The sequence below is a fragment of the Metopolophium dirhodum genome, chromosome 1, assembly GCF_019925205.1.
Source record: "Metopolophium dirhodum isolate CAU chromosome 1, ASM1992520v1, whole genome shotgun sequence".
NCBI classification, from domain to species: Eukaryota; Metazoa; Arthropoda; class Insecta; order Hemiptera; family Aphididae; genus Metopolophium; species Metopolophium dirhodum.
Window position 1 is genome coordinate 23,472,079 of NC_083560.1, and position 72,089 is coordinate 23,544,167.

Sequence of the window (72,089 nt, forward strand, 5' to 3'; positions counted from 1 at the left end):
TTGGACTAATAGTGAAAATATCTACGTATGAAGTAGAAAAACTAAGTACAATTTAGTGATATTTTTCAAGTAGGTATTTATACGGTTGTGTATTAGACGTACCAGCTACACCCAAAAAACAATACCTATATTGATTTATAAAACTGTTATTACGTAAAAATTCCCGTGTTTCCTTATTTTATTTTTATTTTTCCTAATTATTGTGATGAAATGGAATGTGAATTTTCAATTTTTACCTCTTAAAAGCTGGGCTTGCATTTGAAAAAAAAATTCCGTTTTACGTTATTTACAATTAAAACGTTACACAATTTTTTCGTTTATCGTTATTCAGAATTAAAACGTTACACAATTTTTGCGTTTATTGTTATTCAGAATTAAAACGTTATCCAAGTTTTGAATTTATCATTATTAAGAAAAAAAACGTTATTTTACCCAACATTTTCCAACAATCCAGTAAATAATTTACTACTTAATTTATTTCAACATCGTTACCAGAAAATTATAATTTATTATTTTATTAATATTCAATATTGGTATAAATGGTATTCTATATACCAAACACCTAGGTATTTTATATAATTACGTTGGTACCTATACTATACCAATTATTATTTAATATTTTAATTTAATAAATTACCTAGGAATTATATAAAATCACTACACATTATATTACCTAAAATAGCAAAAATAAAACCATTAATTATTATTGTTTTAAATGTATTATACATTTATACCTAATTGATCATCAATCATTATTATTTATTTATAGTTTTATAAGTGTTAGAATTATATAGTCATTTTTACAACATTTCATATTATGTAAATATCATTTAAAATTAGACAGTAATTTATGTTTTACACATTTGCACTGATTAGTTTGACATATACCTGAAATGTACATGAAATACATTACTTGAAATGTATTTATACCTTGCTTCAATTGCCTAATAAATTATAGAAATATTGAGTATAGACTATAATATTATATTCCGATCGCTTGCGCCGTGCACCATGGGTGTGGATTTTTCTTTCATGGTTAACGAGTGGGGGCATTCACTTAGCAGATGCTCTGCGATTTGTAGGGACTTGCATATGGCGAGCTGCCTTACCTCTCGGGTTTCAATAGTGAAATAGTTGGTCTGATACAAAACTGCCTAACCAGTCCGCCTCCCCTTCATTGGTGACTCCTCTGCGTTACCACCGGTCAGTTCAATTGACCAACTCACTCAAGAATTGATCAGTCAGTTTTTATCAACGTCTATAAAAAAGTTACTTACGAGATTTGACGCCCCAAATGTATCAAATGCCGTATATATTGTACTGTCATTTGCTTTTATGGCTTCAATTTTATATTTGTTTTTGTAGATAATACCTAATAGTTCATTAATTAATTTCCAAGTTACTTTGTATTATACGAACTGTTTTAAATTTTTTTTATAAAATTTGATTTTTGCAAGCCTTAATAATTTCGTAAGATTATTTTTATATTTTTTATAGTAAGCCGCAAGTTTAATATTATTTGAGTGTTTATACATTTTATTAAGAGGAGTTTTTGATGACACGCAGAACATAGCAAACCTTTTGGCATCCATTCTTTTAACCTTTTATATTTTGAGTTAACAGATTTAGAAGAGGAAGAAACATTTAGGGCATTTGTAATTATATTTTGAAATATAGAAATATATTCATTTACCGAGCTATTTTCATAAAATTTGGTCCATTTTTCTTTACTTAAGGGCGTCGGTGCTGGTTTTTCCAATTTTCCGAAATTCTACAAAATTTCAAATTTAGTTGCCTTAATAACTTTATTAGTTAGATGTTCAATAGTGCCATCAATTACAATTGGTGTTCTAAGCCTTACAGCCTTTATTATTTCATCTAGATTAGATCTAAAGAGGTCCCAGTTTCTTTTTTTATTGGTAAGTGACACCTTGCGTTGTTTTTTTTTTTATAACATTTCAGCTTAACGTGAGAAGCACTAATAGGTGATCCGACGTTAATTCTACAAGTTCTATTCTTTCAACATATAATTAGAGGATATACCTTTCATCACAAAGAAGTCTATTAAATCTGGAATCTTGTTCTGGTCAGATGGACAATACGTTGCTTTTCTCGTACAAATTATTTCAGTATTAAAATTGCTTATTTTCAACAATAACAATTAAATATATTCTTATTAATTATACTATCAGTTCTTTCGTAGTAAGCTTTCAAAAATCTTATTAATGAGGAACGTATCTTATATGTAAAATGAAGGAAATATTATCGTGACTCAGTAACTTTTAGGTTTATACTAGTAGTATGCGTTGATAAGGGATCTCTTCAGGAAACATTCTTTCCTCAAGGTTGGAGTCTGGATCGTTAATTTTGTTTATTTTTGAGTTCATACTATCTGGATGTAGTGCTGCCATTTTTGGTATGAAGGATGTAGGTACATAATTTGGTAAATGGACTAAAGGCGAAGATGTAAAAGCAAATAGTATCATTTCACATTTGCAATTTGTATGCTGACAACAATATTGAACACTGTACACACCAGTCATGGACGCCAATAGCCAGAATCAAACAGTCGATAATAACCAAAATACAAAAGAAAGAAAAATGTGAAGAGAGATCTCGTATATAACAAATAGAATTGTAGTCACTACCTACTTCATAGAAATAGTTCACTCTTTCGTGTGTATTTCAATCATTTAGTGTAGTCATAAACATTTCTACTGATTTCTCTGCTAACGACGAACGTATTCTTCATCTACGTTGATTTCGCGTGCCTCGAATTGTTCACCTTAGGTGGATCATCTTCATATAAAACCACCAACTGAGTACTGTTCCAGTGGTGGTGGGGATCGACGAGACTTACGCTACATCACATGCCATTTTGATCGAAGTGCGGCCGCCATTACCGATGGCTGCGGTGCCACTATGCTGATGACGACGACTGTTAGAGACTGTGGTGTTGCTTCCACAAGAGCTGTTAAAGGCAATCCCAGAAGTATATGTTGGCACTATGATTAACAGCTGACTTCGCGTTATATCCAAATGATCGATTACGCACATGAATTATGGATTTCAAGACGTTGGTAGTATATATAAAAATGGGCCACGTGAATTTTCTTGAAAATAATAACGAGAAAGATGATTACGACCGCAAAGACTACAATAAAAAAGATGACGCCCAGGACAGGCAAGACGATGAAAACGCCAGCGACCGGCAATATTTTCCGTAAAATGAACACATCTGGACAGGCATTCAGCACATCCTTTCATTGCAAGGATCGGAGTACTTTTTGCATATGCCACTACCCTTCGGAAACCAGCTGATTATCGGATCCAACGCTGCCACCGAACCGCAAATGTCACCTCACGGTGGTATGCTGCGACCGCCACCAATAGGTATTCGAATACCAATCATATATTGGCAAATCGAAGCTTCACCTCAGAAAAACCTTTTCTTGTAGAACAGATGTCGCCGTCTTCCATTCCGTAGTGATTGCATACTAGTTCGATTGTTTTTTAAAACGCTCACAGCGCGTCCGACTACACATCCCACCATCCAAGGTGCTAATGGAAATTTGGAACCAGATGCAGCTGCCCTGCCATGTATTTCTTAGCAGACTGAGTGCTTGAAGCAAGCATAGACTTCGGAGGTCAACGTCCACGTCCCCATTACTGTCAGCCTGTTGCAGCAACTCCACGGCAGATTTACGTGGCATCAAATGTGATTTTGGTCGACGTGTGACTGCCAATGCCGTTGGCTGCGGTCTGCCACTGTGCTGATGACGATGATGATGACCTCCAAATCAGAAGAAGGAGTGGGAATAACAATCATTAGAGAAAATTGATCGAGCTACCCTGCCAATTGTTTCTTAGCAGACTGAGTGCTTGAAGCAAAAATAGACTTTGGAGGTCAACGTCCACGTCCCCATTGCTGCCGACTTGTGCAACAGGTATAAAAATCGATGATGAAGAAGAGGAACGTCATTATGAATACATGAATTATGAATTCCACAGGGACTGTAAATGGCAACAACTCTCACATCAGTCCTGGACACTAGTCATCAGAGGAAAACATTCCATAATAATATACAAGTAACAAATAGTTGCGAAATGTGAACACAGATCACTTATATATTAAAATAAATTGTAGTCACTATCAGTTGGCAATTTTAGTCTCTTTGAAGTGAATTTTTTTAGTGTAATCATAAAAAAGTCTTGTGTGCTTGTGACTAGTTATAGTCCCATTTGAGTTAATTTAGTACCTAAAATGTAAGTATACTAGCTCTGTGACTTTGTTTACTTTGTGGCTTTGTGATTAATACTGACATTCGTTATTTGGCACAATATAATTCTTAATGAATTGCATCCCATTTCTAAATAATTTACGATTGTAAATAATATGATATGGTAAATTAGACTAGAATTTTGACATTATATATATATATATATATTTTTTTTAATGATCTTAAATTACATCGGCTGCAAAGGCCATTAGTTATAGTTTTTTTTTTTTATTTTATATATACAATTAGGCGAATACAGATATACTTAAGAATAATACATTTTTTGTTGTGAAGCTGTGTGAAGGTGTGTTGCGATACCGTTTTCAACTAGATTTGGTTGAGCAGATCAGTTTTTCTTAAGAAGTTGATCATTTTATTGATATCTTCTGTGTTGGGACCTAAATGTTAGATGAGATGTTATATTTTTTTGCGTCTTCTTCGTATTTAAAGCATTCAGTTATAATGTGCTTAACTGTAAAGATGACGCCGCAGGTTGGGCACTGAGGAGGTTCTCCTTTGGTCATAAGGAACTTATGGATTAACCTTGTGTGGACCATCCGGAGGCGATTGATATCTATTTTTTTTCTTTTGTTGAGATTGGAATTAGGCCATGGATATATTGTATTTTTGATTATGCAGAGTTTTGTAAGTTGTCTCAACCAGTGTTCCTGCCATTTGATTTGGATAATGTCTTGAATTCGGTTTTTTGCATCTGCGTATGTTGTCATGTTTAATTTTGAAGTGTTTGGTGATTTCGCTGCTTTTTTGGATTCTCCGTCTGCCTTTTTATTCCCTTCTATGTTGCAGTGCCCTGGGATCTAGATGTTTTTACCGTAAAAGGTTTTCCAAATTAATAAATAAACAAAATGTTTAGAACGTTTTGATGAGAAATTCACGAGTAATTAGACTGATGGAAAAGGGCATGGGTTACATAAAAATAGGACAGGTATGATTTCCACACATTTGAAATCATAATTGAGTGTAATATGTATAGAAAAATTAAAATAATTTAAATGTTGCAAGGATCAACGAAAAACTAAAATTGTTACCTATTCATTGTTTAAATCATAAAATAATATAAAATAATAGGTAAACGTCCAAATTTGAATTTAAAATATCTATAAAAAATACATTTAATAAATATTTTTTAAGTTTTTTGGCTACAGTATGAAATACTTATGAGTAACATTGTTACTCACTACTACTGAACTTTTATATGTAATAGGTCTACTTGCACACATTTTAAGTAAATAATCAGTCTACTATTTTCACTACTTGTTGAAACAAACTTTCTTTAAATGGTTTATTAATCATAAAATAGTTTTTGGAACACGCTGAGGTTTAGTGAAGACCCCAGAACTAAAAAAAAATAACTATTATAAATGCAGATGTTTTTACAATAGTATTTGCATTAATAATGTAAAAATACCATTACTCATATTACTAATATTAAGTACTATAAATATATTAAAATGTACTATTTAAGTTTAAATTAAGCCTATATTTATGCAATTCATTAATCAAATTTATTTATATAGAAATGTGTAAAATATATAATATATATAAGTTAACATTTTAATGGCACTTTTATCAAAATAAATATCACCTTGAATAATGCATTTATCGAGTAGTCATAAAAGTATATAAGTAATAAAATAAGATGTATAATTGATGTAGAAACAAACTATTTTAAACCATTACTCAGATGTATAAATATATGAATGTATAAAATATATGATAAAATAAGTAAACATTGAGTAAAAAACAATGATATTTTTCAAAAAAAAAATGTGAATACTGTGTAAAATAATCAAACCTTATATTATGTATCTAATTTTAATAATTGTACTATTTTGAAAATAAATATCACCTTAATACTCATATAAAATATTAAAACCGATGACCATTACAACGAAAGAAAAAATGTATTTTACACTTTTATAATGTATTCTTTTAAAATCAGGAACAGCATTTGTAAAATTTGTAAAATTTGTAACTTCATCAAAAAAGAACAAGTAAAAAGGGACAAAGTTAAAAATAAAAATGTTAGTAAACAACAGACACCTATCTGGTCGTCGAAACCAAATTTTACTAGGAATGTAACGGAGGAAACACGCCACAAAAACACTCTCCCCTTCTACCAACCATACACACAAACTCTACGGCACCCGCAACTATTATAAAATCGGACAAAACCAGCGGAAAACTGGTGATGAAAAGTGATAACCACACCAACCCTTACAAAGACATATGTAATTTGTCTGGTTTTCAATACCCACAACACACGCTCGAGACAGCGCATTCAGCATAAATACAGAAGCTGGTGGTGACAATACCACACGACATATGTCACAACATCCGAATTCTCCAGCCAGCGAAGATAAAACCGTTCATTCATCGACAGAAGACGAAACCGGCGCTTTATTTTACTCGGTCTTGACTGTGACTTTCTCGAGCTCACGGTCGGACAGAGCTGAAACGCCTCATCAGCTGAGCTCTATAAATAATTGTACAATATAATTTATAGTTCATATAAAATATAATAATAATATATATATATATATTATTATTATTTATTCCGGAAAAAATTTATTTTCTCGTCGTACCTTTTTAAAAGTACAACCTCACAAAATTTGGCATCGAGTCACTGCCCACTGGTTACCGGTGACAAATCTAGATAGGGAGTTGTAACTTAGGAAATACATACACACTCCCCCCCCTCCCCTATCAAACGAACAACTAAACGGACGGCATCTGTAACTATTACGAGAATCGATAAGACCATAGACCAGAATACTCGTTATGACTACAACTGATAGTCACAAAACATGCAGTTGGTGTGGTTTTCAAGACACAACCACAATACACGCTTGAGACAGAGCATTTAGCATAAATACAGATAGGCAGTATCGTATTCTCCAGTCATTCAAGAACGTCCAAACCATCAACACATTAATAATTGAAGACCTAAGACCAAGGCAGACACAACTCGCAGCGAACACCCTCGTAACTACTAGGCGGTAATATCTTCCACCGACAGGAGAACTAGCGTGAGTGATGATACATGCATCAGCCGCTACTTCGGACCTACTCCGCTATTGACCTAGAGTGTTTGGAATAACCGTTTGCGGAATATTATGCCCGATTATCTAATGACATACTACTATTATAAAACGTAAATATGACGATGGCGGTGACACCACCACTACATCCGACAACTACAGCTGGCAAAGATAACATAGTCCATACACCGACGGACGACGAAAATGCCCCTTTTTATAGCCAAATAACTGTTGCTCTCCTGGCGTGCCTCTTCAGGCGATCGTCTTTGATTCACTTGGTTTCAACATTGACTTTCTCGAGATCGCAGTCGGGTAAAGATGAACTATCCCATCAGATTTGTATAAAAAATATAAATTATATAAATAATCGTACAACATATCATTTATACCCGAAAAATGTATTATCTCATCGTGCCTTTTCAGGCCAAATACCACCCGTCATAATACGCTTTCTCAAACCTGTTACGGGACAACTTAATTCCCGATTTTTTTAAGGGTATTTCAAAATAATAACACCAACGCGATACTTGACAACTCAAGTATTATTATTTACGAAACGCGTGACCGATGGTCACACTGTTTCAAGAACCAATATCAAACATCTCAGCGATAAAATAATTTAACACACAATTTATAATAACATTTAATATGTAAGCATTATGAATGTATTTGACACACGTTTAGAATTCACTTATACTTAGTAACATGACATAACATAACATTCAATTCTATGATATTAAATAATTGACTCAATAATATAAAACTGTTGTCTAATTAAAATAGAATATTTTAATGTATTATTTATATATAATGTATGAAAATAAATGTATAACAATAATTGTTCCACCTACTAGTTATTATACGTATGTCGAACTATACTCAAATCATCGAGAGAACGCAAGTCGGTGGCACCCAAAACTCGTCTATTGCTGGGCATTCCCACCACTTTACCAATGCGAGAGCCGCCTGTCAAACTTCACTGCCATCGCTAGACTGCGCAGCATCGCCGTTGTATACACGTAAAGATACACCGTGGCGGAATACTTAAGAGTTTAGACAATTAGACCACCAGACTGCAAATCGCGGTCATTTGAATGCGCAAGCAATTTCCGTTCTTTTAGTGATTTGGGTATAGTCTCGTTTCATTGCTTGCTCCGTGTATCAGGTCATCGGTAAAGTAAAATATAGATATACTATTATATAATTCATATTTTTTTTAAAAAAAACGTTAAATTGTACTTGGTATAACTAAGTGTCTCGTCTAACAACCAAATCCTCTCTTATACCGCTGGGCTCCGGCCCTCCTATATTTATATTAATATGTCACTGCGGATACACTGAGACGACGTTAACTGTAATATACCACGTAACAATTTATAGTTGCATGTAAAATATTTAATATTTACATTTTAAGTATGTATTTGTAAAATATGTATCAATAACAATAAATTATGTTTGTGTACAAAAATGTAAAATTGTTATTACATTTGATACTTTTGTTTATTTTAAAAGTTTGATATTATAATAAATATTAAATTATATGTCTGTGTTCAAAAAATTGTGTTTCTAAAATATACAATTTTATAAGATGACGGTTTTGTTGTTGCTTTACTAAATTAATTACCTAATTTAATATAAGATACCATTTCCATTGTTTTCAGTAATCACTGGTGTAAGTCTTTTACCGACTGGATTAACCGCCTATGACACATTGTATACATTGTGCCGTCTGGTGTTTTTTGTTGCGTTAAAAAGTTGAAAGTCGAAAGCCGTACATTCGTTGACTGTTCTATAGTACGTTGTTCGTACAGTGATTTTACGTCTGTAAAAACATCGTTGCGTATAAATCTGTATTCAAATGTCTAGCTATCAGTTATCACGCGGGAACTTTGATTTACGTGCAATTATGATCCTTATTTAGGCAATCATACTGCGTAGGATCGAAGACAATTCTCCGGTGCTTTTCTATATGTATGAAAAGTATAAAGTCGATAGCTGTATTTCAGTGTCTAGCTATTATCATGATCGGTGTAAGACATTAACCCACTGGGCAATCCACCTATTGGGCATTAGATACAATGTGCCGTTGTTTATCTGGTGCTCTTTGATTTGCATGCAATAAAATCACCTCGGTAGACAATAGGTATGCGAGGAGTTTATTATTTTCAAATAAACAATCCATCTGCAGTTAAATTAGGGTAATCGTATTAACAGGAACAAAGAATAAACTTCTAACTCTGTACGAATTAATTTAATAAAAATTAAAACTAAATCTCATAAATTCGAAATTAAAGCATTCGTTGAAAAAATATTTATTTTATCATACTACCTAATTACAATGTGAAATACATTTTTTAATAACAATTTAATACCAATATGCTTCAAAAATAGCACATTCACATCGAATAATGGAAATAATATTATACTAATACAAATCAAAACATCTACATGAGCAATAATAATAAATTCATCAGGAGGTATGTACAATGTACTCCATTTAATTATTTTATTTTATATATTTTTTTAGTTCTTGTACCATTAAACAGTAAAACTGAAAAAAGAAAAAGCTATAAACTACAGTGACATAAATAAAAAGATTCATCTAAAGTCAAAAATTGCTAAAAATTAGAAATTGTATTGATTTCTGGCCACACTGGAAAGAATAATATTAGTAAAATAATATTCCTAAGTAAAAATCTAATAAAAATAAATAGAATTTTAATGAATATTTAGAGATTTACTACATTTTTATTTTCCTAGATAATGAATATTCTATAATAAATATTGCATAATATAATATATATTATTTACTTCCCTGTTACCAGTCAACAGGATTTGTCAATTTATTGATAGAACATATTATATTGGATAAAATGCTGAAGGTAAACAATTATTACAGTTATATACCTATATCAGAATAAAACTGTCAGTATGCATATTAGATTCTGAGCGGAACGATGAATGTATTGATTTTACAATGAAGTGTGTTTTTTATTTTTATTTTTTGTGTCGATCAGTAGTCAAAATAATCGTAAAAATATCAAAAATCCAAATTTTATACATTCATAGAACATTTTTATTTAAATTTAAGATTTAGATATATAATTCTCTATTTCTATTTAAATTTAAGATTTAGATATATAATTATTTATATGTTTATCTATATTTAACAACAAAAAAATGTCTACAAGAAATTTAAATTAAATTTTTACGAATATTCGAAATACACATTTATCAATATTGGATATTCATTTGATTTCTCATGAAGTGATATCTTATTTTACTGTTATTCAAAAACGAACAACGCGAGTCGAAAAACGCGAAAATGTAATACGAGGCTCCTAATATATTTTTATAAAAGCAGTGGAAAAATATTAAAAGGTTATTTGCACTTATTTTTTTATAAGCATTTAATGTTTGAATTTTGACAAAATTTATCAGATTTAAAATTTAAAAATGATTTTGTAGTTAACAATTTATAAAATTTTCCCCTTGAATAGCTTATGATTGAAAATGTATAATAAGGTTCAGGTAAATAGGTAAAAAATGTACTATATTTAGAATAATATCATCAAATATAGTAAGTAATATATCATAGACTGACTGACCTATCACTCAGAATGGTATTTCGTATACAATAATATCATTTAATTCAAATTTAACACCATCTATTACAGTGGTCAGTGACTCACTTGTAATCTTCTGCAGAGCAGAGCGACTAACACTTGCCCAACTTTTTTTAAATGATCCCTTTTTGTCTAAATACTAAATTGGATACCAAAAATCCCTATACTTACCTTATGGCTTTTACTATCTATAGCCATATAATTAATTTTAATAATATGCTATAGAAACACTATCTTTATTATTTTATACCATAATGGCTATCTAATTTGTTAGCTCTGCAATAGAGCATTGTTACATAAATTTACTATAGTTCAATATATAATATATATATATTATAAAATCAGTACAATCACATCAGTGCACATCAGATTCTGAGAAGAGTGAATTAGTACTTTTAAGCAGGGCTTGCAAACGTTATAATAACGTTATGATTATAACGTTATATTTGACAAATAACGATTGAAATTTGTAAACGTAATTATAACGGAAAACGATAATCAAAAATAATTAAATACCGCAAAACAAAACATAACGATCAACAATATATATAATATATCATTAAACAAAAAATATCGCAAAACGTAATTTATAGAATATCATTACGAAAAATAACGCAAAACAAAATTATTTGAAAATTTAAAATCCATTTATTTAAAGGTATTTAAGGTATATTGGTTTCGTAGAAATATATTTTATTTCATGCTATTTATTTTTGTCTTAGAAAAAATCTAAGAATTGATTATATTATATTCCGTATCTGGGACATTACCTACCCGCATTTTTTTGGAGTCATTGATAACTTTTAAACTGAATTTTTTAAACTGAATAGTATAATAATAATAATAATAATTATTATTATTATTATTAATAATGATTAATAATGTCCCGATAATTGCACTGTAGAAGTAGGTATAGAGTATAGACTTATTTTGTATTCACTATTCACTCTGTACTTTGTCTACTCTGTAGTCTGTACTACTACGATCCTCTTAGTATACTGTTATTAAAACATCCGTTTTATTTATATTACCCAGCTAAATATTAAAACAAAAACGCTATCATGGCTAGTATCATATATATACTTGAATACATTACTATTTACTTACATATTGGTGTTAGTATTTATTCCATTATTTGTGTATATAGTAATAGGAATACTATAATATTATAGTCTATACTCAATATTTCTATAATTTATTAGGCAATTGAAGCAAGGTATAAATACATTTCAAGTAATGTATTTCATGTACATTTCAGGTATATGTCAAACTAATCAGTGCAAATGTGTAAAACATAATTTACTGTCTAATTTTAAATGATATTTACATAATATGAAATGTTGTAAAAATGACTATATAATTCTAACACTTATAAAACTATAAATAAATAATAATGATTGATGATCAATTAGGTATAAATGTATAATACATTTAAAACAATAATAATTAATGGTTTTATTTTTGCTATTTTAGGTAATATAATGTGTAGTGATTTTATATAATTCCTAGGTAATTTATTAAATTAAAATATTAAATAATAATTGGTATAGTATAGGTACCAACGTAATTATATAAAATACCTAGGTGTTTGGTATATAGAATACCATTTATACCAATATTGAATATTAATAAAATAATAAATTATAATTTTCTGGTAACGATGTTGAAATAAATTAAGTAGTAAATTATTTACTGGATTGTTGGAAAATGTTGGGTAAAATAACGTTTTTTTTTCTTAATAATGATAAATTCAAAACTTGGATAACGTTTTAATTCTGAATAACAATAAACGCAAAAATTGTGTAACGTTTTAATTCTGAATAACGATAAACGAAAAAATTGTGTAACGTTTTAATTGTAAATAACGTAAAACGGAATTTTTTTTTCAAATGCAAGCCCAGCTTTTAAGAGGTAAAAATTGAAAATTCACATTCCATTTCATCACAATAATTAGGAAAAATAAAAATAAAATAAGGAAACACGGGAATTTTTACGTAATAACAGTTTTATAAATCAATATAGGTATTGTTTTTTGGGTGTAGCTGGTACGTCTAATACACAACCGTATAAATACCTACTTGAAAAATATCACTAAATTGTACTTAGTTTTTCTACTTCATACGTAGATATTTTCACTATTAGTCCAAATAATTGGAAAATTGAATATAAATTAGCTCATAAGGTGTTCATATTTTTAAAATTTATAATAAGAACAACTAATGAGCAAATTTGTGGCATGTACAAATCTGCTCCCAAAAGTACCTTTTTTATATCAATTCCCCCTAAATTACCTAGAGCAAAATGTACCAGTTGCCCTCAACCAAATATAATATATTACACAAATAATATGGATAAAATGAAAATTGTATTAATAATAATAGCCTACTTGGTGCAATGCGAGGATTTTACCAAAACGCGTATTTTAGACGCGTCTATGAGGATAGCCGATTTGTCACATGAGTAACGAGTAACGACAATTGTATTAGGCTTTATCGGAATACGCTTGTTACTATCATTTATTATACCTATCTTTATTAGTATGTGTATGGTTGTTAGAAATTATTATATGATTCGATATATACCTACGTCTTTGATAGGTACATTTAGTAGACGAAAAGCACTGACGTTGTTAAGGCGCCCAGTGCCGATGCCATTTTGTCCTCAAAAATACACTCTGCGGGAATAACGATACCGCCTTGTAGAATCAATCAAATATCATAACTTTTTTTTTAATTGCTAGAGGGAAATATTCTACAGCCCGAATCGATCTCTGTTTTTCAATATTTTATTCTCAAGCTGTATTATATGCCTAAAAAAATACAAGACAAAAAGCATTTTTTTACAAATTTTGAATACAATTTTTTTAAATAAAATACAAAATCAGAGATCGATGCAGGCTGTAGGAAGTCTACTTCTTTCAGATAAAAAAATAGTCATCAAAATCCGACAATTCTACAAAGCTTGAGTATTATTCCCGCAAAGTAATTTTATTGGATATAATACACACTATCAACCCCCCCCCCCCCCTAAATAGGTATCAGGTAGTAGATTAGTGAAAAAGTCTTACAATTGAGTTGGCAACTAAAATATAAAATCTAATTTTCAAATTTTAAAGAATTGTGGAAAATTTGAAAAACTGGTCATCGATACCCTTAATACTATGGAAAATGTTATAAAATAAGTACAAACAAACAGGTGCGGATCTAGAACATATTTACGAGGGGGGGGGGGGGGCATCTTAAATAAAATTTCGGCCTAAGTCTGATAAAAATATTGTACATACCATGTAAGCTAATAGACAAATATTATTATTTAAATCCCAGTTTATCAGTACAATAAAATATATAAAATTATTAGATAATTAATAATAAATGATCACAGAACAAAATCCTTTCGTCTTTTAAATAATTAGATAAGTAATATAAGTTATTTAATTAATAATGATACGTAATATATAATAAATAATAACTAATAATAAAATATAATAAATTTGAAATAAATCAGGTATAATAGATATATTATGTCCTAAGTAAATGGGTGGGTGGGTGGGTGGATCGCTCATGAAGCTTGCTCCTGGAGTTTTGTAGACTCAAACCGCCCCTGATAATTGTAAACCATATAGGTTAATGTATTCATTAATATAAGCATATTAATAAATTATCATTACGACAAAATGTGTTGTAAACAAACATTCCATTTTTTGTACGACTATTATTAAAATTTACTAGGTAACAAAAATACAAGACTATATTAGAGCTATTGAAAGCTGGTCGTTTTTTTGTGGATTTAGACCTATGAGCGAAAAAACATACTTTCAGAAGTCCGATTTGAATTTTAAAAAAATATAAGAATTTCTCCCCTTTATGTCTGTGTTTTGTAGGAAGCGAATTTTTTTTTAGTAATACTATTAAGTAAAAGTGACTGAAAAAAAAAAGAAAATTAATTTGGTACTATACTTATTAAAAAATACTACAAAGTACAAATCAAAAATCCATTTCCTACATAACCTGAGATTAAGGATTCAAATATGTTTTCAAAATTAAAACAGGGCTTTTGGTACTGGGTGAATTTTTCTTCTGCTTTTTGAGAGTTTCGTGGCACATGTGAGTTGAACATTTTTTTATCACAAAATATAGTGACGTGACTACGCGTCATACGTTATACTGAGGTCGAAGAGTCTTAGCCGTCGTTTATCTTTAATTACATAAAGCGTTCGGGGAACTCACACACAGTCACATCAGTCGCTGCACACACAGTCACAAAGCACTAACGATGGATGTACATTATTTCCTAAGTCTGACCACTTCAAAATGGTTCGCATTAACTTTTAATTTTTATCAAACAAATAATATAATATAAAACAAGCAGACAAAAAAAAATTCGAGGGGCACGTGCCCGCAGTGCCCACCCCCTGGCTACGGCACTGGTACAAGGTTTGCTTTCCTATAGATGGTTATAAATATATATATATATATAATATAAACAATTTATGCATATATGTTTTTGGCGTCCCCTAATCGTGGGAATCGACCAACCAAGCAGTATTTGAGCGTCAACCCCTGAGGGTGTTCAATAACATGTGTCGAAAACTTTCAGAGGTGAGTCACCGGCGGTTACAATTTAATTATTCCAACCCTCGTCAGTGTACACAAATGGGAGGGTACCTGCATATATGTTTTTGGCGTCCCCTAATAGTGGGAATCGACCAAGCAATCAGTATTTGAGCGTTGACCCCCGAGGGTGTTCAATAACATGTGTCGAAAACTTTCAGAGGTGAGTCACCGGTGGTTACAATATAATTATTCCAACCCTCGTCAGTGTACACAAATGTGAGGGTACCTACATATTCACAAAAGGGATGAAATATCTTATACAGTACCCATATAGATATTAATATATATGCATTATAGTATGTACAGTACAAAATTCCCCGAAGGTTTTTCTTCATTTAACAACCAAAAAAAAAACATCAAATAGGTAAATTAATTATGAGCGTTTGAAGTTAGACATTGGATAGTCACCCGTAAGCCGTAAATTAATAAATCCTCATGGAACGTTTTTCTTATTTTATTGTAATTGAAAATTATTAACTGTTGTTACTTGAAAGTTTTAACATATATTTAATCTATCATTTTATATTCATAATAAAATATTAAAAATATTTTGACTCGTTTTGAGTTATGAGCATTTTCAATTTTTTTTTTTTTATAAATACCAATCAATTTTTTTTGTTTGGTTGAAATTATTGAAAATATATAATACAAGGTTCCTCATAAGTATCTAGTAATCTAATTTTTTTTTTATAAATATATAAAGTTCAAATGTTGACAAAATTTATCAAAATCTCGAAAATGTTCAAATTATTTTTTAGTTAAAAATTATAAGATATTCAATTCTTATAGCTAAGGATTGAAAACTTTAAGCAAGAATTCTCATAAATATTTCATACTGGAACCAAAAAATATATAAAACAGTTTTTTTCACAGACTTTCTAAGTTCATATTTACACGAAATTAATAACGATTTCAGTTATTCTGTTGTAATTTAAAAATATTATTCGTGTGTACTAGGACATTATTATATATTATACACACAACGAATGTGTTTCTAATGAAATTATTTTGGGCAAAAATGAATTTAACCTTTTGTAGTTCTAATTCCTAATAGTAAAATAAATTACTTTAATCATAATAATATCGTATAATATACTTATTACGGGACTTGCTAAATCACAGGCTAATTTTCTTACCAGAGAAGATTCTAATCATTTTTATTCATCCAAAAAGCCCTACTATACAGTAGATCGGATGCCCATCTTTTTTTTGTTTTTAAATAGATTATAATATAAATAGGCACATTTTATATTGTGGTCTATGATATTTTTAAAAAAATTTCATAATTGTTCATTTAAAAAAAAAAAGTATTAGGTGAATTGTAAAAACAAAAATAATTTAATATTAATTAATCAAAACAATATAGGTATTATCTACCGAGGTAAAGATAATGGAAAATGGTATTTTTGAAAAATAAATATATTTGATATTGGTACCTACCTACTTAATTAATTTAATTACTTAATTTTTGATTATAAACTATAAGTTAGTACCAATACATGCATTTAAGCTTAAGACGCTCGGTGCCGATGCCATTTTGTCCTCAAAAATACACTCTCCGGGAATAACGATTTCGCCTTGTACTTAACCAAATTCTTTTTTTAATTGCTAGAGGGAAATATTCTACATCCCGAATCGATCTCTGTTTTTCAATATTTTATTCTCAAACATTATAATATGTCTAAAAAAATACAAGATAAAAAGCATTTTTTTTACAAATTTTTTAATACAATTATTTGAAATAAAATACAAAATCAGAGATTGTTGCGGGTTGTAGGAAGTCTTCTTATTTCACATTAAAAAATAGTCTTCAAAATCCGACAATTCTACAAAGCTATTCCTGTTAAGTCATTTTTTCGATATAATACACCCTATCAACCCCGCCTAAATAGGTATCGGGTAGTAGATTAGTGAAAAAGTCTCATAATTGAGGTGGCAACTATAGTATAAAATTTAATTTTCAAATTTTATAGAATTGTGGAAAATTTGAAAAACTGGCACCGGGACCCTTAAAAGATAAAGAAAGTTGCAAATACATAATAAATGCATGTTAAAAAAAAACTTAGATTGTATAATAAGTATAATATTATAATGCTTAATATAAGTTAATAAAAATATAACCACATTGATTAAGATTTAAGAACTACCATAATCATTCTATGTTGCTATATTATAATTTATATTTTACCTAGATAGTTAGGTACCTATCTAGTAAGTTAAGACATAACAATATTATTAGATATACCTACTATTATGATTAGTGTGAAATGATTTAAAAACTAAACACATTAAAAATTTATAGATTTGAATACCATGATGCTGATTACAGTATATTTTCAAATAGCATATTTTTTTATACTAAAACCTAATATCGGTATTTAATCTACATACTACAACGATTATTAAAGTTTAAGTTAATGTGATGTACAACAGACAACACTAGCAAGATATATAGATAATTGTATATTATCATAGGCGCAAATTGACTAAATTTTTTTGGAGGAGGACTCCCCTCCCCATAAGCCATATTGCTTAGTACCACAGAGTATAAAAAATAGTACTCATTACTAGATTTTGAACAGGGGGTAATAGACCGACATCAGTCCCCCCCAAGCCCCCCCTATTTGCGCCAATATTATAATATACATCTTAGAAGAGTAAATTTAGGGCTCGGCGAAAGTGTCCAATGACACAGACATAAGAATATACGATATTATTTGTTGGGCAAAAAAGTGTTAGAATTGTAGACTTACAACCAGTGTTAGGAACAGATAACAAAAAATCATTTAGATAAAGATAAAAATAACAACACTAAATTTTATCTAAGATATAGATAAAAGATAAACAAATCAAATTCATCTAACAAAAAGATAAAAGATAAAAATATTTTATCTAGATAATTATCTAAATATTTAAATAACAGATAATTTTAGAAATTATAATTAGAACAGCTACTTTAAAAAAATTTATATACCGTCATGTAAGTACACAAAATAATACACACACAAGAAAACCCATGGCTAACAGCCGTTCTTGCCTGGCTGGTGGTGGGGTAACCGGCCACTTCTCGTGTCACGTACTATTATTATTATTATTAATTAACAACATTGAAAAGATATTTACGAGTATTGTGTATTTGTGTATACGAATAATGTTTATTATTATTATAAGTCATGTGCAATTAAAATTGGTTTAGAGATTGTTTATAGTCAATAGATTTATAATATAAAACATAAAACCCGAAATATATAAATAGCATCTCATGTATTGCTCGTCAGACTTATCGATTGTCATTAATTTCAGACGCATTGAAAATACGGAAAGAATAGACGGCTGGTTTATCTTTATTTCTCAATGAATAATATTATATTCTATGGAATTTTGTTTGGGACGGAGGTGGTTATAACTTGCCATCTGTTCTATTATTCGTATTTTAATTATACATAGTTTAAAAATATTTATAAAATTCTGGGAATTTGACATATTTGTTGCGACAGTAATATACTAATGTAGGCTAATTACATAAATTAATTAGTATATTATATTATATATTATCAACCGAATACAGAATATTAGTTACTAATAAGTAATAAGTACTAAATAGAAATAATTTATAGTCTTTTCAGAATAACGTCATATATTTTTAGCCCTGGATGTTATTTTACGTACAAGTTGTGCCTCAGATAATGAGAAAAAAAATAAAACATTTTCGAACAGATCTAGCTAATTTTCTCAAAAAATTTATCTTGTAAATTTATCTAGATAAGTTAAATTTTCATCTAAAATAAATACTTAGATAACTTATATTTAATTATCTAGATAAGATAAAAGATAAACAAATTATTACCTGGATAATTTATTTATCAAGATAAATGTATCTAGATAAGTCCTAAAACTGCTTACAACAAGGTTCCACGTAAGTACCAAGTACCTAGGTTATTCTGTAACCAAAAAATCTCAAAAATATAAAAGTTTTTTTTTTAGTTACTTTATGTTCAAATTTGGAGGAAATTACATATAAATATATAATATAACCAAGAATAATAATTTTAGCTACTTTATTGTAATTGTTTAATATTAATTCAGTGTAGCTGCTACCGTATTAATAATATATAATACTAATGCAAATATAATATAAAATATCCGCACTGACAAACCGTCAACGCTCAGAATCGTTTTTCGTATACAATGATATTATATCATTGAATTCAAATTTAATACCATTCATTATACAGTGACACACTTATAACCAACTTTACAGCCTATGTATTATACTAAGTGACTCACTCAGTGCATTAACAAGCCTTAAAAATATAACAAACCCTACTGATTCATAACTCATGTCACATTGCACGGTCTGCCAGCAAACATATTATATATTTATATGTTTGATGTGGATTCCTGGACAAGCAATATAGCAGGCAATGAAAAACGAAACGAGGTCGCCAAAATTTCACACATGTTACCTAAAGCTATTACTATACCAGAATTATCTTACATCAACTCAAAAAATACATAAAAAATCACACTTTCGAAAGGTTGCAACAATATTGGTCAAATCAGACAACCAAACTTAATGAAATGAAAAAATCAATACTCCCATAGCCTCCCCCGCACGACTGTTCCAGAAAACAAGAAACAATTATAAACCACCTAAGAATAGGTCATACTTCATGTATTCACCGATACCTTATGACAAGAGAGGATCCACCCAATTGCACCATCACCTGTGGTGTACAACTCACGATCAAGCACATTTTCACCGAGTGTAGTAATAACCAACAATACCGTATTGAAACCCTCGGAATTACTCACCATCTTCAGTCCAGAATGAACCACAATTCAAAAACTATTTTTTTTTCTAAAAAAATCTACTTTATATAAAGAAATATAACCTGTATATATATTATATATAAATTTTATGTAACCATGTAATATAATAATGTAAAATACCTATCCACACTGACAAACCGTTTTCGATCAGAATCGTTTTTCGTATACAATGATATTATATCATAGAATTCCAATTTGATACCATTCATTATACAGTTACCCACTTATACGTGGGTGTCGATGTTCAAATGTGGGTTGAGCTGGTCGTTCGCAGGTCCTCTTCAGGTCAATGTCAGCCCTCGAGTTCCACTATCGACCGGTGTATGATGCGTAAGTATTTTTATGAAAGGTAATATAATTTTACTCTTCATAAATCCTAACTCACTACCTGATGCTATTAAATAATACAACAACTTACATATCACTACCGATATATATATATATATTTATTCTAATTAATAAATGTGTATGGGAAATACACATGCGTTACCAGTCACCGTCACTACCAACAAACCCCATCCGACTCGAGTAAAATGTTTTGTTTCACGCTTACGTATGAGAAAACGCATACTCGTATGCACATACATATCACTAAAGTGACCCACACATATTATATTTTATCAGCACATACCTACTTACAACAGTCATACACTCATACCTATCACTTGTATAATAATTTTATTTTACCGTGTGTATACACACAGGCATATCACCTCCGCCATATATCATTGTATAAGTTATAATATCGGAAAAGAGAGATACTTCAGTAGATACTTTATGCGGTTTATTACCAAAATCTCGAAATACACAATAATTAACGTTACATCTGTAGTACTATGGTAACATCTTTATCGATTGAACATTTATAAATTGTCATATTATTAGCCATTTTCCATACAGGTTCATGCTACAATGAGCATATTATATAGGTGGGAACATACATACATTCTTATTCTTGTATCTTTATATACACAATACTATTAGGCTAACCTATCCTGAATAATATTACAAATACATACTTATATTTTTAATCAATCGTACATACCTACGTTGAAATAATATAACAATAGTAGAAACTATTATCGACCCATCACTTGGTTCTACAGTTACATAATGAACATGTGAAACATAGTATGATATGCAAACCCACATTAAATCATATACATATTCGACATTACAAACACCTAAACATATTATATAGATTACATAAATATATATATATATATATATACAATAGGTATATAAAACATTCATATATATTATATACACATCAATAAGTCCCCTACATATAGGCATACAGTGAGTGCCATACACATATATTACTTACATACACACATACTTGTGTAATATATCCTTACATATTCTTATATATTTAAACAGTATTCATACATACATACATACATACATTTACATATATATTTACTCAAACAACATTCATGCATGCATAGACTCGATCGATTATTTCAAACAATAATTTACATCAAATATTTTCGATATATAATTTATTTGATACCTAAATTCTTAAACATATATTAATTATTATACATTTACAGTAGATACATAAAATATATCACAACATCGCCGTGCATACTGATTCGACGATATCCAATAAACAGCAATTAAATGCAATATAGTACCTATTCATATATAATTTACTCATTTTTTCGTTAAATACGTAGTTAGAATTTATGCTGGAACCTAAAAATATACTCATGTATTATTTATACAGTTATATACTACATGGATGCTTATAGCTTATTACTGATACTTTTCATGGACCTATTATTCTATATACTTTGTAAAATAATTATGAAATCACATGTATATTAGTGTATTACCATCACAAGCTTGGAAATATATTTGAAAAAATCATGTTTTTTTAGTGAAAATCGGTAAAAATATCATTTCCACATCAAGATCATGTCTAAGATATTAATAATAACATATAACTAGTTCGCAAATCAATCCATCAATCGTATCGAATTAGATATTAAATACAACTCAACACTATAACAGAACATTTCAGTTCTAAATGGCTGACTTACATCTCTCCAATCTACATTATAATATGATTTTATATCAAGGTTTATGGCTCATACATTATATTATGTTAAAACATGTAAACTTTTCATAAGTTCAATTATAATTATCATAATCTCACTGAAAAAATATATATATAACTAATATGTTGCCTTTAAAAACCGGTACATTCATAGTTACCTTTGCTAAAAGTTATTATTTTTGTTTAAATATCTTAAAAACTGTATTCTTAGAGCCACACTCATCAGCTATATAATATAACACCTATACTATCATTACAATTTTCACTGATTTTCATCACTATACCTGTCTCGAAATACACAAACCTATAGCACCTCGGTCAAGAATAAAGCATTGATTTTCAGATTAAACATAAGAACACTATATTTTTTTGATTTTCTATCAACGTAACATATAAATCATATATTTGTCTCCAATTATCGTTAAATACATGAGGGTATTTATGCTGAAACCGTACCCGATCGCTTATATTATAATAAATCATATTATGATAGGTGGGTAGGTACAAATTATATCTTATATCCATCACTTAACACTCATTTGCACAAAATAATAGGAATTTATTTTTGTTTTTAGACTAGATACATAATTATTTTATACACTATTCTATTTACTTTATAAATAATGTAAAACGCATGTATATTGCCATCACAAGTTAGGATATATCTTACCATGTCTAGTAGATATTAAATAATTAGTCATAGTTTGATTTTGTATGGGTATAATAGATATTGAATATTCATACTATTACATTTCTATATTCGTTGTAAATATCACCATTTCGATAGTAAATATCAAGTAAATATCAATATAGGCACTATTCAGATCTTAATAAAACTATCTTAATAAGACGATGCGTAAATATTAAAAACCCCACAAAAATATATAATTTCAACAGTCTGCAATGCTGATATAAATATAGCTTTTACTGTAATTGACTTTACTCTAAATAATTGATAGGTATACAGATTTGTATAATAATATCATATTTTCAACGAAAATATATACAAACTCTATATTCATATTAAAAATCAGCAGATTTCCAAATAAAAATGATATTAGATGTAACCATATTATGATAAATATTATGTTTCTATATAGTTGTCGTAAATATCACCATTTAGATCATAAATATAAACATATTTATACTTCAACACATATGAGTAATGTACTATATAGATGTACTATATAGATCTTGATAAAACATTTTAATAAGACGATAAGTAATTATTATTAGTAACTGTTATATTTATATTATATACAAATGTCATAATACACTATACTATCATTAATGTTTGTGAAATTGTATTTATTTAAATTTTAAAACTGTGTAAGTACAGTTAATATACTTTTTTTTTAATTTTAAAATAAAAATGTATTTGTTTTGATTATATGAATGATTACATAAGTTATGCCTTCAATAGTGGGTGATATTGAGTAGGTAAATTAAAGTATGAAATAAAGTTTGCGCACGCCTATGGTAATAATAATATTAATTTATAATATGTAGCTTTCAAATGTTATAGATAATATACTACTGTCTACTGCAATAATACCGAAACAAATCATTCGTATTCATTTATATTTAATATAATATAACTTATATCAATGCTATGGTACAATTTAAAATTAATTAAATTAATTAAATTAAAGTAATTAATTAATATGTTTGGACGTGACGAATCTAACCGGAAATCGGAATATTCCTGGACGAAATTTACGTATCAATGTTTTTAGATTCTGAGCGAAGCGATGAATGTATTGATTTTACAATGATGTGTGTTTTTTTTTTATTTTTTTTATTTTTATTTTTGTGTCTGTTATCACCTTTTAGGACAGTAAAAGTGCTTGGATTTTCTTCAACAGTAACTTTTCTGATAGGAAAGTGAATCTAGTTGGTACTTTGGGGGGTCAAAAGCGACGTGAAAAACAAAAGAAAAATTAAGGAAAAACGGGAATTTTTACGCAAAATCTGTTTTTGAGAAAATGGATTTTGGTTTTTGGTGTAACTCTAAAACAAATGACATGATATTTTGACTGAATGTTTATTTAAGCATTTTCTATACACCATCAAATTTTAAAATATTTTGACTCTTTTTGAGCTGTTTAGTTAATTTTTTTAGTTTTTTTTTCTATAAATATCAATAAAATTTTATCTGTCGATTAAAAAAGCTTGAAAATTTAATAGAAGGCTCCTAGGTTTATGTTTCAAAGGCAGATGAAAAAAATTAAAAATCCTTAGTCACAGTTTTTATTTATAAGCATTTAAAGTTCAAATTTTGACAAAATACTGAAAAATCACGAAAATTAGCAAATTATTTTGAGTTGAGAATTCATAAAAATTTTTCTTTTTAAATCTAAGATTTGAAAATGTAATATAAGATTACTCATAAATTTGTCTACCTTTATCAAAAAAAAAAATGTCTACAAGAAACTTAGTTTAAATTTTTATGAGCGTCTGAAATTTATATTTTTACAACATTTGATATTCACTCGATTTCTCATATAACAATTTTCTTATTTTATTGTAATTAAAAAACGAATGACTGTAGATACTTGAAAATTTCACTGAATGTTTATATTAGTATTTTCTATACACCATAAAATTTTGAAAATATTTTGACTCTATTTGAGCTGTTTACGGACATTGTCAGTTTTAAATTTTTTTAGTTTTTTTTTCAATAAATATCAAAAAATTTTATTTGTTGGGTAAAACAGCGTGAATATTTAATATAAGGCTCCTGCTATATCGTTCTAATAGCAGTTGAAAAATATTAAAAAAACATAAGCACAATTTTTTTTTATAAGCATTTAATGTTCAAATTTTGACAACATTTATCAAATTTATAATTTATTAATTATTTTGTAGTTAAAAATGTATAAAATGTTTAACTTTTATGGCTAAGGATTGAAAATTTAAAACAAAGCTCCACGTAAATAGATTATTTATAAATTACTTTATTCGCAATAATATCATGAAATATACTTGGTAATATCATAGGCTGACTGACCGTTTTCGCTCAGATTCGTTTTTCTTATACAATGATATTATATCATTGAATTCAAATTTTACACCATACATTACAGTGACCCACTTGTAACCTACTGTACAGCAGAGCGACATCCACTTATTCACCTTTTTTAAAAGTACATTGGCCGCAATTTACATAAAAAATGACTGTGACCTTTTTTTGGGGACTTAGTTTACTGGTTCCATATAATATATGACCGTGACTTTTTTTGGGGGACACAATTTACCAACTCCAGCTATATGAAGTTCGATAACGATAAATTATTGATAAGATTATCAAACGTTTTTGCAATAATAGCCACTAAATCAAATTTGTGAAAAAAGGCGACTTTTATGTTGAACTTTTTTTTCTTTGATTTTCATAAGTTCATGCATAACAAGGAATGCTGCACTTACAAATTGTAAACGATTACTCATAATTCACAAATAAAATAAATATAAAATAATAACTAAATAATTGTAATATTTATGGAGAAAAAAACTATAAGAATTGAAAACTGACAATGTCCGTAAACAGCTCAAAAAGATTCAAATTATTTTCAAAATTGTATTGTTATATAATTGTTATTGAATATAAAATGAAATTATATACATTGATTACAATTTTCATGTATCTACAGTTGTTCGTTTTTGAATAACAATAAAATTACAAAACCACTACATGAGAAATTGAGTAAAAATATGAATTTCAAACGCTCATAAAAATTTAATTTGATTTGATTGTAGACATTTTTTTTTGATAAAGGTAGATAAACTAATGAATAATCTTGTATTACATTTTCAAATCTTAGAATTAAGAAGAAAAATTTTTATGAGTACTGAACTCAAGCAAGTTTGCTAAATATCGTGATTTGAACTTTGAATGCTTATAAAAATAAAAACTGTGACTAAGGATTTTTAAGATTTTTCAAATGTCATTGTAAAATTATAGTATGAGCTTTGTATTAAATTTTCAAGTTTTTAACTCAACAAATAAAGTTTTATTGACACTCTTAGAAAAAAACTGTAATAAAATTGAAAACTGAAAATGTTCCTAAACAGTTTGAAACAAATCAAAAACTTTGAAAATGTTATTGACTATAGAAAATGCATAATATATAAACAACCAGTGAAAATATCATGTATATACATGTATTTGTTTTAAAGTTACACCAAAAACCAAAATCGATTTTGTCAACAACTGATTTTGTGTAAAAGTCCTGTTTTTCCTTAAATTTTATGTTGTTTCTCCCAAGCTTTTGAAAACGATTGGGAATCTTAAAAATTAACCTCCCGAATGCACCAACTAGATTCACTTTTCCATCAAAAAATATACTGTTAAAGAAAATCGAAGACGTTTTACTGCCCCAAACCGTGATGACAGACACAACAATTAAAAAATTTAAAAATTAAAAAATTAAAAAAAAATTAAAACACACATCATTGTAAAATCAATACATTCATTGCTCCGCTCAGAATCTAAAATGATTCTAGCATAAGTATATTACTAATAATTACGAAATAATAATAAATTCAAAAAAGTACTATTATAAGTAGCTAATTATTAGTAAATTGAACTAGGAAAATAAGTTACCTATATAATCAGTAAATTGCTGTAGGTACCTAAAAATGCATGAACAATAAATTAATAACAGCAATTATTATAATGACATATCTTAATAAAATATATTAATACATAACATCAATATAATATAAGTAGGTACTAAAATCGGAAAGTGGAATCTAGTTAGTGCATTGGGGAAGTCAAAATTGAAAATTCAAAAGCACCTAGAAAAACAACATAAAAATTAAAGAATAACGGGAAGTTTTACGCAAAATCGGGTTTTGACAAAATCGATTTTCGTTTTTGGTATAACTCTAAAACAAACGAACGTATATAAATGAAATTGGTTGTTTGCATATACGCATTTTCTATATACGATAACATTTTCAAAATATTTTGATTTGTTTTTAACTTGTTTTGAACATTTTCAGTTTCCAATTATATTAGTTTTTTTTCTATAAATGTCAATAAAAATTTATTTATTTGTCGGGTAAAAAAGCTTGAAAATGTAATACAAGGCGCCTACTATATTGTTATAATAGAATTTAAAAAATATTAAAAATCCTTAGTCACAGTTTTTTTTTATGAGCATTTTAAAGTTCATATCTTGAAAAATCACAAAATTTAGCAAATTATTTTAAGTTAAGAATTCATAAAAAAATTTCTTTTTAAATCAAACATTTGAAAATTTAATACAAGATTACCCATAGATTTGTCTAGCTTTACTAAAAATAAAAATATTTACAAGCAAATTAAATATTTATGAGTGTTTGAAGTTCATATTTTTACAACACTTTTATTGCATTTCTCATGTAGCGGCTTACTACGGCTCACAATAATATCATCAAATATTCTTCGTAATATGTTATGTATATAGTATATACATAATAAAAACCCTTATTATAAATATAATAATATCATACTGCCCACAAATTAAATGACCTCATTCGAAGCAGACGTAATACTTAATTTCTCGCCAAGTACTCCTTATCGTGGTCAGTGTTGAAAGAGTAAGACTTTATCTGGGTTAGGTAGGGATCTCACCATTGAACATCTAGTGCTCGTTATCGTGGTCACCAAAAGGAGAATTTAAACAAGCTCATACAGCAGGTGTCGATAACTACTAACTCGTTTGACAGTTTGGGAATCGGAAACCGAAATATACCTGTTGTATACGTTAAGCCTTTGCGTGGCGTATACGACACATATCATCTGCTGACGCTCTTTTTCTTGTACAATGATAATATTATATCATTGAATTCGAATTAAATACTATCCATTACAGTGACCAACTTGTAACCTATTGTACCTACACCAGAGCGACACCCACTTAACCACCTTTTTTTATATTACAACCTATATCATATGTATTTATAATATTTGCTTAGTACCTACCTACATACTAATTATTAAAAACTACTTAGTACCTATACATATGTATATATTTATGTATTATATTTAATCGTATAACTATGACATTTACGTGCACATTTGTACATAATATACCTACTCCAAGCTTGGTCCTACATACAAAATGGTCGTAAATAACACGTTTCGTGTTTATATTACTAGCGAGATGTATTTTGTATTTCTTGACTTAAAAATTACAAACAGTTAAAAATTATTTTATCGGACATAATATTATTATCAATAGTTGTAACGTCTCACACGGTGGCTTGCCCAGATTCGGCGTGGAGCGTACGTTGACGAGAAACTTCAGTGGTAATAAGGTCGCCAACCCAAAGCCGAGATTCGGAAATCGGAGCGTGTGGGATTTGTAAAATAAAATGAAATTGGGAAAAACAATAATAAAGGTATTGGGGATGGGGATCTACAGGTATATTTATGGTAAAAACAAAATCAATAATTAAATTATGGCCAAGAAAAGCAATATCGGCTTAAAAACTTTGCCGCAAATAAAAAGGTGACCCTAAAAAAAAAAACACATACATAATAATCATAACAACTGCATTTTCGCAGGGTACTTGCACGGTACCTATGCGGTTACCGGCGTACATAAATAATAATAATACACGTAGTACACTACCGTAGGTACTATACACGTAACAAAACACAAAATACCGGCCAAGGTGTAGTATAAATCATCAAAAAGTCATTATAATAATAATGTTACCGACTTCTGGGCGTGTGTGTCCGAGCATCATCACCAGGACGTCCTCGGTGAAGCGGTGTATCTACTCGCTCGTCATGTTGTCCGGCAGAGAGGCAAAATTAAAGTAAAAGCTTAGATACGAGCGTCGGACGCGTCGCACATCACACGCGAAAAAAAACAATATTATGTAATCATTTTGTAATGAGTTGTAATTGGCCGGTATTTGTATTACATTGGAATAGTACAGATAATGACATAGTGCCGGCCGGTCAAACTCGACCACGGGTACTAGGCAGCGGTGATAGTGTGTGTGTGGTTTATAATGATATGCAGATTTTGTGTTGGTTTGGGCAGAGATGCCCGCGGGACGGAGCGCGCTATCGCATAAATTTTTATTTTATTTTCCTGTACTTAATAATTGTATACAATATTTTTATTATCTATTAACTTACTATTAAGGACTGAGCCTAAATCCCTAAAATATGTCCGATTTGTATAATTAGTGTAAGTACATACATTATAGCAAATTCAAGTTCAGCAGAACTAATTTTGTGTATTTAACTTTAATATTATTTTTTACTCACTTTTGCGTACAACATAATATGGTTGAGATCATTATTCGATTTCATTATTATTTAATTTTTTTTTTAAATTAATATTTAATTGTAATTTACCATAACATCACACTATATTACAGTATAATAAATCTCTTGTTATGTGATTAATGCTTATGATATTTGAAAAAAATACTAATTTAAATGGATACAAAAAAGTGTAAGCATTGGACTATTAAAAATATTGTTATTTAAAAAGCTTTACTGTTAAAATTCCAATACACGTTATAAGATTTGGTACACACATTTGTAATTCAGAGGACACACTAAGGAGACTGTTGTTAATGACATAAGTGATTGATGATTGATTACATTGACGATTGTAATAACTAGGGCCCGGATTTATATGCATTTGCATGTTTTTTCTGAATAGTCCAAAAAAAAACTAAGTAAGCTACAAGTTTGATTTGTAATCAATAGATCCGAAATATAAAGTTTTATTTAGCATATTTTGTTCTTTTTTGACATGTACTGCATATTTCTGTATTTTACGATTTTTTTTGCATATATACGGTTTGAAATGCATAATATGTAATATTTTGGTTATTTTTTATTAAAATAACGTATTTATAGTTATATTTATAATTCATGTAATTTGACGAAGTCGTTTTCTTATCTTATCTGAGACATATCGGGACAAGTAGTAATCTGTAATTGAGTAGGTTTTAGTGAATCATACATTAGTCGTGTTTGTCGTGTTGATCCGAGTGCGCGTATTTTATTTTGACGAAAAAATACCGAAAATTAGCGCAACTACGTCCAGTAGGCTAAATACATTTGTTGCCGAATATAAAGGTATTTTTTCCACAGACGGCTGAATTTTGTTCTGTTTAAAATGTATCATCAAAGTGAATGGCGAAAAACATTTCACAGTCATCCAACATTTATCAACTGGAAAACACAAAAGTGCAGTTCAACGTACGAATTTACTAGAAAAAAATCAAACATTAATTTTAAATGTAAACTCAAAATCTCCCTTTTTTCAAGAAATGTGCAATGCAATGGTTTTAGCAGATTATATACCTTTTAATAAATTAAATAACAAGTGCTTCCGGGAATTCCTAGAAAAATACACTAAGCAAACTATTCCAAATGAGTCAACACTCAGAAAAAATTATTTATCTGATATATATGACCTAACCATCACCAACATCCGCAATTATGTTTCTAAAAAAAAATATGGATAAGTATCAACGAAACTACAGACGTCGAAGGTCGTTATATAGCTAATGTGATAATCGGTACACTTAGCTCAGATAATCCCGGAAAAACCTTTTTGTTAACATCTGAAGTATTAGATAAAGCAAATCATCAAACGATTTGTAAGTTATTCGATAGTTCTTTATTTTTACTTTGGCCGGAAGGGTTACGCAGAGATGATGTTTTGCTTTTTATCACTAAAAGCAGCCAGATCTCTTTTATACAAATATGATTCATTTAACATGTCTTGCTCACGGACTACATTGTATTGCTGAAGAGATACGTAAACATTTTTGAAAGGTAGATAATTTAATTTCTAATGAGAAAAAAATTTTCATGAAAGCATCGTCACGTGTATTATTTTTTAAAACTGAGTTACCCGATATTCCGTTACCGCCACAACCAATAATTACTAGGTGGAGTACTTGGTTAGAGGCGGCTATTTATTATTCTGATCATTTTCAAGATTTTAGTCGCGTAGTAAATATGTTTGACAAAAACGAGGTGGTATCCATACAAATTACGCAAAATTTAATTCAAGATCCAAATTTAACTAGTGATCTTGCTTATATAAAATCTCACTTTAATTTTTTGCCGAGTAGCATAACTTTATCAGAGAAAAAAATACATCTTTAAACGATTCAATTAATTTGATGAAGAATGTTGAAAATAATATTTCCAAAATACCAAACGGAAACGTCGGAAAAGCAATTCAAGACAAATGTCAAGCTGTTTTAAAGAAAAATAAAGGCTATGAAACCTTGAAAAAAATCTCTGCATGTATTGATGGAACAAATGAAACTTTGGAAAATATAGAACAAAATCTCAGTCCAAGCGACGTATCTCTTTTTAAATACGCTCCCGTCACATCTGTTGACGTAGAGAGGAATTTTTCGAGGTACAAAAATGTATTGGCGATTGATAATCGACGAACTTTCACATTTGAAAATCTGAAAAAAACATTCGTGGTACAATGTAATACGAATGCTTTTGGTATGTATTAATTTTCGTTTAGTCACATCATTTATTTAATAAAAATATTTTAATTTTAATTTATCAGATTGAAATTACAAAATGTTGAAACTAAAAAAATGAATCAAAAAAATATAGTATAATTTATTTGAACATAATAAAAATAATGAAAATAAAAAAAAATTTTTAATCGATTTTTTGTATATTTTTTATTTTATAGGGTATATTTCTATAAAATAAGAGCATAAATGCATATTTTATAGTGCATATTTCTTAGGTTTTTAGAGCATATAAATCCGGGCCCTATAATAATAGGCCCTGTAATAACTATTACTAATAACATTAATAAATAATAATATACACAAATACTTCAAAAATAGGGCCAAATAAAATAACAACAAATTGTGATATTTGTATTTTAATTTTGAATCAATATGTAAATAATAATATTAAAATATGAATAGAATAATATTTGTATTAGGTACCTATTATCATTTCGTAACACTCAGTAATCGGGAAGAAACAAAATATTTTCTTCGCAAGTATTAGTTTTGACTAAAATTATTAATAATATATATAATTAACTTTATACATTTTAAAGAAACCAATATGTTTAAATTTTAATCAGGTTTAAGGATGGTTTTTAAATTTTATGGTTAGGTTAGGTAAAAACGATTCTGAGCGGAGATTGCCTGTCAGCCTACCTATTTCAAGTATATTAATTCATGATGATATTATGTATTTTTAATATTTCTATTGAAGTAATAATTACCTACATAATAGTTAATAAATTATTAACTTTACTATTAGTATTACGGTACCTACCTAGGTTGATTTCATTTTTGTTAATAACATGGAATTTATTATATTATTAATATTTATAAATATTATAATAGTGTATAGGTATAGCATAAATTTTGTATCATAATATTATAATACTATTGTTGTACTTTTGAGTCAATACCACTATTACCATACAATGGTGTGAATATATTAATTTAATAAATTAGTGGAAAAGTATTTAAACTGAGGTGGTAATTAAAATATAAATATCAAACTTTATAAAATTGAGGAAAATCGACATTGATTTCCTAATACTGGATTCTAAGGAAAATTGTATAGGCAACTTCTTATACATTTGGAAATCAGCCTTGTCGTTGTATCAGTCGTAAATTGTATCAAAACACGCGTATTGTTGGAATAAGAAACAGTAGTTTTTTACAAAACAAACACGCATTTCTGAGGACCCTTAACATGGTTTATCGTTGTACTGAGAATTATATTCACCATTATTCAAAAACCTGAGTACACTGCTATGGTATACATAACTATTGTAGACACATTACACGTCATCCACATATTAATTTAGTGTTGGCCAACGATATATTTTTAATTAACGATATCGTTTTTATGTTTTCGATATCGTATCAATATAAATGTAGAAAATTATGTATGTAATAAAATAATTTGGTATTTTTCAGTTGTTTCAGTTTAAGTTTTTGTACTTGAACTTTGCTGAAAATGTGATTTGAGATTAGTCGTATTTTCACTATAACCAAAAGAACATATTTTGCACTTTTTACAAAAAACTTGATTTTTATATACTCCCCTATTCATTAATTTTAAAACCAAAATGTTATATCACTCCTAGCAGCAATCAACAGTTTCTGAAACAGCCGATGAATTTTCTAAAGACTATTTAAAAGAACAAAAAACACTTTATACATATTTTTTGGTGACCCTAAAAACAGTATCAATTCCTCAATGCCGTTTATACATTCATCATCACATATACATCAGCACAGCAAAAGATTATCATCTGATAATATTGAACCACTCATAATCAAAGATATCATGACTACTACTAGTTCATCAACTCAGAGTAATTCAATTGCTTCACCAAAAAAAAGCATTGTCACAAACAAGGGTGTAATAAGTAAATTTAACAACATCAGAACTACAAAATTTTTACCTTTATGTAATTCAGTATCTAAATCAAGAAATAATTTAATGTCAACTCATAGTTTATCTTAAGTTCCAAATCATTTATTAACATACACAAAGCTATTACTACCCAGTGGTATTCCTTACTTGCCAGATGATAATCAAACATTAACACATTTAACTTTAAAACATCCAGCTAAATGCAATAGGTATTCAATACCCAGTTGGTTAGGTTAGTAAAAGTAAAGTATTATTACCACCAATATGAAAACTAAAGAATTGAAGTTCTATCACGACCAATATGTAAGCTAAAGATCATCAACTGCAACTGGTGAGACCTATCAACTAAGCAAAAAAAACCGCCAGTTCTCTTATGACCTAACCTCATTGATCATTTCATAAAACAATGTAGGTATATATATATACTAGGTGATTCTTTTATCATTGAACACATGCCATATGCCATATGAATCGCCTAAATATTACTCCTTAAACATGATGCGCAACAGCATTGTTTTTATTTAATACATTTTGCATTATTATGTTGATAGAATCATTCAATTTTTATTTTTATTACTATTGCTTGAACATTTCAATTCTTCATAGTTGTTTTAATTGGTAATAAAAAATAAATAAAAATTAGCGATTTGTTATGCGTAGTCTGAAGTTCAAAGTTTTACCACATGTGATATGATTTCAAACGTATAATGTTTAATTTATCTTCAAACGATTTGTATTATTTTTAATTCATAAGTTAATGTTTATAAAAACTTTAAACATCCCGATAATCCTACTCAATTAATCAAGTTATCAAGAGCAGAGATTCAGAATTATTTACGGAGGGGGGCACTTAAATTAAAAACATTTGTACGTCCTTGTGGCCTTACATACACAATTAAACATTCTAAATATTAGACTAATTATTTTAATCATTTTAATTATAAAATACTCAGAAAATTTGTAAATAATTTTAAAAAAATCAAAATTTTAATGCATAGAAAATGCTAGTATAAATATCCAGTAAAAATGTCATATATCTCCGGTCATTTGCTTTAGAGTTCCACAAAAAACCAAAATCTAAAATATCCTGTTTTTCCTTAATTTTTATTTTGTTTTTCCTTTCACTTTTACAGTTATTAGTTTTTGAATAACGACAAAATAAGAAAATCGCTACATGCGAAATCCGGTGAATATCCAATGTTGTGAAAATTTAAATTTCAAACACTCATACAAATTTAATTTGAGTAACTAGTAGACATTTTTTTTTTTTTTGATAAAAATAGACAAAATATGAGAAATCATGTATTACTTTTTCAAATCTTAGAATTGAAAAAAAAAGTTTTAAGAATTTCTAACTGAAAATAATTTGAACATTTTCGTAATTTTTACACTTTTTGTCAACATTTTAACATTAAATTCTTATAAAAAAAAACTGTGACTACGGATTTTTAATATTTTTCAAGTGTCATTGTAACAATATATTAAGAGCCTTACATATTCACCAATACATTTTCAAGCTTTTTTACCCAACAAATAACATTTTATTGACAATAAAAAAAACTGAAAATTGATAATGTCCGTACACAGCTCAAAACAAGTCAAAATATTTTGGATATCTTATGGTGTAGCAAATGATAATATTATAAATATTCAGGAAAAATGTCATGTATCTACTGTCATTAGTTTTAGAGTTACGACAATAACTAAAATCGATTTTGTCAAAAACTGATTTTCCGTAAGAATTCCCGTTTTCCTTAATTTTTATGTTGTTTTTCCTGACGCTTTTGAAAACTATTGAGAATTTTTAATTTTGACCTCCATAATGCACCAACAAGATTCACTTTCTCATCAAACAAAATACTGTTTGAAGAAAATCGAAGCAAAAAAATCAAAAACACACATCATTGTAAAATCAATACATTCATCGCTTCGCTCAGAATATAAAGTCTTAACATTTGATGGTCTTATTTAAATTATGCTACATACATCAATTATTATTTAAAAAACTGGTAAATGGCCATCGCTATGCTGTATATTGGGTGACTAGAAAGTCACTGTAATGGATGTGATAAATTTAAATTCAATAATAAAATGTATTCAATTAATAAAATCATTATTGTGTATGAAAAACGATTCTGAGCGAAGACGGTCTGTCATCTTATAATAATACTAAGTTGATTTTATATTATTGTAAGGAAATTAATTAATTTTACTATTTGGTATCAGTTCTACAATAAAGTAAGTCTCAAATTAATTTTTGTCGGAAAAAATGCATTTGAAAATGTCATTGTGTGTATAAAATATAATTATATATTTAAAAGCTTGAAGCACCCACAAATAATATTTTTAAATTACAACAAAATACCTAGGTAACTAAAATTGTTAGGTAATCTTAGGTTTAGTATATAGTTTTGTTCAAATTTGAACTTAAAATCACTATAAAAAGAAACTATGTAATGTGTTTAGTGATTTTTTGGTACAGAACGAACTACTTACACGGAACCTGATTCCTTAGCAATAAAAATTGAATATTTTATAATTTTTAACTACAAAGCAAATTGTACATTTTCAATTTGATACATTTTGTCAACATATAAACTTTAAATTCTTATAAAAAAATCTTGTTCATGTATTTTTAATATTTTTAAATTGATATTGTATAACAATGTGCGAGGAACCTCGCATTAAACTTTCAACCTCTTTGACGCAACAATTACAATGTTATTGACATTTATGGAAAAAAAACTAAAAAAATTGAAAATCGAAAATGTCCGTAAACAGTTTAAAATTAGTCAAAAATTATATAATATTGAATGCTATATAATGAAGAGTTTTATTTCCATTGTGTGAATGCCCAACATAGCTAAATTTATGCAATATGTGGAACAACTTTTAAGAATCGGTTTGCATATATAATTTTAATAACCACAATTATTTTAGTAGCTTTTACACAGTTTAATGAATCATTTAAAATTATTAAGCTTGAGAAATATGATAATAATAATAATAATAATAATGATGATAGTATAAAATTACATTTTTTTCATATAAAGTATTCATTAAATATTTTTAATCTGTTCTATACACCTCATATTTATCTAGTTAATGTAGTTTTCCTTAAAATTGTTCTGTATTAAATACTGCCAGGCGTCAGCTTTGTACTTAATAGACATTGTTTTGGTATGTTTAGCATAGATTTCTGTGTTTGGCAGCGACGCATCGGATTATCGGAATGATTATTTTGTTATCATATTGATGACTATCCTGATAACTTTACGACTAATATGATAAATATTTTAATCACCAACTTTAGTAGAAAAGCAAAATACGATGAGTCTAGGTTTGTTTTCATTTTGTCATTGTTTATTTTAACTATACTCAACTATTTTGACATTAGGACAGGTAATACAATTTGTTTATTCTATTATATCATTACTTTTTATAATATTTTTGTGTCACATTATTTGTATACGGCGACATAAGCTCAAAATGTACATTAGGTATCGGATTATCATTTTTACCACGGACTACTACTAGAATCACTAGAATATCTCATATTCTCGTCGTTAATACACTTTGTACGTCATAAATCATGATCTTCTCCGTCGACATAGTGCGCCATGAGTTGAATCACATAATATGTAACTCATGGTCGTCCAACTTTCTACAATTTCACAAGTGAGATAATATTTTTTCATGCGTATCGGCAGTATTTGATGATTGCTCGCTTAAATCATCAAACAATCTGCTGTTACACCCAGACCAATTTCAATAATAATAATAACATTGTCGATTGATCTTTCCAGGTGAAAGATTCTGATGGACAACGCCATTTCAACCTGATCGACCAATTTGGTAGAAATATTGAAAGAAGTCGTCGAATTCTGTAAGTTATTTACATATTAAGATGTTGCCAACATGTTTGTAACTATGCAACGTTCGAGTCAATCCAACCATTGTTTTTACTTTTTATCTTTTTATCATCACTATTTATGCCTTCAATTTCAGTTGCTCAGGATAATTTTAACTTGTTTTCATCCCATCAAGTGTTTTACGATTTCTGTATTCAAATCTCCGCCTGATTTATCTCACCATGAGTTAATGTTTTATTTACAAAAAACTTATATAAGGAACACAGAATAATTTCAATTAACTATAAATATGAAAGTATAAAACAAAAAACATGTTTTACGATTAAAATACTGTTTACAAGGTTTAAATACATGTTAATTATGTTAATTATAACAAGGTTTAACAATACATTTTTATAATATTAATATACTCAAAACTACCAGACTAGAAATAAAGCAAAATATTTATACAGTTACAATAAAAAATTGCGGAAGAAAATTGTTTTTGTTAGGATATGGCATTTGCTTACCTCATTTATTGATTCTGTATAATTTTAAGAAAAAGAATTTAAATGGATTTTAAGGAATTTTTTAGCAATAAAGATTATTAATAATAATTTATGTGGTCGTTTTCACAATTTTTCACATTTTCACAATTTAACAAAGGGAATATGACGTTATAGTCTAAACACTTAACTATATATAGAAAAGTGTAAATAATATACTAGTACTAGTAGCAATAGTTTCATGTGCTAAATACATGTTAAGATCATATCTATGTCTGAAACTGTCTCTACATTCAATCTGATATTTGTAATAAATATAAAAATTGTATGATATAGGTATTCATTATATTATATTTAAATTTGAATAAATAATAACAATAAATGTAAAGATAATTAAGTTCTAGTATTATGAAATAGGAATCTGTTAAATCGAATCATATAATATGCTAGGCGTAACAATTTTAATTGTATCAATTGTTCAAGGAGGCAACCAAAATGTGTTGGCTTTGTCTTACTAATGCAGAACATGGTAAATTATATGTTTAGAATAATCCATTTAACTCTTATTTTTAATATTTGAGTGAACTGACTGATTTTTAAATTAAAAGCTATTAATATTTAAATTTTTAGTTATGAGCATTTTAAAATTGTGTAACTTTATTATTGGAATATTTAATATATAATTTTTTATTAGTTTACTGTGGGACTGATATCTGTTCATTCTGCTAGCCAACCACTAGGAACTTCTATCTAAAATCATTTTTATTCTTTAACAGATACTCATAATTGTAATTTGTTTTACTGTTATATTTTATTTTGGTTGCCATGGCTATTTTTTAACACTTAAATATTATGGAAAAAAATTTTAATGATGTGGTCTGAATTTGAATGCCCCACTACATCTTGGGCACATTGCTGTTTACAATATATTATATCCAAGTAATTGAGTAAATAAAAATATTAAAGTATAACATTTTATAATATCAATGTTATTTGAATTTAAATAATATTTATCTACTTTTACTAGTGTTTTTTAAACCTATAAATAAAATAAAAAAGATAAAACTGTTTTGAACTTGAATTAAACATAAATTTCTATTAGGCTTAAATGTATAAATATTTCAATGAAAATTTTGTTTTTGAAATCAAGAGCCATTTGTGCTGCCTTCGAAGTATGGGTATGCTCATTTATCATTCTGTTTTTAGTAATACAATTTTATCCCAATATTAAATATTAAATAAAGGTTTTATTTACAATTTATTAATGAATTCTATTATATTTAAAATTAATTTATAATACACAAGTTAGTTTTTATTTAGTGAACTCAGCTATCTCATGCTCTGTCAGTAAAGGTTATTATAAAATCATAATAATTTACATTTTTGTAATACATTATAATTTCTTTAAAATACATAATATAATATTGATGATAAAATGATTTTTGTATTTTTACTACTTATGTTTTTATTCTTAAGCTTGTGGCCTAGCTTATCATACTTGAATAATTTGCCACTGAAAACTCCTTTATTTTTGCTGCCTTGACTAACTGTGCAACTTATTGATCTACACTCAAAATATTTTCTGAAAGCAATTTAATATTACAGTAAAACCTTTAAATTTCTGACGCTTTCGGTCACAGACATTTTGACTGCTATAGACTTTATAGAAGAACGTTTTTGGTTTGAAAATAACCATCCACTATTTATTACAGCTAGAGGTGTCTGTTATTATTAGAGGTTTCAAAGTTTATACATACAATTTTGATTTATATACAAATTATAATTATTATACATATTTAGTTATATTTTAGTTAATATTTTCTTAGGTTATGAGCGGAGTGAAGGATCTAGTGGTTTTACAATGGTGTTTATTTTTTTATTTTTTTTATTCTGTGTACAACATTTTTATCAGAAGGAGTGCTTTGATTTCAACATATAGTATCTTATCTTACCTTATCTTAAATTGGATCAATATGGTACATTAAAGAGGTAATTTTTCGATTTTTTCAATAGTTATTTAATGCCACAGGAAGAACCACAGATAAATTACAAAAAACCACTAAAAATGGGATTTTCATTTCCAACGCTTCGTTTATCACCATAGAAACGAATAAAAATAAAAATGAAAATAACGATTTTAGTTAATTTGTTGTAATTTATAATATTAAATCAACATATAGGCTATAATAAAATATAAAATATCTACATCAACGAACTGTCCCCAATCAGAATCGTTTCGTATACAATGATATAATATCATTGAATTCAAATTTAATACATTCCATTATACAGAGATCCACTTGTAATCTACTGTACAGTAGAGCTACATCCATTTACCCGCTTTTTTTTAAAGTAATATTTAAATGTTTTGCAGGCACAATCATATTGGTTGAAGCAATGAAGAACATAACATTCAATCAATCAAATGGCTTTATAAAAAGTGTTGCAAAACAGACAGTGTCATTTTAAGCCTTAAAAAAATACGTCGCTTTATTCATCAAGTACCTCAAAATAACATCATAAGGTGATGAAGTCAATTTCTGAAGTTTTCGGCCGTATCTTGGCACATCTCGATGGGTATAGTGGCGATTTCCTCCCAAATTCGATCTTTGAGTTTATCCAACTGAGGTTGATTTTTAAAAACATTTTTTCTTCAGGTAACCTCACAGGAAGTTGTCGCGAATTCTCAAATCAAGTGAGCATGAAGGGAACTTCACGTCACCTTTTAGAGAAATAAGGCGCGCGGAGAACATCTGTTGCAGTTGAAGGCTGTTCTTCGGACCAACCCATTTAACGACTGACCACAAAACAACCAGTCGGACTCAATTATTATAAAATGAATACATTCATTGCTCCGCGCAAATTCATAAAAAGTTTTCCAAATAATCTAAAAAAATATACATATTTTATAACAATAGTAATATAACACAGTTTTTCTTATAGATATTTTAAGTTAAAATTTGGACGAAATTACATATTATTAAATAACCAAGAATAACGATTTTAGTTTTTTTTTGTAATTGTATAATATTAATTCAACTTATCGGCTACCATGTAAATAATAATATAAATATGATATAAAATATCCTAGACTGACAAACCGTTTCTTCTCAGAATCTTTTTTCTTATGCAATGAAATTATATCATTAAATTCAAATTAATACTATCCATTGCATGATCCAATTGTATTCAACAATTTACATTGTTTTTGAATTTCTTTAATAGCAACTATAATATAATGCATAAAAAAGAATATACAACATAGTGATCTACACATAATATACAAGCAGTAATTTGGTTGTATTTTTTTTTTTTAAGGAACATTAATGGCATTTTTTTCCATTTCTTATCGATTTCTTCATTTAAACTATGGCTGTCATTGTAGACTTATCTGTTATAAATTTAAATATAAACTTTATATTTTTGTCTTTGTAAAAAAGGGCTCAGTTCCCGTTAAATATATATTTCACAATTTGTTATATAATATTATATACCTAGAGATTATAAGTACCTATTTTTATCTTTTCTTTATTTTTAAAATCAAAAGATTTTTATTATTAGATCAATCAATATAATATATAAAGTATTAAAAGAAATAACAAAAATTACCTACACCTTTAATTTAAGCTTGTGGTCATGTAGGGAGTTACAGTATAACATAATAAATAAAAATAAACTATAAAATAAAACCCTTTGTCATCATCTAGATAATATTCTTACTTCTAAATTTCATAATAGATTGATCACTCTAAAATTAAACACAACAGAATTAAATAAAGTATTCAGAACGTACAATTTGGTACCTTTATTATGTGTTTTGTAACAAGGAGACAATAAATTCGAGTATGGTGTCCTATTAACATTATATGTAGGTCCCATCTTTATATTTATAAAACAACGTATAAAACTACGGAATGTTGTATAAAAGTTATCATTATTTAAATTTGTTCAATATTTTTATAGAATCTAGGAGGAAGAGAAAAACAAATAAACATTTAATAAGCTTAGTTTCCAGAATTTTTTAACTTGTCCGCCTCTTTAAAATTGTACATGAGGGTGTAGTAAGGTTAGGTATATAATAGGTATATAAGTATATATATATTTGTTTTTTAATTACAGTATGTGAGAACCACCGACGCAGTCCACCAGGGATCTAGTAAAGGGAGGGGATAGGACTATATAGGAGCCTTGGGAGCGGCCAATTATTCAGACGTGATCTTGCCACCATACGTACCCACTCCTGTACCTCTTTGATTATGGTAATCACTATTTTCTCGTTGGACTTAGATTATTTTCGTTAATGGCGTATTTCGGACTTAGAGAATATTCGAGCAATTGCTATTTTCTAAGATACCAGTATTCGTTGTTAATTTGAATAGCTAACCAGTATAAATTTAACTAGTCTCTTTACAATTTTTAATAAATAATTCATCGAACTACGAATTGTTGATCCTTTGACGCTTCTACCCTCATCATATCTTGTCACCATCTCCTGTAAGACGGGTGCACGCAACACTAGCTAATACTTGACCTCAGAACACGTGGGCGATTGAGTTCAACCACTACGCCACGTCCATAGCTCTTGTTTTCTTGTAATGTAGACATACTTTTTATTATTCTTTCACTCTTGCTTCTAAAATGTAGATATAGTGGTACCTAATACCTATATTGTGAAATCCCTATTAAATGTGTAAAAGGAACAATATATATGAGAAAATGATCAATTTATTTATTTATTTCAGCATAATTCAATGATAATACAATAGTAATGTTGATTTTTGATTGCACAAAAACCTAGTACCTAGTACCTATATTATGAAAGTCTAAAAAGTTAAAGCTTGATTTAACCACTCAACTTAAAAGTAATACAGTAGTAATAGTAGCCCCTCAAAGAGCTTGTTAAACATTGGCAGCTTCTCCAAATTTAAAACCAACTAACTAACTATACTCCTTTAATAGTTAAATAATGATTTTAAATAATATTTTAAATAACTAACAAAGAAGTGTCTAATTAAACCAATCAATTTATTAATATTACATAATAGAATATACAAACAAAATAATAAGAAAAAGCAATTGGCAATCACGTGTGCTGCTATAAATATAATCTCAACAAAGCAAAGGAAAAAGAAAAAATATTCACAATGGGTGAAAAATTGGAAATTAGACAATGCTAAATTTGAAAATATACCTTTACTCAGTGAAATAAAAGAAAATAATACATATGATTTTAGAAATTACCTATCTTAGAATGGATTTTACATCAACTACCTTAATGGTCAATTTAATAACTGAATTATAACTATTTATATAAAAAGCGGGTAAGTGGATGTCGTTCTGCTGTATAGTAGGTTACTTACAAGTGAGTCAATGTATAATGGATTGTATTAAACTTGAATTCAGTGATATAATATCATTGTATAAGAAAAACGATTCTGAGCGGGGACGGTTTATCAGTCTGGATTTTTTAAATTTGTATTATTTATTATAGCCTTTAAGTTAAATTAATATTATAATATTATAATTTGTATTCGTTGCTGCGGTGATAAACAAAGCGTTAGAAATTAAAATGCCATTTTTGAGTGGTTTTTCGTAATTTGTCAGTAGTTTTTCGTAAATTGTCAGTAGTTTTTCCCGTGGCATTAAATAACTATTGAGAAAATCGAAAAATTACCTCTCTAAAGTACCATCTTGATCCAATTTGCTAAAAGATAAGGTACTATACCTTGAAATCGAAGTACTCCTTCTGGTAGAAATTTTGTATACAGGATATAAAAAATAAAATAAAATAAATAAACACCATTGTAAAACCACTAGTTTCCTCGCTCCGCCCAGAATCTAAAAATACAACAAATTTAAATGACAGAAATCACAATACTATTTTTATTTGAATTATAAAAATAACAATTTATATTAAGCCCTTTTAAGATTTAAACCTTTGAAGTATATTTTGCAACTAAAAATCATAGTAAATATTAAATAACTTTTAATAACAAAAAAATATATGAAAAAGTAGGAAAGACTTGTAATTTTCCTACTTTGAATGTCACCCTATTGTTTAATTTTAATGTATTTCTATTCATATCAGTACAACTATAACACTAATGTCTAATAGTCAATGGCCATAGATACAAGGTTTTTGCTTTGAGATCGATAAAAAAAAAATTGAAAATTAAAATATTGTTATACATAATATATTGATAAAATATTATTATCACTAACATAAATTATAATAAATTACCGTCATTCTTATGAAGCATTTTTCTTGTACATGTTTAATGGTTATATATAACTAACTTCGGTGCCCGTAAAAAATTACAACTCTAAAAAAATTGTGATTCTTCAACTTCTTTTGGGTGTAACTCGTTGTAGTAAGTGCAACTAAGACACCCTGGTAGGCAATCCGACTATGTCGTATCGCGGACAATGTGCGATAGCACATGAAGTAGGCAATCCACCTGCAGTGGATTGCAGACCCACCGATGGACGGCTATAAGTGCAACTTGGCCATTTTTATAGGCATTGTGCGAAAATTCTATTTGATTCATGCTTGTAATTGATCTAACCAATAACCAATGTCAACGAATACAATAATTAATACTAATTTTTACTAATCATTTCTCCTATAACCAATAGCAACCATTTATAAACAAAATTTCTATCGTAAATCTCAAAATTCTTGTTTGAGCACCTTCTTGGGTGGACCTACCGGGCCTAATTGTGAATCCAAACCATCCATGGAACTAACAAAAAATGTCATCAAAATCGGCCCAGCCTTTCTCAATTGATGAATAACTATACATTTTTCACACCATTTTTATATAATATACATATAATACATAATAGGTATAATATACCTACTTATGTAATTTATTTTGTTAAAAATGTGTTATTAATATTATCATTATACAGAAGGTATATAGGTATAGGTACATATTATACAATGGTGTGGTTTTTTTGTATCGGTTATCACCTTTGGGACAGAAAAAATGCTTCAATTTTCTTCTACAGCATCTTTATTGACCAAAATGTAAATCTAGTTCATATTTAGGGGGTCAAAGGTTAAAAGTTCCCAATAGTTTTCAAAAGCGTCAGGAAAAATAAATAAAAATTAAGGAAAAGCTACAAACCCAATATTTGAAAAAATTGATTTTTATTTAATGTAACTAAAAACAATAACCAAATATAGATGACATTTTCATTGAATATTTATATTATCAATTTCTATGCACCATAACATTTTTGTAATATTACAACACTTTTTGAGCAATTTATATGCATATAAATATTTTGAGTTTTAGTTTTATTGAACTATTGTCGTTACAAAGTTTTTCGGTGGGTCAAAAAACCTTGAATATGTAATATAATTATATTCCAATATGCTGTGTACATATGTTAAAAGTATTTGAAATGTATTTTAAATATTTTCTAAATGGATGTTTTATGTGGACATTATATAATTATGTATATATTAACTATTAAATAAAAAATTTTAAATTTGGTAATTTATTCAATAAAATTAAAAAATAAATTAAAATTAAGGATAATAATAGATATAATTATTTAATACTATAACTTTTTTTCTAAAAGACATCTATTATTATTTATTATTATTAATATCCAAAAAAATAAATACTCAATTCTATAAAACATTCTTAAGTGGTTCAATGAAGAAAAAATTAACGGATAAACAAGTTGAAGAAACAAAAAAATTACACCGCAGGGAGAGTGTAGTAATTTGGACCGCATGTACCTTGGTGTCATGCTTATTCCTGCCTTTATAATTAGTAAAGAATTAATTCATGGAGGAAATTATATTCACAAGTTCTACGACATTAAATATTACCATAGTTAGAACAATAAAATCACTGATGAATTTATAGTAAAAAAAATTTAATTTAGCCTAACAAAATAATGGTTTTTGGTTTTTTTTAATTTGATTTTCAACATTTAAATTTGTGATAGAAGTTCTTAGGGTTAGTGCTATTTTACGTTAAATATTGAATAGGTGTAATTCAGACAAAAATTAGTATCAAGGTCACAAAAATTACATTCTTGGTATGCATATATCTTGGATAAAATCATTAATTCTTAAGGTTTAAAAAATTGAACAATATTTTTTATCATGTACCTAAAATTAAGTGGTTATGTATTATCTATATACTGAATCGGTTAGGTAATTTATAATTTTTTAAGTAATTTATATATTTTTTCTATTTCTAATTTCTATGTACATTTCAATGTAAATTCCAAGATACATTATACGCTGTACCTTGGTCCATTTTTTTATTGTTTTAAAAACCATGTTGATTTATATATATATGTTTTTAATTTTAATATTAATGTAATAGTGTAGATGTTGTTAATTATTTTGTACTTTTGCCAACCCCCCTCCACCCCACAAAAAAAATTAAGCACTAGATCCGCCACTGCCTAAGTGAAAAAAATAATTTAAAAAGTGGATGTCACTCTGCTGTACAGTAGGTTACAAGTGGGTCACTATTTAATGGTTGGTATTTAATTTGAATTAAATGATATAATATCATTGTATAAGAAAAACGATTCTGAGCAGGGACGGTATCTCAGTTTAGGTTTAAGCAATATTATATACTTATCTATAGTATTAAAAAAATAATCAACCCATAATAGGTACCTAAAATAAATTCCAAATTAATCATATCACAATATCCATTAGGTACTTATAATGCGTTATACATCAACAACAAACCGTGATACTATCATAGATATATAGTAGTATGCTTAAGAAGTTTCAAGTACCCACGAATAATAATATACAATCACAACAAAATAACTAAAAAAGTTTTTTAATATGTAATTTCGTCCAAATTTGAACTTAAATGATTATAAAAATAAACTGTGTTAATGTATTTTTTAGATTTTTTGGTAACATAGTTAACTACTTACATGGAATTTTATTTTAAATTCTCAATCTTTAGATATAAAAGTTGAACATTTTATACATTCTTAAGCTACAAAATAATTATTCAATTTTAAATTTGATATATGTTGTTAAAATTCGACCTTTAAATGCTTATAAAAAAAATTGTGTGTTAACTATGTATTTTTAAAATTTTTCAACTGCTATTGTTACAATATATCAGGAGCCTTGTATTCAATTTTTACACTTTTTGGCCCAACAGATAAAACTTTATTGATATTCATAGAAAAATAATTTAAAAATTCAAATATGAAATTGTCCGTAAACAGCTCAAAACAAGTCAAAATATTTTGAAAATTTTATCAAGTATAAAAATTGATAAAATAAACACTCAGTGAAATTTTCATGTATCTACAGTTATTCGTTTTTGAATTACAACAAAATAAGAAAAAACTACATGAACAATCGAGTGAATATCCAATGTTGTAAAGATATAAACTTCAAAGACTCATAAAAATTTTATTTGATTTGCCCGTAGCCTTTTTTTTTTTTGTAAACGTAGAAAAACTTATGAGGAATCTTGTATTACATTTTCATATCTTAGATTTGAAAAGAAAATTTGAATTCTTAACTCATAATTATTTGCTAATTTTCGTGATTTTTCCGTATTTTGTCAAGATTTGAACTTTAAATGCTTATAAAAAAAACTGTTAAACTAATATTTGACCGTTTTGGAAAAGCAACAATATAAAAAGACGTTTGGATTTTGGTATTTAATATATTAATTGATTTACCTACTAGTTACCTACCTACATCAAGATTATACTAATATTGGGAAAAAATTTAAATTAAGAATAAAGTGTAGGTATATTGTAATTTATTGTACTTCTGTTGTAAAAAAATGTTTCCCCCCTCAGATCTTTGCTCCGAATCCGTGCCTGGTTCTGACGGAATACCAATATATGCTGCTAGAGACCATAAGCCTATAAACTAATGGACAGCGCATTCCACCCCGCCATCAATGATAGGTGATCATATAGGTAACCATATAACTGAGAGAGAAAGAACTTAAAGTAATGAAGGAGCCCGCATAATGAACTGTATATAATATTTTACTACTTTCTGTTCTTTTTCTCTCAGTTGTATGGTTATATGATAACCTAGAATTGAAGACAGAGCGGAGTGGAATGCGCTGACCATTAGTTTATAGGTCTATGCACTAGGGCTGGCGGTGTTTTCGGTATATTGGTAATTACCGGTTTTTAAAAATACAGATATTCGGTATTTTAGAATACCGGTACCTATGAATCGGTACTTATAACGTTGTTACCGGAAATACCATATATACCTACATTTATTTTTTATTATTTGTAGATAATCGTAATGACTTATGACATAATATAATAAGAGACAACTTCGTTTTTCAAAACTTTTCAAGAAACAAAAAAAACCTGATATAGGTTAGGTAGGTATCTGGATTTTCAACGGAAAAAAAAACTAGACACCTCCCAGTTATTACCGACATTATATTATATTTCCTAAATGAGCGGTCCGTTTTGTCTCGTTCTTGCACAGATACACTCGTCAATATTTGTCTCTAACTTAATTGAAGACGGCCAAAAACCCGTTTTCGACAAAAATGGCGTTATCTCGTTTTGGCACGGACCCCATCAAATGTCATCATGGCTTTGTGCACTCAAATGCTCAATTATGGACACTTGAGGTGTGACCCACAAAAGTAATTTTAAGCACAATATTACAAAAAAATATAATGCATTAATCAAAAAAAAAAATAATGTTGAAATCAAAATTTGGCAAATAGCAAATCGATAAAAACATTTTTTTCTTTATAAATAAACCGTGCCCACAACTGCATAATATTTTAACGATATCGATTCCTCTGAGCAAATATAATATTATATTTATTCGTAAATAATCAACTTTTGGATATTGTGATAGTACCTATTGATTTCATATTATAAGTGTTTTTAGTGAGCTTTAAGTCCTAAACTCAATAATTATAGACATATAACTACCTTCCTACTTTTCTAAGACAGCACCGCTGTGTTGAAAAAAAAACAATTCAAAACTATTAACTATAATAATAATAAATTACGTCAGAGTGTCAAATATAGAGATTATATTATTACCTAGGAACTTACTTTATCTACTGCAGTCGTTAAGCCGTCAAGCGTCATCTAGATAAGATAACTTCGCATTAAATTGTCAAGCTATTTTAAGAACATATTAACATTATACAATCATACATAAATCTAAAAAAGTAGTACATTTTAAAAACTTTAAATAGCAAAAATAAATGAATACATTTTGTCATTATGATTCTGATAAAAAATTAAAACTAAGCAATATTTTAGGCATGAAAGCGATGTGTTAATATTAATTATCAGGTTTAAAATAAAATCAACACATATGTATAATGGTATTTTGTACTCTTACTTTATTTGTAATCAAAGCTAGGATGCCTTTTATAAACAACTGTTTAATAACAATAACACTTAAATAATTAAAAAATAATATTATAATCTGTTTACATATCTAACAAGAGTATATTAATAATTAATGTTAACAATAGTTTATTGGTATATAAAGTGCACATGTTAACAGTGTATCTGGACAACTGGCACACAATGTTAAATTTAAATAATTTTATACTTTCACAATCATATTATTATAAACATGGGTAGGAATGTAATAAAAAAATTTAAAAATGCATATTCAAATAAAAATAAAATACATCAAAATTATGTCAAGTCTTACAAGTAAAAAATATTTTTAATAGTGTTTATAAAGTAATACTATATTAATCTCTTTATTCGAGATGAATATGTGCAGTCTTTATTTAATATTTTAATAAGGTTTTTAGGTTATGTCAAAATACACTGAAAGAATGACTACACTTTAAATAAGCATTGTATAATTAAAATAAATCCGATTTTAAATATACAAACTTAACAATAAAAAAAATCTGTACTTTAAATGTTATTTATAAATGCTAGGTAATAGGTATTAATTTACTTTTTAAATTTTTCCATACATTAAAAAATGCAGTAAAATAAGTATGTATATAATATTAAAACACAAATCAGCGTTTTGTTAGTAGGTAGAATTTTTTGCTTATATTATATTCATTAATAATTTGAATAAAAATAGTTTAAATCAGTTATAAAAATATTGAAGCCATACATAATATATGCCATGAATATAAGCACACTGATTTGTTCATCACTAATGATTAAGTGTAAGTATTTAATATACATTTTTAGTAAAATACAAAATAAAAATAAAAATAGAGAACACAAACCAAATAATTATAGTATATTATAATATGTATTGTAGTATTGGACACTTATTTCTAAGGTTCATATATTTTTAATCTAAAATAACATCAACTTTAGACTTTAATATAGCATTTTGATCAATATATCACATTAAACATCAATTAAAATGCTAAAAACATAAGACTCGGCATACAAATAATATAAAATGAAATGTAAAAAGTTTGAGTTAAAATTGTACGCTTGGATTATAGTAACTTTTAACCACCAGTTTGTTGTTTTAACTATCATCTTTGTCATCAAAACCAAAAAAATTTTCAATGCCATCATCACATTCTTCTTTCACGTCTATTAAAGACAGTGGATCTAAAACTGTAAGGTCTTTTTGACTTGGTGCTGTTAAATAAATAATTTCAATTGAAAATTAAATTTAAATTAAATTTAAATTTGTACTTACAGGAAGATTTCTCAACTTGTTTTATTGATACATTTGTAGATGTGTTATTTATCTGATCTTGACCACCAAGTTGAATCACTTCAAGTAGAACATATTGCTGTCCATCTTCACCTTGTACTGTTATAGCTCCAGTTCCACTTGATGGAATACTTGTGTCGTTCTCAGATTCATCCTCATCAGCTGAATCTATATACTGCAATAATTTATTGTCAAGAATTATTTTTTAATTTTATCCACATTGCACCACTTATTAATTACTTAAATATGTTGAGCTTTAAACTACAACATTCAATTCTGTTCCTGTTACACAATGTTCACACGTTATACACACATGTACATACATTGTATGTATTTCACATAATAATATTATATGTGATGTATTTCTAACCACTAATTTTATTATAGCCATTATGAATTTATTTTTGTGTTTATTGTTACTAAAGTCCCGGTAATCCAATGACGTGATAATACCACATTTCATCCAGTAATTTGACCACCTTTCATTTTTGATAATAATAATGACCAAAAATCTAATAAAATCGATAAATTCAACTGATGAACTTGATAAACCAATTAAATAAAACAAATTACAAGATAAAGTTAATTGATGCTACGTGAAAACCAACAAAAAATTGATTACAGTTATAATAAATTTAGCATGTATTTTTCTAGTAAGTTATAATATTTAAATTTAACCACACACAATATATAAACATCAATCTTTTTGCTATTTTTTCTTTGTTGGTGAGTTTGCCAGTCCCGCCTGATACAGGTCTACCGAGGTAAAACAGATAGATATAGCATTGAACAAGTCATGTTGACTGATAACAGGCTGCTTTAAGAACACTTCACTACCTAAAAAGGGCCAAAGTTGAAACTGATATATTATAGCACAACTGGACAGCGGGACACAATTTTGACCGGTCAACCTGGATCTTGGAATGGGAGTACGCTAAACTAAATACAACCTAAAGGGATAAGAAGTTTTGATACGGGGACTCTACAAGTTGCAAATACGGTAAATAGGTGATAAACTGATGAACAAAACACGAAAAATATAATTATGTCCAAGTAGTCCAGCGACCCCAACCACTAACAACTATGTATACTCCCCACAAAATTGTGGTAAACAACGAGTACTTCAATAAATTAATGAATATTATAAGTGCCCTTATTTAATTATCACTCAATCACTTACATAGAACATATTTTGTAACTCGTAAACAAGAAACCGCTGTCATTATTTTATGTAGACTTAAGGTATACAGTAAATAATGTTGATATTTAAAATTCAAAATTTTTAAAGCTCAATATTTAAGTTAAAAACCCATTGTGTAATGACTTGGCACACTGGTGCCATAAAGTCAAGCTTAATTATGACAACTAATTTGTCTTAATGGTGAACACCAATTTCAATAAACTTAAGTACTACATAAGAATATTAACTAATGATCTGAAGACCAATCAGCAATTTACAAACATTCCAAAATCAAGCAACAATTAACAAAAAATATTAATTCAATGGGTAAAAAGAATATAAATTCAAAATCATCAAAACGAATACAAATTTATTTCAGACACCAAAAATTATTCTAAGGGAACTAATATCCACCAATTTTTATTAGAATTCTGCAACAAAATGAACATGATATATCATTCATACCTACAATAATACTAATTGATAAAGCATCCATTATTTTTAAATAAATAATTGTATAAATTACCCTTATTCGTCCTTATTTTTATCAAATAATATTTTAAAGAGATTTAAAGTAGAAAATAAGATAATAAATTTAAAAAATAATATACTTCTAGTTTTTTTTTTAATGCAGTCTTTCGATAATTTCTAGTTGATTCTTGCAAATGAACTTCCATATGTCTTAGTAAATTTCCTTTATGTCTAAATGATAGTTTGCATGTATTACAGTGATAAGGTTTCTCTTGTGGAGGAGGTCGTATATATGCTAGATTATGATGCAAATTATGATGGCGGCGTAGTAATTGTTGTTGTCTGAATGACTAGAAAAAACAAATTAATAAGGATTGTTGATATTGTATATTATACATTAATTATTTATATAATTTAAAATAATTTACCCGATCACATTGATCACATTGAAATGGTTTTTCATCTGTATGTGTTAACATATGAGTTTCAAGATGACGCTGAAATGTGGAAGCATAAGAACACAATTCACATTTAAAACATTTTTCCCCTTTGTGTGAAAGACAGTGAACCTATAGAATATATTCATTAGATAATATATTAATAGAAAATGTATACTTCAATACTTTATACTGGTAACGATCAGGGAATGCATCACCACATCGCTTGCACTTAATAGGTTTGTCGGAAGTATGAAGCTTTTGTACATGAATACGTAAATCAGTTTTTCGACCACAAGTGGCTGGACAAAGGTCACATTTAAATACAGGCTTTTCACCTAAAAATTAGAAATTTAATCATTTTTGTATTCTAAAAAATTTATAATTTAAAAAATGAAATTTACCACTATGTATTTGTCTGTGTGTTTTTAAACTGTTGGATTGGGTAAACTTAGTAAAGCAAATATCACACTCATATGGTTTCTCACCAGTATGTATACGCAAATGGCGCTTCAATTTAAATGTATCTGGACTTGCATAAGTACAATGGGGACACTAAAAAAAATATAAATCTATTATCTAGTTATAAATTAATATGTTTAATAGTAAATACTTGGTATGGTCTTTCACCAGTATGACATCTCATGTGATTTCTCATTTTGCTCAGTTCTACACTAGCATAATCACATACTGTACATTTATGTGGTTTTTCATGAGTATGCTTATACCGAACATGTCTAACAAGTTCTCCTGTAATATAGATAAATATAAATATTGTATAAGAAAAAAATTTGTTTTAAACACAAATAATTAATTCTTAGGACTATGAACTTATACATTTGCATACCTGATGTAGTAAAATTACTTGGACAACTTCGACAACTATATGGTTTTGTTCCAGTATGAGTATTAACATGATTTTGCAAAGAAGTTAAAGTTTTGAAACCACGATCACAAATAGTACATATATGTGGACGTTCTTTAGAATGAGATTTCATATGACGAGATAACAAATATCTAAAAAAAAAATTTAATCCATGAAAATTGATCTATTAATCAATAGAAATATAATGTGTTCAGTTACAAATTTAATGAATGCATTAATCAAAAAATTAATGAGCTAAAAGACATTTGAAACTTGTTAAGAACCAATAAAAGGAAATACAAATTACCTTTTTCCAGTAGAGTAAGGACAATAATCACATAGATGTAATAGAGAAGTTTGTGACTTTTTAGGAACTAACCTAAGTATTTTAGTTTTTTCATCTTCTTCCTAAATATATATTATATAAGTAATATTAATAATAATAATCAATATAAAAAAATATATTTAATTGTTTTTTTTTTTCCATAAACTTACTTCTATTTCTTGTTTTTTTGGTGGAGTTGGATCTTTCCCATCAATGAAATTATATACATTTGTAACATCGGAATCATGATCTTCTTTAGAAATCTCCTTACTATAGTTTGATGTTTCATAATTGCTATCATTTTGATTGACTACATATACAACATAATTGTGGGGGTCAGTGTCAGCTTGAACGAGAGTGACCATTTGATATCCCCCATCTCCTGAAGCAACAATCTAAAATTTCAAACATTTTATTATCTGTATTATTCATTATTTATAATTTTAATTTACTTGAGGGTTATCTTTTTTAATTTTATCTTGTGCATTAGGCAGAGTAATTTCAGTTAAGTTACTTAAATTTTTTTGATTTGTGCAAGCCATAATTTCTAAATCAAGTCCTGAAAGTCCTAAAATTTAAATTATTTATTTTCTTTTAAAAATTGTGACTTTTTAAATTTCAATAATTTTAATTTTAACTTACCTCCAACCATAACCATCTGGCCATCTCCTGTAGTTGCTTGATAATAATATTGGTCATTTTGATCTATGAGATGTGCAGGATCTACTGAGTTCCCATCTAAATTCATTATTTTTATTTAAATATAAAATAAACTTTTAAGTAAAAATAATACTTACCAGTTTGTACGTGTGTTAATTCATTTCCTTCAATTTCTTTATTAAATGAATCCAAGTAATTTTGTATTTCTGTTATAGTTTCAGTGTCAGAAGTTGAAGCCTCCAACTTTATGAAACTCCCATCAAAAGTCATAGTATTTTCAGATGATCCGACATCTAACACTAATAAACAATGGCTAAGTTAAAGTTGGTAAATGGGTGATAGTTGAGGGCCATGTGTTTGAAATTAGAAACAAAACTGAAATTAGTACATAGTTCGATATCTCACATAGAAAATTGGTTTTTCATATCTGCTTAGTATGGTATATAACATGGTTTTTGATTGATATAGTTAATCAATAAATACAAAAATATGTTATGAATTATGGTAAAAGTCTCATATAGGTATCAATGGAAATATACCATGAAACAGAATAAATTGAGAACAACTGATCAGCTTATTCAACAATTTTTTTAATTTAATTTAGGTCTATAAACAATTATTGTATAAGTACCTAACTATTTTTATTTAATACCTTTTTAATTTTAACCTAGTAGTACCTAATAAAATATTTTATTATCATTAGTAGGTGGGGTTTGTTTTATTGTTTTTCTTAGTAACTATTACAAAAATTGTTATTTATAAGAGTAACTATAGAATTTTTAGAAATATTTATTAGAACAAATAACCTTTCAAACAGATAATTTTTTGAATAAGTAAATGACTTTTCGAAGATACAATTTTTGAACATATTCTTTTTGAATACATGACAATCGGACATGTCACCCTACCCATGATAAAGTAAATTAGTTGTATATATAGTATTATTGTTATAATATAGTGTGAGTTGAAATGAACAAATACTTAACATTTAACGAATCAATAGTGAGCTTTAAATAAATTGTCCCTTAAATATAATTTAGTGGTTCATGATTGGTCCATTAAATTAAATACTTTTTTTTATGCAACGCAGCATAGGAGTTTCATCTAACATTCCAATATAATTCGTTGATGACACAGTAATACAACATATCTCGATTTAAACGCAATTTAACATTATTTAGAATTTTTATTATTTCTTATATTAAATGAGTGTGTAAAATTTATTTAATATTTATACTTTTACCTAATTGTTATTGAAAACTTAGGTTTAACTTGTAAAACCTAGAGTTTGCTGATTGTTTTTTGTAAGTTCTAGGATATACAATTTATTTAGGTCAAACCCGGTATGTTTATGGAGTTCTAGCTTTTACAAAAGTGAAATTGTAAATTTTAAGATAACAATTTACAGTGGTAGTTGTTCAAATTCCGATGCATGCCAAAAAATCTAATGTTCAAATTGAGTTTCACAAAATTCAAATTAGGATTTGAAGCTTGTTCTATACATGTATAAACTAATAAATATATATGTATTTAAAATATTATATACAACTGTCAATTATCAATTATTACTATTTATGAACAAGATACATTTTAACTTTTTTTTTTAATAAATTATATTTTTTTAGTTTTTGTTTTATACAATTTTCAATGCGACGGTTGTCAATTGTGCACCAACAAATAATACTTATTGAATATTTTCATAATTTTAGACTATGTTCAGATTTTGTTTAAAAACGTTTTCATAGTTAAAAAAATGAAGTAAAATATATATCTCATACTACAATAATGAGGACATTTATAATAGTAAATTATCATTCATCATCATATTTCAATATTTTATTTTCATAAATAAACTAAAATTAGAACAATTTTAAAATAGTTACCATTATCACTTTAAGAGGACGCTACCCATACATTTGTTGTCTCCGTCTTATACACACACGACATAGCAAATTGTTGTTCACTAGTTTCAATAGTGTGCTGTTAGTTTTGATACTAGAGCGAATTGACCTATTATAAAACTTTTAGGTAAGAACATTATCTGTGTTTAAGCGTTGGCGATTTTTAAAAATTTCTAATTTCAAGCATGATATGGATATGTGAAAAATCAAAAATTAAAAATGCTCATATCTCGCTTGAAAATTAAAATAGCGAATAAAAGCCAACGCTTAAGCACAGATAATGTTATTATCTAAAAAATTGATAATAGGTCAAATCACTCTAATATCAAAAATAACTGTACACTATTGAAACTAGTGAACGAAAATTTTCTGTCGTACATGTGTAAGACGGAGACAACAAATGCATGGGTAGCATCCTCATAACGTATTTGACTAGAATATTTTGTTTTTTAACATATTTTTTAATATCTGTTTCAGACTTGAACCATAGTAAATAGTTTATCATAACATATATCACCATGTCTTGTTTGTAAAAGCAATACATAATAATTTGTGGCTAGATTAAATTAATTTAATGAGATCAATCGGTTAAAGTAAAAACTTAAGTATTTACCAATTAAGAGGACATTACACCGACATTTTTTATATCTAAGTTATGACTCATAGGTATACTATTTGTTAATTATTATTTTAGGTACGTTTCTTCCAATATGTTAATTATGATGTATGACGGTGAGATAACAAACCTGAATGGCAGGGCTATAAAGTATTCGCACGCATGGACAGCATAAGCGGTCCCAGGATTTTATTTCAGTTGCAGCATAGATAGCAAATTTCTAAATGTTAAGGGTATTGAGAATGTGTACGAAGTTGGATTTACTGGGTATCAGTATCAATGAACCATCATTTACTTTAGGCTATTATTTATAATTGTTGAAACTATACTCTGGCCCACGAGAGAGTATCCCGTCGCCCGACAAAAACCCGTCCGATTCCTCGCATCGCCACGTATTTGACATACACTGAATGGCACAAAGTGGGGAAATGCCTACAGTCTGCATGCGCAAAACGAGGATACTTTCTCGTGGGCCGGAGTATAGTAAACTAGTAATTTCTTTTCCTCCGAACATAGTTTTTCTTCATATGTTAATTATAGATGTGATTGTGGCTATATAAATACCGCTGTTAAACTAAGGTCTTCCCCCTCTTAATTTTGGCTTGATCATCAGAACTTTGAGCTAACAACTATTCAGTGTTGGGTAAATTACTTTCGATAAGAAACTCAATTACGTTATTACTCATTACATAAATATTTTTGTTTAAATAAAATTACATTTGCGTTACCCGACATTATTTTTATCACGCTATGTGTTTTTCATCCAAAAAGTAATGCGTAACGAATAGTTACTTTTTCAAAATTTGACGACAAATTCAGTCCATAACGAATATAATAAGTAGTAGGTATACTATTAATTATTATATATAAATTGTATAGTAGTATAATATGTAAGAAATTGATTATGTAGGTACACTATATTGATAATGGATGAATGTAATACATAAAATTCCTGCATCTTTTATAAAATTCACCATTATCATCTAAAACTTTCAAAATAGTAAAAATATTTTATAGATTTTTAATTTTTCTCAAATATCCTAACCCTTAGTTTATGTCACGCACTCTACATTCATAACTTATTTTAATAACATGTAAAATAACACGTTTCTCCATAGAAATTACTTTTAAAAGAAATTTTGTTACAATTGCGTTAATTTAAATAAAATATAATGAAATTACTACAGCCTTACTGGCTAAAGCAATAGTAATTTTGTTACAGTAATTTGTAATTTCCGTTATGTTACTACCCAACACTGCAACTAACAACTAAGTTCATGATCAAAACAATAGTTTGTGAAATAATAAAGATATAAAGGTTATGAAATATCTACCTTATGAGTTATGAATAATTATATGATTTCAACCAATAAAATAAAGTGGTGGTTGAAATGTCAGGTGCAGCACAGGCTGCACCCGTAGGACCGCCTATGATGGGCAGAGATGTAACAAACCAGCAACCGATTTTCACCATTATTAGATTTATAACTATTAATAAGCAAAATAATATGGACTATCTATCGAGTAACTATAAACTTACCATAAGTTGTTCCTTCGTTTTCAGACATTATCGAAGTCTTGTCAATTTAATACCTATAAAAAAACATTCAATTCCTCGTTTTGATAATAATATTAAATTAATAGGATTCACATAATTACATTATATTTAACACGGCTAACATCGACTGTATTAGCAAAAAGTAAATGTTCGGAACGTAACAGGAGCGCAACTCTCACATGGAAAACGCGTACACATGGTCACCAAGGACCGACTACGACAGTTGAACTTGAACAATGAACAGTCTATGCATTCAATGATTACAGGTTACTTGATAAGAATAACATATCAGTTTGGATCGAGAACAACTACAACTCGGCTGTCTAATCATAAAACACGGTGACTCTTTTAAAATATATTACGAAAAATGCGTAATATTATAATTTATAATCGACGACGCCATTAACTCGAGTCTTGAAGAAGCGTTGGTATGTTAATGAAACGGTAAAAACTAAGGCTCTATAATATGTATAGCTTATATAGCTCTCTAGTAAAAACGACCAAAAGTATTTTTAAGAAAAACAACAACAAAAAACCATCTAAAGAAAAAACTGGGCATTAAAAAAAAAAAAAAAAATATAAATCGCGGTAGCCGTTAACACCGAGATAGATAAGAAGTGGCTCAGTGGCCGTTGACCGTAGTTGTAGTGCACCTACAACTGATTACCCGACAGTCGTGCACTTCTGCATTTACTGATAAGTGATAACTCGAACCTACGTCAATGCAGTCGTGCGATCACGTAACATTATGGGGATTAAATAAATAAATAAATAATTAATTAACTAATATTGTACAACACCTTTACAATAAAAATTATTTTTGTACGGAATAATAATATAACGAAGGTTAGGAATTTATCGTGAAAGCGAGTGCTAAATATCAGTGATGCGAAAAGGAAAAATTGAGAAGGCGCACACAAGCGCGGTAATAGAACAAAGATTTTCAATGAAGAGATACGTGCAGTGTACCAGCGATACGTACCGACCCGTATCGGACTAGGACTTCGACACGACACGGTACGTATCGAATTTTTCTCCTTGAAAATCTTGGTACAAGATACTATCGAAATAACTGATAATAATATTATAATGTCGTGCTAAAACACGATACTAGGACCATGGCTATATATTTAGCCATGACTAGGACAATCTAAAACGGTGGTGCCCGGTGGAGGCCCGCACCGCCGACGTGATAAGGTCGTTAACAACAACAACAAAAACAACGATAACCGAAAATTGTGAAAACCGTCTTGCGTACGGCCAAACTATTAACCAACACCACCGGCGAAACCGGAAACACTTCGAACAGAAAGCTACAACTCTGAAGGGGAGAGCATAAAAAATCAGAAAATATTGTGTCCGAACGGCATTTTTACGGAATATTTTTCTGTTGGACATAATATTGTATTTTCTCACCTGAGCGTTAATTTGCAATGTTACGCACTAGTGAGACAAAGACAACAAATGGCAGTGTAGGTTTTACCTTTTTCAACTTTTGGATACAAAATGATACAATTTATTTCTAAAACAATACATTTAATTGAATTATATTAAACTATCATATTTTGTATTAATATTTTAAAAGAATAAATTTGATATTTTAAAATTGGTCATACTTCATACATTTTAATACATCTATATTTAATTACCTAATCATAACTTAAACTTTTAAGCTACTATTATAGTCGAATAGAATAATAAAAATTAAACAAAGTTTTGGATATACCTAAGTGCTTCTTTCATAGAAATATTTTAATTGTTCAACAAAGAGCATAATTTGTAATAACTGCACTCAAACAAAAACCTTTAAATAATTAATTTTTTTTTAGTTTGTGAGGAACACATACATAACTATGTAATATTATTAATATGTATTACACAAATTAGATACGTAAATATATTTTATAGTACTATTTAAAGATATTTTCATTTAATAGGTATGTATTTAAAAATTGAACATATTAATTAAATTATTAGATACCTTAACTTAGCTTATTAATTATGAATTTGGTGAAGCATCGTGCGGCGTAAATAACTTCCGGGTGGGTGACCACCCGGGTTTTTAGTGACAAATTCTCACCGCACATACACAAGAGTTTCTTAACCAACCGTTATGGTAAATAATATAATTTTTAATTGAAAGTACAATTTATGTTAATTTGTTAAAATATTAAATGGTATTGTTAGATTGTTAATTGTATTATAATTTTTAATACTTATCATGTAATTTATTTTTAATATCTATTATATATCTCATTTATTTTGGGCCCCAGTCCTGTATCTTATAAAAAATAAAATAATAGAATTGATTAGGTAAAATTTGAATAGGTATAACATTTTTCCGTTTCTAATGTTAACAACAATTCAAATTGGCCACTAATTTAATTAGCATTACCATTTATTATTCATAGTATGCAATACTATGTATAAATAATGGTATTACTAATAATTATTGCTAATTTTTTTTTAAATTATATTTTATCAGCCTAGGTACACTAAAAATATTTGATAATAGATATCATGATGTATATAGATAGTATTTTAACAATGTCAAATAAACCTATTGAAGGTTTGGTGAATGGTAGAATTAACCAAACATATAGATGTGTGTATAATTGGCATTATCAGTTTTATCAAAATTTTCAAATTTATCATCCTACATCAGAATAGTAAACTAAATCCAGTAAAATCTTATATTTTCATAAGTATATTATTACAGATTTTACTTTGTATTTTCATTTTTCAAGTAATATTTGTATTTATTAGAACCTAATCTAATATGTAGTTCTCAGTTAAATTATACATATATTTTTAGTTATTATATTTACTTTTTATATATTCATTCATTATTTTTTTATTTTTGGTTTTTTTTAAGTATTTTGTATGTCTTATAGATGTTTATTGAATATTAAAAATGTTCAAAAAATTTTATTTTCATTTGGAGTAAAATCAAGAGGTAGAAACATGGACGAAAATAGGAGTAAGGGCTTTAGGGCTAATCCCCCCATAACTTTCCTAAACATTTTTTAAGCCTATTCAATATTATTTTAATAGGTAATCAATAAGGTGTCAGCACTCCCAAATCCCAAACACTATTTGCACCTATGCCTTATGGGTCTCATACATCTTTAATAATATTTCTTATTCAATTGCATGTAGTCTACTGGAGCCTGGGAGCTGTTGGTGGATCAATAACTCTTAGTAAATTGTTCATCATAATTAAGTATAAAATATAAATATATCACAAATCTCACAATTTGATTTTCAAGGAAGTGTTTAAGACACTTCATTATATCCACTTTCACTGTCATTATTATCATCTATTAATCAATAATTAATTAGTTTAGTACATATTAAAAGTATTAACTAAGGTTAGACAATTACTAATTTTTATGAAAACAAGCTTAAATAAAAACAATAATTTGTAGTTTTTTTTATAAATTATTTACAGGGTACTATAACTATTTATTTGCAACCCTATTGAAAATAGTGGGATATAAATAGTTACCCCTCTCTACCCGTTAAATAGAGATTCATTTATCTCCATTTACATTATTATTTCTGTATCCAAAAACCAGTTTTGTCTGGTTGTTTGTAACATTACGGTTACTGACGCCCTGGCATTATACTATAGGTCGCCAACCTATGAACCGTAAAACACCATACTGCAGGTGTAAGAGGATGTAGGATTTTCAAAATCGGGTAAACGAGTAGAACAATAAAAAAACAAAAAGCTAAGTTTAAATAACTGGGGGAGATTTATCTAAATTAGTGGAGAAAGCTCACTGGCGTAAAACTCCAACAGTAGAAAATTAACATAAAAACAGAACAATTTCGGCGGGAGCTTACGTCACCCCGTGATAAACCATAGATGTGTATAAACACGCAACACTACCAGTGTGATAAATATAGTAAATAATAGTTTTTCTTTAGGAACTACTTAAGGGGCCGTCGGTCCTGTGGACACGATCGGACAATTACCCCCAAAATATACATAGATAATAATAATACAGTATTCACAATTTGTGAAATTACTAACGAAAAGCCGGCCAAGGCATACAAATAAATACATAAATTGTATATTACCCAATGGAGGTCAACGCGCCTCCGCAGCGTTTCCCCGTATATCTTGCCCGTCGGCGAAGCTCACCGTGGGAGGGATTTCTTGGTGTATTACTCCATTGTATAAGTATGTACATTTTATTAAGAACAAAAAAAATGACACACGGTAATGGCAAAAAAAAAAACTTAGCCGGCGTACAGTGGACTAACTAACTACAATATATCATAAGGCTAAAGACCAAGTGTACGATCGCATCGTCACGGGAAGCCATATAAAGTAAAGTGGTGGGAGGTTTCGGATATTGTAGCGAGAACACAACACAGGGCAAGTAGATCACGACATCGGTGCAGGGTGCCGGTAAGATTGTAGAGGTGCACAACGTTTCGTTACATGTTGCTCCAACCCACATAGCAATTTGAAAATATATAAATTTTCACAATATTTGAAAAAGGTTTTACAACCAATATTTTGTAAATAATTGATCTACAAATATTTTTACCCAAATATGATTGTACGGGCCGGGAGCATATGACGATAATACGCGCACCCCGGACACCTAATAATTGTTCACCACTAACACCTAGGTCTTGAATATGCGAGCACTAGCTGGGTGTGTAATGGTGTAATAATTCGAACAGCAGTGGTCGGGATCGCCGGGCAAATACTGTCGAACTACGTAATGCGTGTAGTGTAATTATGTGTATATATGTGGGTGTGTATGCAATAATTAAATTAAGTTAAATAAATGGTAACACGATTGCTGGTTAATGAGTTGCTGTATAATACACAATATCAATAATAATAATTTTTACAAATATGTAAAAATCACAGCAACAGCAAGGTATAAAAAATATAATATAAATAATAAATCAAAGCCCTTATGGCTATTACAGTATAATATATATCGTGGCCCTTCTGGCCCAACAAAATAGAGAGATATAATATGTACAATAATGCGTGCAAATAATGTGCGGCCCTTATGACCAGACAAAATGTAAATATAACAATAATATGAAGTCCTTATGACCAAGCTGAGTAATAATATAATAGAACTATGTGCCTTTATGGCACATTTGAATACAACAAATATATATAGCCCTTATGGCACAATGGAGTATAATAATAATAATAATAATAAATAATGTACGGCCCTTGTGGCACGACAGAATATAATAATAAATCTAAGGAAATATCGTAATAATAATGATAATAATAATATAAAATAAATAACTCACAGGTTGTCGGTGCACTGCTGGCCAGCCGCTGCCTAAACTATATAAATTTACATGTAAATAAAACCACGCAAATGGTGTTAACACACAGATATAATAAATTTGGCGATTCGCGCCGCCACAATGGTATAATGTATTAATCTGTGTAACAATATAATACTTAGGCCCTTCTGGCGCTAATGGTTATAATAAAAATTAATATTTGCACTACTTTGCAAAGTGAATAATATAATGTATAATAATTTGGTACACGCCGGTGTTGACGCGACAACGTTTGATGCGAGACAAAAAATATCGCGGCGGCCGTGTTAAATATTATTCACGTAGCCGGTGCGGCGGCATACGATAACGGGCATAATCTACATATAGGTATTATATAAGTTATATAAGAGCGCGGATTTGTATGCACTTAAAAGTATTGAAATATGCCATATAATATGCAGTAAAAACCATGAAAATATGCAAAAAATATGCAGTAAAAATCATGAAAATATGCAAAAAATATGGAGTTAAAATCATAAAAATATGTAAAAAATATGCAAAAATTTTTATTTATTTAAAATTTACAATACAACTTATAATAATTAATTACTTAAATAGGTACTTCATAAAAAAAAATTTAGGGAATTTTCTGAAAAACTTAATTTATTTTTAAAATTTTATTTATTATTAAAATTAATAATCATGTGCATTTCAAGTTTTTCTTCTGTGAAGCTGTATCGTTTATCGGTTAACATATTTTTAAAGACTGAGAACGAACGTTCGACGTCAACCGAAGTTATTGGGGCATATTTGAAGCAACTTAGTATTGTCGGGTCTTCATAAAGATCTTCGAGCTGAACGTTTAGTTAACGAAACTCAGTTGTATACTAGTATGTCGATAACTGACTGATACAGCAAGAGCAATTTAGATTATAGGTAGACACACATTTATTTTCGGCATATTAACGATTTACGGACAACGAAAAACGATGTAGCCGAGTGCCAAGTGGTATGTCGATAACCGACTGACACAGCAAGAGCGATTAAGTTTACGTCGTAATCGATTATTTATCTTATAAAGGTTTAAATAAATATATATATACATTATTATTTAGTGACTATGAAATTTAGTTTTAATTTTTCTACTTGACAAAATATTATTTTATAAATTTTTTTCAATTTTTGCTTCAATATGCAATAAATTTTGAATTTTTCCAAAATATGCAAAAATATGCAATAACCTTTAAATATGCAGAAATATGCAAAAAAAATTTTCTCCATAAGCTTCAAATTATGATGATTTGTGGAGATAACTGTCAACAATCCAAAAATATTAAGAGGAAAACGCATTTTGAAAACATGGTATACCAAATATTTTAAAACAGTGTTCCATTCAATGTTTTGAAAATGTTTTATTTACAAATATGTACCCCCAAATATATAGAACGTATTTTGAAAACATGGTATACCAAATAATTTAAAACAGTATTCCATTCAATGATTTTAAAAATGCCTAAATACAGGGCTTGAAATCGAAATAAAATTTTTCGATTTTAATTTCAATTTTGCTTATCAATTTTAGTTCTTTTTGATTTAAATTTAAAAATAATTTATCGATTTTAGTTTTTTTCGATTTCAATTTAAAAATAATATATCAATTTTAGTATTTTTTGATTTTGATTTAAAAATAATACATCGATTTCATTATATTATGATTTTGATTTTAAATATAATTTTCTTTTTTTCAATTTTAGATTACATTTTAAAATTTAAATATCAAATTTATACTATTATTATTTCAATGTCACTGAAATATTTTCAATTTATGAACTTTAACTATACATTTTTGATTATTCTTTATTACTTTTACATTTCAATCAATGTGAAATTTAGATTCTGATATTGATTAACTTTATCAATTAAATTTCTGTCGCAACCAGGCCCGTATTTAAGGGAGGGCTCGGAGGAGCAATTGCCCCTGGCGGCAGTATAAAAATTAGGTTTAGGGGCGGCAAAATATTGAAATGGTCAAAAATGTAAAATGAAGGTTAGCCCCTGGCGGCAATATTTGTTAATACGGGCCTGGTCGCAACCATTTAAAATTTAAATAATAATGCCCAAGATCTAACGTTTACCTAGTGTTTAGACTTTTTTAATAACAAAACACTTAAGAGCCACCAAAATTAAAGATATTACCCAATAGATTGTTATGCTTTTTCAATTTTTTAAAGAATGATTTTTAAATAAAATAACAATTATAAGACATCATTTGGACGCTTTACACCACTATTTACGAACTTCTGTTTTTTAATATCTTCCTTAGCTTTATCCAACATGATAGCTTCATCAGGATGAGTTGTTCGTATGTGCGTTTCCAAATTATGACTAACACTACCTTTAATTACAGGTCTACGACACCCTTCAATTTTACATACGGACTCATTTTTGTCAATATTGTAAGTAAAAAATAATTTTTTCACGGGATTAGTTTGAGGTCTACCCATTTAAAATTATATAATATGACAATTTTACAACGCGATAACTAATAACCGGGCATGAGCGGCATACACGGCAAGCTTCAGCAAACTGAACAGTCAAATCGACAAAATGTAATGATTGAGATTGACGACGCGTAGCAAATTAAATTATTAAAACTATTTTAGTATTTTAGGTTATTGGTTTAAACTTAACAACATACGCGCCACGCACTAAGATATTATTATCTTACCTCCATAATACAAAATATCTATATACGGAATAAATAATGTACGATAATGGAAAAATTATTTTTCCAAGCATTTTACTTAATAATAAGTTAAATGTGTGTATGGAAATAAACTTGCAATAACAACAACTATCGCCTGTCGAACGCTGATTCCTTTTATCCTATAATATGTAGGTACACTATATTGTAAAGATTCTATTTTAACTTTCAAGAAAACAAAATATTAGACACAAGTTATTAATTATTACTAGTAATTAGTTATTACTATTGTGCATAATACGCAATATGGTCATTATGTAAGTATATAATAGTCAATGCTATAACTTATAACCCAATATATCAATGCGTGTGCCTATTAACAATATAAAATATAAATAGACCTGATGGCTGTATGCCTGTATACTTTTTAATTTTAAATTAAATGTTTTTTGTAATTTCTTTAAAATCGATATTATTATGATATGATTTCGATATTGATATAAATTATCGATTTCAACTTTTTTCAATTTTAATATAAATTTTGGAAATCATTAACCAGCATTAATGATTTCGATATTACTTTTGATTTTTTAAAAAATTTTTAACGATTTTTATCGATATTTAAAATCGATTTTGAAATCGATTTCAAGCTCTGCGGCTAAATATATTGGTAGTGATGTACATGCTAGCTAAGGTACGACGTCGTATGCGATCTACCAGAAATCCCGAAATTAAAATAAAATGTATTATAATATTTGGATTCAGATTTGCATAATATATATGTTTATATTTATACATAAGTAATAAAATATTTTTGTAATATAGATTAGAAACTGTGGGTACTTATATTAAATTCATAAAATAAAAGTTTAGTAGGGTATAACCTTGGCTTGTCAAGGATTAATCTCAATAGATTATTTAAAGTCAAAGCGGAGTCAAATGTTTTTCATAAGTGCCACCCCATATCGCAATTCCATAGGTTAGGTTAGGTTTGACATTTATAATATATTTTAATATTTTAAATCTGTAATGTAGCTTCCTCAGTATCAATGTTGATAATTTGTATATGTGTAGATTCCATTTAAGTTCTCTATCAATATTTATAGACCTAAGTATATATGATTTACTTATTGATTTAGTTGAATACAGTCACAATTTTGGGTTTCGGTTATACAATTATAAGAATGAGTACATGATTCTTTATCAGAATCATCAACATAATATATAATTATGTTTTTTTAAATTTAAAATGTATATATAATTAGATTTATTTAAATTTATACTAAGGAAATTATTATCATACCATGATTTAACCATATAACTAGGCTAGTATTGGCATTTTCATATAACATGTGTGTTAAGAGCACTAATAACTAGAATAACAGTGTCATCTACAAAACTGTATATTGTTTCAGTTAGATTCGGAATATTTAGTAAACCATTAACATAAATATTAAATAAAATTGTGCCCCATACAGTTCCTTGATTAACACCATATGTAATAATATAGAGGATTCAATGAGTTTATTATCTATTCTAACCTTGTGTACCTATTCCATTTGTTAGATATGATTTAAATAGCATAGGTGGTATACCTCTTATAATTGCCAAGTCTAATTTTTTTAATCAGTATAAATTGTAATTGATAGAGTCAATAAATATAGAAATAACTTTATTTTTGGTATGCTTATATTTTCTATACATATAAAGTTAGTAACATTGAATAATGCATCACTATATATATTTATAGTGGACATTCCTGGTCGGAAACTAAATTGATTTGGTGAAAAAATTTATGTTTGTTCAAAAATATTGAAATAGTCTTGTTTTAATGCATTTTTAAAAAATGTTTGCTAGAGCTAAAGTAGTAGTATTACTAAGGTATTAGGAAGGTATAGTAATAACGTTCTTTTTTTTTCACCAAAATTTAAATAATGGAATGATAATTGATTTTTAAATTGAGAAGGATATATATACCTGTAGTTAAAATGTTATTGAATATACTTAGTGGGTATTGTAACGATTCACAGTTTACTGACTCGTCATTTATGTCGCACTCGGTGAATTTGCTTAGGTAAACAGAAAACAGGAACGTAGAGTACGAGCATAATATATATTATTAGCATAGCAGGCAGTCGAGTTTTGAACCGTGAAATAGAGACTATACATCAGTCTACTATAGCCATATTTATAATATTATTAAACGTAATTAATTGATTAACTTTAAGTATATAATAACGTACCTAATAGTTAAATTATAATAATTCAGTATTGTTCAACTCGTACTCCGCTACTCCTGTTATCTTCAATATACTACCCTTAAGAACAGGGTTACTCAGGTGATAGTGTATTTTATTGGTTATAATATTATAATTATTTTAGTCTTGAATAAAACATTGTATTCGTTGCTATATCGTGTTAATTGTGTTAGTTTATGAACGCAGGTCATAAGTTTCTAGGACCTGTAAAATATAACTCAGAAAACTTTATTTATATCAATTCAACAACCCGGATCTAAGGACCGGTTCGTGTAGTGGGAATAGGCAATAGCCAACCAACTACTCCTTAACTGGATAGAGTTAGGTATAAATATCGACAGCCACTGGGTTTGACAGCCGAGGAGGTGTGTTGCAATTTGGTGGAGGCGCCGGGCAAATATTTAACAAATATTTAATCCCCCATAATTGTTCATAATTACTAGCACAATTATATCGATTTTGGTACTTATCAAGGAACAGTTTGCGTCTTTGTTTGTTTAATGACAATATTTAATTTGGAAGCCACATTATTTATTATTTTCAAAAATTTTAATTTAAACAATATAGTATAATTATAAAAATCTATTTTTTTTTTAGCAAATGTTTAAGTATTATTTTAAAAGAGCGGGTAATAATCAAACCATTCATATTTCTCAACGTACTTGGTCAATTTTAAGCTTGGATAAGTCTATAGATGTCTGTAGTTTAACGCCAAACGTATGTATATCTTATATTAAAACAGTTAAGTATTCAGAGATCGCTGAAGCTTTTTCTCAGAGTAGGAATATAAAATTACCCAGTGACGTTATAGAAATCGCTAAACTTGACTTTGGAATTCTTTTTTCGTTAGAACTTCCAAGTAAACTCAAAAAGAAGAATTTACACAGAAGTCGTTAGAGGAAAAGATTGAATTACTTTCTGTCCCTAAACCATCCAGATTTTATACCTAAACCTTTTAATATTGAGCGGAGATCACCTGTTATAACGCGTTCAAAAAAGAGGGATACTGATTTAGTTGACCCAATTAATATTAACGATAGACTAGAAATTTTCAACATGTCCAAACCAATTTTTTTAAACCCGAATTTTATAGTGGCGAACCAGACGAATGTGTCAACGAATTTATTGAAAATTATAATTTGATATCTGTGGCTAATGAGTGGTCTGATGATAAAAAAATAATGTATGTCCCAATATATCTCAAAAAAAGCGCAAAGGCATTCTATCAAAATTATATCATAAATAATCCTACACCAACATGGAGTCATTTTGAACTAGCACTCAAGGAATATTTCATTTCAGCGGGGAGGACCAGAATGCTTAAAGCAAAATTAACAAACAGAAAATTAAAATTAACCGAAACAGTTTCACAATTTCTAGCGGATTTCCAATTATTAGCCCATAAAGTTAACCCTAAAATGACGGACACGGAAAAAATTGATTTAATATTGGAAGCACTCCCACCCGATTTTTATAACCCAGTCGCATTAATGAATAATAATACACACTCGGACTTACAAAAAAATTTGCGTAAGGTAGAATCAGCAAAAGCAACGGTAAATGAACGAAATAACACTCATAATTTTGATGCTCTTAAAGCAGAAATAGAATCTTTAAATCAAAAACTGGTAGAACAAAATGCTTTTGTTGCTAATCAATTATCATATAATAATAATGGCTATACAAATAATAATCGCAATAATTTTAAAAGATATAATTATAATAACAATAATAACAATAAATATCAGAATTATAATACAAATAGAGAAAGAAACTTTAACGACTCAAATAATTTTAAGAATAATAAATTTGATAGAAATAATTATTACCAGTCAAATGAAAACGTTAATGGTAAACAACATTTTAATAACAGGCAGTTCACGGGTAATCAAAATCGTAACACAGGTTTTAAAAATAATAATAATTTTCAACAACCACATACCATGAATAATGTTAATAAAAGTAAATTTTATAATTCACTACACCAAAGTTATGATAATAAAAAGTTTAATTGTTCAAATCAGCATTATAAGCCAGATAATAATATGAATAATCATAATCAATCAAATCACTTACCCGAAAACACCAACCAAGGCCCTTACTCGGGTCAAAATAATGATTCATCGAATAAAAAAACATTTAATAATCAAAAAAACATGTAAGTCGTGAGGTAGACATTAGGCTATCTCCTGAAAATTTTATGAAAAATCCTAATTTTGACGCACTTATACATTCAAATGAAAAGAATGCTGAACAGATTTCTAGCTGTACTGAGAATGTTAACGAGGTACCTATTCCAGCTATTAGATTAGAAGTAGTTGGATTTATAAATAATAAAGAAACCCCTTTCATATTAGATTCAGGTGCAACTATTTCTGTTATTAACATCGAACAAGTTCAAATAAAAAATGCCTTTATCGATACAAAAAATGTTAGAGTTCATACAGCTAATGGCTCGATTCTAAAAGTAGAAGGAAAAATGGATATTAATATACTATTTCACAATTTAATTTTCCCAATCCAGTTTGTATTAGTTTCTAATCTTGCTGGACCAGCGTTACTTGGTACAGATTTTTTGAGTAAATATAGAGTACAATTAGATTTTTTTAATAAAGAAATAGTTATGTACAAAAATATAAATAATAAAGTAAAATTTAAAATTGGAGCTAAAAATGATATTTTAAATAGTTGTGAAATTGTAGACGATAGTTTTAAACAACATAAAGAATCTACAGAAACTAAGGAAAATAAAATCAAAGTAAATACTAGAAATACCAAAGTAAATAATTCAATGTTAAACGAGCAAAATGATAATATTATACTGTTAGAAAAATATTAAAGAAAAACATTTTGAAATAAACAATGTAACTCTATGTGAAACAGATAAAATTGTTAATAGTAATAAAATAAATGATACT

At 28.1% G+C, this 72,089-nt stretch overlaps 2 protein-coding genes and 1 long non-coding RNA gene across 4 annotated transcripts; 2 read left to right on the forward strand and 1 right to left on the reverse strand.

Annotated features, from left to right (window-relative positions):
• The first annotated feature begins 37,221 nt into the window (after positions 1-37,221).
• LOC132937343 (uncharacterized) lies at positions 37,222-41,287 on the forward strand. 2 transcript variants are annotated; one of them, XR_009663657.1, is made up of 5 exons: positions 37,222-37,294; positions 37,393-37,570; positions 37,699-37,778; positions 40,624-40,826; positions 40,907-41,287. It is a non-coding gene; the product is annotated as an uncharacterized LOC132937343 (long non-coding RNA). The 2 variants fall into 2 exon arrangements; XR_009663656.1 differs by having other exon boundaries at positions 37,227-37,570.
• An 8,311-nt stretch (positions 41,288-49,598) lies between these two features.
• On the reverse strand, positions 49,599-59,470 carry LOC132934913 (transcriptional repressor CTCFL-like). The gene is made up of 15 exons (XM_061001332.1): positions 59,034-59,470; positions 58,915-58,967; positions 54,995-55,156; positions 54,840-54,935; positions 54,650-54,765; positions 54,368-54,592; positions 54,180-54,280; positions 53,855-54,024; positions 53,621-53,757; positions 53,412-53,562; positions 53,194-53,345; positions 52,999-53,139; positions 52,711-52,920; positions 50,902-51,094; positions 49,599-50,840 (listed from the first exon to the last, which is right to left on the reverse strand). The coding sequence occupies exons 2-15, from the start codon at positions 58,940-58,942 to the stop codon at positions 50,725-50,727; spliced, it is 1,998 nt and encodes a 665-aa protein (XP_060857315.1). The 5' UTR covers positions 58,943-58,967; positions 59,034-59,470; the 3' UTR covers positions 49,599-50,724.
• Positions 59,471-66,764: 7,294 nt separating this feature from the next.
• Positions 66,765-71,333, forward strand: LOC132934517 (GATA zinc finger domain-containing protein 14-like). The gene is made up of 2 exons (XM_061000837.1): positions 66,765-66,818; positions 70,212-71,333. Exons 1-2 carry the CDS (start codon positions 66,765-66,767, stop codon positions 71,331-71,333), a joined length of 1,176 nt encoding a protein of 391 aa, XP_060856820.1.
• The last annotated feature ends 756 nt before the right edge of the window (positions 71,334-72,089 follow it).

Coding starts and splice junctions, on each gene's coding strand:
- LOC132934913 (XM_061001332.1), bottom strand. CDS start 58,942: ATGTCTGAAAACGAAGGAACAACTTATG. Junction 54,025..54,179: donor CCTTACTCTACTGGAAAAAG/GTAATTTGTATT, acceptor TTTTTTTTTTAG/ATATTTGTTATCTCGTCATA. Junction 51,095..52,710: donor CATTAAAAAAAAAACTAGAA/GTATATTATTTT, acceptor AAATTATTGCAG/TATATAGATTCAGCTGATGA.
- LOC132934517 (XM_061000837.1), top strand. CDS start 66,765: ATGAGCGGCATACACGGCAAGCTTCAGCAAACTGAACAGTCAAATCGA. Junction 66,819..70,211: donor AACAGTCAAATCGACAAAAT/GTAATGATTGAG, acceptor TATTAACGATAG/ACTAGAAATTTTCAACATGT.